At 46.7% G+C, this 71,705-nt stretch overlaps 1 protein-coding gene across 1 annotated transcript; it reads left to right on the forward strand.

Annotated features, from left to right (window-relative positions):
* Positions 1-4,280: 4,280 nt before the first annotated feature.
* APOB (apolipoprotein B) lies at positions 4,281-43,743 on the forward strand. Its single transcript, XM_028166784.2, has 29 exons — positions 4,281-4,484; positions 4,797-4,835; positions 5,857-5,972; positions 7,084-7,229; positions 9,282-9,435; positions 10,290-10,445; positions 10,894-11,018; positions 12,010-12,095; positions 13,583-13,802; positions 14,555-14,782; positions 15,004-15,121; positions 15,213-15,359; positions 16,061-16,272; positions 16,531-16,768; positions 17,335-17,511; positions 18,958-19,149; positions 20,686-20,853; positions 21,311-21,522; positions 24,065-24,247; positions 24,959-25,080; positions 27,993-28,203; positions 28,765-28,940; positions 29,063-29,250; positions 29,715-29,860; positions 31,639-32,012; positions 32,528-40,084; positions 40,465-40,579; positions 40,678-40,864; positions 41,802-43,743. Exons 1-29 carry the CDS (start codon positions 4,403-4,405, stop codon positions 43,440-43,442), a joined length of 13,716 nt encoding a protein of 4,571 aa, XP_028022585.2. The 5' UTR covers positions 4,281-4,402; the 3' UTR covers positions 43,443-43,743.
* The last annotated feature ends 27,962 nt before the right edge of the window (positions 43,744-71,705 follow it).

The following is a 71,705-nucleotide window of genomic DNA, read 5'->3' on the forward strand; positions in this document are numbered from 1 at the left end:
ATGAAGGCCCTTCAGGATCACTTGCCCTGTGAAGAAACTGACTGATAAGAGACCAGGGTCAGACGCCATGAGGTCTTACTGGACTGGAGCCAGAGAAAGGTTCCTCAAAGGAGGTGGGGCTGGAGCAGGCCCTGGCAGGGTGGAGGGATGGGACCTTCATGGTCAAGGAAGTGATAGCTGCACACACATAGAACCCGACTGCACGCTGAACGGTGCTGACTTCGGACTTTTCTCCCCAGTAAGAACCGCTGCTCAACATTCTGACCTTATCTCTTGGATAGCAGAATAACCAAGTAGGAAAGTTTCTTTTTGCTTCCTCACTGGAGGTTAATCATCCATCAGTAATGTCTTCATCTGGTTGACACTGGGCCCATCCCACCATCTTCCACTTGTACCACTCACCTCAATGCACTATTTTTTCCTTGACATTTATCATTTGTGTATGTGTTTGTATATATGTCTGTGTGCACTTGTTATTAGCATGCACAGACCACACTGGGCATGACTCCATCTACAATTCTTGAAGTTTACTTTCCAGCTTCTGGGCATCATTTGCAATTATAATGCTGTCATAGGCAGAAAAGAGATAGGCTGATTAGTCATTGTCAGTACTGGTCCTTATTTGCCAGATGAGTTATTTGAACAGTATAGCTGGGAATAATTTGCATCAGATTGTATCTCCTTGTTTTATGTCACTGTAAAGATTTATTTAGCATCATGGTCACTGTACATAAATATCCTGGAAGCAGTGGGGTATAACTGAATGGCGTAGATTCGTTTGTATTCAGCAAATATATATTGAACACCTATTTCAGTATATGAACTACACTGAACTCAGGATATTGGGCTGCTGAGGGGCTTTTAATAGTTTCCATAGGTCCCTGAACTTGACCAGGACCCTTCTGGTCACCTGCAAATAAACAGAATGCATAGTTTCACTTCTAGAGACTGTTAACTGAAATACTCGGCATTATCTAATTCCTTGAAATTCCATTAATCAGGTGACTTTCTAATGGGTATGCAGAGCTTAGTGATTACTCAGACTGATGGTTCACTTGATGGGACTTTGCATTCACAAACTGTTAAGTCATAGCCACTAGCTGAGATTAATCTTTGTGATAACAGAACGTGTCTCTGCTAGAGTTACTAGTCTGCTTGCTGTAGGAAGGCCTCCATTCACCTCCAGAAAGGACAGTGATTTCAAATCCCCAGAAAAGTTAGGAATCATCAGAGACAAAAGGATGTTCTATCTCCCCTATGCGCAGCCCTCAAGGATGCCCTATCTTGTTTCTGCTCTCTTTCCCTAATGCGATTTCCTGGTTTTGTTCTGTTAATCTCTGTCTCTATATCCATTGTGGTTAGCTAGCTCAATAGCTACCCTCCAAATATACTTCCACTCCAACGCACACACATAATAAATGATAATTTATCATTCACTGTCTTTTTTGCCAGGCATCATGCTATCAATGCAATTATTTACATCATTGTTTCACTTAATTCTCACAAAAATTCCTATGAGGAAGGTTGCTGTTTTTAATCCGGTTTTAGGGATGGCTAAACAGAAGCTTAGGAAAGTGAAGTCACCCAAGGTTTCAAGCCCCACAAGAAACCCAGCTAGGACACAATCCCAGGTCTTCTTGAGTCTAACACTCATACTGCTTTCCCTTACATCAGCTGACCTCGTTCGACCTGGGTTTTCTCTGTTCAATGAATACCTTATACTAGAAGATTTCCTGACTCCTGACACCATTTGATGTCTCTGTGAAGACAGGTCACTGTCCTTTGAAACTTTGAATGTGTTTAGGAGAGGGAACTGAGAAATGTTCTTCTTAAAGGCAAAGAGATGAAGGGTGATATCTGTGTTCACAAATAATGCTGTGTTTCAAAATAACTTTTGACAAAAGATCTAAGTGGATTTAGTAATGTAAGAAAAGTCTACGCACTAATCCTTAACAGTATTTCTGTAAGTGTACCCAAGTCAACTCCATGATCCAGCACTTCCTCTGTGGTGCTTCTGTACCTGACCTTGTCAGAGGATGAGTACTGCTGGCTGCTACCCAGCACTGGGGTGACTTTTCAGAGGAAATCAGGGGAAGAAAGAGAAACTGAGCCCGATGCTTCCAAGTCTCCGTTTAGAGATGGTGACAGTCAGCTCAGGGGCATCTAAGCAACCCACAAGTTTTCCCTGCATCCAAGTTAGCAGATTCATTTTTTGATTCCCAAATCATAAAAATGATGTTCTCTATTTTTTTACATCATAATAATTCAATATTTGTGTACATTGTGAAATGATCACAATACCAACATCTGACACTATACATCCCCCCGCACAATTTTTTCTTTTCTTGTGATAAAGACTTTTAAGATCTACTCTCTTAGCAACTTGCAAATACACAGAATAGTGCTATGAACTATGTTCATCATGATGTACATTACATCCCCAAGTCTTATTTAATGTTCTCTACTGACACTGACTATAGGACAGTGGCTTCATTTGTCATCCAACAGAGAAATCCTGGCCTTGTGCTTATAAATTGAAGTTAACCATCTCGTTTCAGTTTCTTTATACCTAAATATTTTTACCCACATGCATGGGAGCATGACCATTTCCTGATGTACTAGCAGCAGCTCCTCCCATGGAAAGACAGTCCACATAAAATAGTTCAAATAAAGTATTCAGAGAAATGGGGTTTGGGGGCAGTTACTTTTTCCAGACCTTTTTGAATTCAGTGGTGTAGGTATGAGCAGCCTTGGGTTGAAACCTCTGTAATATCCACTTTTAACAATATTTATATACCTTGGATGCAAAGCAGCTGATCACTGAAGGGAGTTTAGCTGCCCACAGGGAGTTCCTGGCTAAGGAAAATACATGAATTGAGAAGTGTGGTGACCCAGGTGCCAGGAACAAGGCGAACATCCTCCTGCAAGTCTCTGCTAAGGTAATGGGGGGTTCTTATACACTGTTACTGTCTCAGAACATGACCCTTCTGACCATCAGTCTCGGCACCAGAAGATTTAAATGACTTCACAAGTTTGTTACATCTGGATACATCTCATAAGTAACAAATGATAACAACAAATACTGACTTCTGCCTCCGGTGCTTCGTGTCCCCATCAGTCCATAGCCCCTCTTCATTGCTCCAGGGTCCCCCCTCCCACTCCTCCCTTTGCTCTCCTCCAGCAATTATACCCCACACAGTTTAGCATTGCTTTCAGCCTACCTTCATTGCTCACCAGCAGTTTCCTGTCTACACACTTTGTCTACCCAACCAGATTGGAGGTGCCTTGTGGACATGTCCAGTCCCAAACATTTGTCCATCCCATCACAGCACCATCCCATCATTCACCCTTTATAATCGCTTCTGGGTCAGTAAGTCAGTGTTGCCTTGGCAAAAGTTTCCTGTGGAAAATGGACAGTACCTAGAAAAGAAGGGAAGGATTCATGGAGACGTTTCTGGGATGTTTAGGAGGAACACTGTGCATCCCCCCACTACTCTACTTCTCCTCGCTGCCCTCCCCCATCCATGAGGAAACCCAGAAGCAGTTCACGTAGGGAAAAGCCTCCTCTCCTCAATTTCTGAAGAAGAAATTGGGCCGCTGGGGGCAAGACAGGGGAGGCTGGTCTTTTCCAAAGGCCCCACCTTACTGGGGTTTCTAGAAGATTTAGGCTCCTGGATTTCTGCTTTGACTGAGACGTGGTCCCTCAGGTCGAGTGGGGGTCAGTCCCTCACCAGACCTCCCTCCTTCCCCTTGCTGTCTGCTCCCTCCAGATGGGCTGAATCCAGGGCAGGTGACCCAGAGCCACAGGTGCTGATCCGGGCTACAGGCCCCCATGCAAACTCAGAGTCCACTAAACGCGGAAGGAAGAGGTGGGAAGATGTCTCCACCAAGACGCTGTGAAGGACTGGCTCCCCAGTGGTTACAAAGCGCAGGGAGCAGGGGCGAGTTTGGTTCCCGTGCTTGGTCATCTCCCGGAGGCACCCCTAGCGCAGGGCAGGCGCCTCGGGTGCTGAGCCCGCTGGCCCGGGGCCCTGAGACCCCGGGGAAAGGACAGGCGAGAGGCAAGGCCCCAGTGGCCCTGGCTGAGTCCAGGCTGAGCCCCCTCGCCGCCCCTCCTCGGTCCTCAGAGGCGGGCCTGGTGCGGAAAAGCAAACAGGCCCCGGACGCTGCCCTTTGGACCTTTTGCAATTCGCCCGGCGCTCTTTCAGCTGCAGCCCTGGGCGGGCGGCCTCGTATAAATCGGGCCCGGGCGCCGGCCCCGCATTCCTCCCGCGGGTGCGAGTGCGGAGCGGGTGCGGGTGCGGAGCTGCTGCCTGTGGGCGCCGGTCCCTAAGGAGCCAGCGAGCAGCGCGGAGGCCAGGCCCAGCCAGCGGGCGGGAGGGAGCCGCCGCTCAGGTCGGCCATGGGCCCCCCGAGGCCAGCGCTGCTGCCGCTGCTGCTGCCGCTGCTGCCGCTGCTGCTGCTTGCCGCCAGCGCCCGGGCCAGTGAGTGAGGCCCCCCGGCCGCTGGGGCGCCAGGCCGGGGCTGGGGGGCGGGAGCCAGGGCACGAGCGGGGGCTGGGGCAGCTTGGGCCTGGGTCAGAGGGAGGACGGCCACAGGGTCGGGGGACAGGGGCACAGGACCAGCCGGGTGGCTCCTCCAGACTCAGGTAACGGGAGGGGCTGGGGATTGGGTTCTTCAAAACCTGCTTCCCTCCAAGACGCTAAGAGTCCTCTGCACTTGTCGTCCCTGTCAGACGCTGGGACCCATCTGGAAGAACGGGAAAACCCACAGTTGTCGTTCTCCCTTTCTTACAGGAGACACCGTGCCGGAAAATGTCAGCCCGAGCTGTCCAAGTAAGGCATTTCCCGCTGGGGCAAGGAAGGGCACCCCCCACCCCTCCCCCTGCACTTCAGGCCACTTAAATGCTGTGATGCTGTGATTGGTGTACCCTGCTCTGGGCCCAAGAAGCCAGTTCCTTGAGCCTCTGACCCCCTCCAAGGGGTCTCAGCTCTCTTCTACCCACCCTTCCCATCTGTCCTAAAAGTTCAGCCTGGAAGTAGGGTGGGGAAGGGACCGTCAACTGTTGGTCCGTAGACACTTTAAAGAGACATCCGTCCTGTTTGTCAGGGGCTAATCATTAATTTGAAGGGCAGGAAGGTGAGGAAATGCTGACTTTAACCTTTGTGCAGAAATCCAGATGCCCACCCCTTTGTATTTACCTGACCCCTAGGGGTCAAAGGAGCTGGCCTTGCAGTGGTACCCTGTGTTCTCCCAAGAGCCGGAGGCTGCCCTCTGATGGAGCAGCACTGCCATCTCGTGGGCGTCTGGCATCACTGCATCTGGGCTCATGACCCAAATGTTCTTTTTCTCAAATTGTTCAGAAAATGCCTCTCACGCACTGTGGAAACCTCCGGAAATTCCTTCTTGGGGGTTTCTTAAATCAGCCGGATACCCTTAACGCTTAATGAATTTAGCCTCAGATGTTTGGTAGAATCAAAAAAGAGCCACAGAATTATGGTATTTTCAAGCTGAAAAGGCAATGAGAGATATTTGCTTTTATGCTATCAACTCTTAATTTTCCAGGGAGTCTTTCCTATAGACTTTCTGAGCCTCATTACTTGACACTCCCTGCCTTGTGCCTCAGATTATATATTCAAAGATTACCAGCTAATTTAAATATTAGCCTCAGCAAAATCATAATGCAGAAGCTAAATCTATAAAGGAAAATTAAGTATAAGGCAAAATCAATTAAAAATAATTTGAGTTTAATTACCATTTTTTATTATCTTTGCCACTATCCCTCTCTGCCCAGGATTGACTGTCCTCGGGCAAGTTATTTCTGCTATGTAGCTGACTTATTTCTCCTCATTGCAGAAGATGCAACGCGATTCAAGCACCTCAGGAAATATGTATACAACTATGAGGCTGAGAGTTCCAGTGGAGTCCCTGGGACTGCTGATTCAAGAAGCTCCACCAAGATCAACTGCAAGGTATGAGGGGAGATAGAGGGCCACTGGAGGACCCTGGAGCCCAGGGCTGAGCAAACCCGGCTTGTGCCAGGACTGTCGTAATCTCCAAGTGCTGGACTGGCCCTCAGTTTGAAAGTCAGCCACTTTGCTGAGAAGTTGTCTGCCACAGAAAACAAATTTTACCCACCAGGTTTATTTTCCCATTAGCTTCCAAGATGTAATTAGAATATGTGATCTAGAATATCAGGATTGCAGACCAGAAGATTTAATATGTTGAGAGATGTCCAGCGGGTGGGCCAAGGGAGGTGAGCATCCCAGGAAAGCATTCTGGAGTGCGGTTTTTATCATCTAAGTCAAATAGTATCTGCTACTAAAGACAAAACGGAAAAAAGAAAAATTTTTATGTGCAATTTGTTCTCAAATAAAACTTTACTTATTGTTGAGACTGACTGTACTCCTATCCATGTTCCTGTGGAACAGATCTAAGGGCCACTATTGGGGTTCGTGTGGGAAAGAGAAGTCAGGCTGGGCCACCCTCTTCTTTCTAGGGTCCCAGTGTCTGTGCTGTCAGATAAGGTAGCCATTAGCCACGTGTGGCTATTTAAATTGAATGAAAGTAAAAATTCAGATTCTTAGTCACACTAGCCACATTTCAAATGCCCAATAGGCACCCATACCTAGCGGCTCCCATATTGGATAGTGAGAATATAGAACATTTCCAGCACTGCAGAAAGTTCTTTAAGCAGTGCTGGATAACAACTAGGGATCTGTTTAAACTCCAGCTGCATGCAAAGCTCTGAATAGGCCCTGATAGGTACAATGGTCTTGAATTTTTGGTTTTTCTATTTACATTAAGGAAACATTTGCTGTTGAAAGCAGTGATAGCTCTCCTCCTGCCTCCTGGTTTTCTTCCAAACCCTCACTCCTAGGCTGCATTTCTTCTAGCCAGTTGTACGTCTTTAAAGGGAGTACATTTAGAACCAATAAGAAGATATCATTCTTTGCATGCATAGGGGAAAACTTCAGAAGCATGGTACCCTAGGATATGGAAAAGGCCGGAAAGCCCTGGGCTGAGGGGGGATCTTGTGTTCTTGATGGAGAGTCTTAATGTGCTGTTACCCTCTGTTGTCAGGTTGAGCTGGAGGTCCCCCAACTCTGCAACTTCATCCTGAAGACGAGCCACTGCACCCTGAAAGAGGTGTATGGCTTCAACCCTGAGGGCAAGGCCTTGCTGAAGAAGGCCAAGAACTCTGAGGAGTTTGCTGCCGCCATGTCCAAGTAAGACGTGGGCCTGTGCATTTAAATTTCTGAGCTCTGAGTGCCACTGCACGTGTTGTGCATGAGCGTGTGTGTGTGTCCACTGAGGCATGAATGTGTGTGTTTATGTTGGGCATGTATGTGAGTATAAGTATTGGTATTCTCTATTCACCATGGATCAGGGAATTGCTGAGTTTTCCCAACAATCAAAAAGAGGGAAGCAGTATTTACCCTCCCCTACTGAAGTTCCCCTAATTATCATTTAAATGTGGTCCTAAAAGATCTCATGCTTTAAAACTCCTTGAGACAGTAAAGCTGAGATGGTTTGTTTAAACAAGAGAATTCATGTTTAAAGAATGAAACAAGACTACGCCTTGTAGTCTTCAGACAGGGTCCCGGCAGGACTTGCTGTGGCCAAACATGGCAGTGCAGGGCCTGCTCAGCAGAGGACACCAGCTTCAAGGGGTCCAGGGAGAGCTGAGGCCTGAGCTGGTCTCCCTCCAGGGCTGGCCTTTTGCCAGTGTGCACTGACCAGGCCATTCCTGTCGTTTATGACTGGCATCACTTCTGACTGATCAGTGCTCACGTTGTACTGGTTGTTAGATTTTTTTGAACATTATCCCTGCCTCATCTCCAGATCACAGTCTGTAGTGTCCTGAGTGTGTGCAAATACGGACAGTCATGGATTTGTTGATTTGGTAACATCGGAAACATCCCCCGTGCCCTTCTTTCAGTTTGTTAAACATTAGACTCGGAAGCCAGAATAGGCGTTGATGCTTCTGTCTCTTACCAATACATCTTATTTTATCCAAGACTTAGATGCATCTGAGGGAGTGGGGTGCAGTGACAGAAGGGAGTCATAGTTCCTTTTTGGTTCTTACCCTCCTGCAAAAAAGGACTCCTGCTTTTGGCCACCTCAAGGCTTTCCTGTGAGCCTGCATCAGTGTCTGGAATTTTCTGAGAGGATGGACAGCTGTGGGAAACATGCCTGGTCTCCTTTTCTTTATTCTGACTTAACTAGAGCAGGTGCTGCCAGGCCGTGTGAAACCCCCTAAGGAAGTCCCCAAAGAAAGGTCCCTTAGATCCGAGTTGACCCAGGCTTTAGACATAGCCTGAGATCATATAAAAGAGTGAATGAATGTCCAACAAATGTATGGAAAGAAGCTCCAATTCGCCAGGGGTCAGGAAATGCAATTAATGTAACAACGAGATATTTACCACCTTATACTCATAAGACTACAGAAATTGAAAACAGCTATAGCACTTGTTGCTAACAAGCGTATGAGGAAAAGTGTACCCTTGTGCACTGCTGGTGAGAATGAGTGCCATTAGTCAATATCTACTATAATTAAAAATACTTGTAGCATTTGACACAGCAGTTTCAAATGCTGGGACTCTAGCCTATGAAAAGAAAAGTAGTAATGTGTGACAATAGATGCATAAAAATGTTTATTTCAGTGTTGTTCATGTGGCAAAAAAAAAACCCTAAAAAATCCAGGAAGAGAAAGTGAATGCCATCAAACAGGGGACTATGAATAAAGTATATATAACCATAGAATGGAATGTTATACAACTTTCTAAAAAGAATCTGTTAGAGCGCTACCAAATGACTCAGAAGGATTTTCATGGAGTATAAATTAAATGAGAAAAACAAGAGAAAGACAAGTATGCATAATACCATCCCATTTGGATAAAACAAGGAACAACAAACTCTTTCTATGCAGGTGTTTTCACTCCTACGCTTCTATACAGGATTGTCTGAGTGTGGAGATACAAATGGGATGCCCAGTAGGTTGTTCTGTGAGGGAGTGTGGCTGCAGAGACCCGATGTGGGTAGAAAAGAGAGAGAGGATGAGTGAGCCAAGCAAAAAAGGAAAAGAAATGAAAGAATACCAAAAGCATACACATATCTGTATGCTCTTGAAAAAATATATATAGATGTGTGTTGATATGTATGAAGAAAAAATGTAAAAGGAAAATAAGTAAAAAGGAGGCTACAAAGCCACCCAGCTTATGTCCATCAGGCTCATGGTGGAGAAAGGACACTCAGTGACCACACTCTCTCTGGGACAGGTACGATCTCAGGCTGGCTGTTCCTGAAGGGAAGCAAGTTTTACTTTACCCAGAGAAAGAAGAGCCTAAACACATCCTGAACATCAAGAGGGGCATCATTTCTGCCCTCCTGCTTCCCCTGGAGACAGAAGAGGCTAAACAAGTGTTATTTCTGGTGAGAATTTAGAAAGCTGATAACAGTGGCCCTTTGAACGCATCTTCACATATTGGAGCCGGGTCCCACTTATACATCAGGTGGATCGTTGACTCAGCTGCATGGCTAGTTACACGGGAGGCCCGATATTGGTGTGAAGCACAGTGCCCAGGGCTCGCCCCAGCCTCTGGGCTCATTGAGGGCTCAGCCCACGCAGCCTGAGCAGGTTGGGTCTAATTTTATAGCAGTTTCTGGGGAGTCCCAACCACCCTACTCCTTTGTTTGATTTTGTTCTGTTTCCACAAGGTATAGCCTCTGTGTTGTTTTAAACACAGAAAATAATTGAATCTACTTGCCAGCCTCTTTTAAGAATTTCAGGTTTTGATCGGAGAGAGAATTCAATTTACTTCAGTCCCACGAACACTTTTGAGCCCTTACTATGTTCTGAGTTCCATACTGCGCTACTCGCGGAGAACTCACTGCTGCATCCTGCAGAGGCCTCTCCTCAGGGAGTTCCCAGGACCTGGGGTGAGAACCAAGACACATAGAACACAAGGCAGATTGGAATACGAGCCATAAATGAACAGTTGAGAAAATGCTCTGCGAGCACAGAATATAAAACCAGCATTGGCTAGGTCCTAGGAGGGCCAGCAGGTATGCCTCAGAACCAGGATCACCCGTAAGTGGTTTTCTCACTCCAGCTCTGGCCGCCCTTGGAACCAGCAATGCCCACGCTCTGTCAAAGAGGATGAAGCTTTCTCCCAAAGCCACGTTGCATCCGCCTTTTCTCCCTGGCTCCTTTCCCAGCCCCACCCCAAGAACCTAAACATGTTTCCCCATGTTGAATACACCATTTGTATCTTTTGCTCCCATAGGACACCGTGTATGGAAACTGCTCCAGTGACGTTACCGTTAAAACAAGGAAGGGAAATGTGGCAACAGAAATATCCATCGAAAGAAACCTGGAGAGCTGTGATCGCTTCCAGCCCATTAGCACGGGAGTTAGCCCCCTGGCTTTGATCAAAGGCATGGTAAGTTTCACATCAGCATTGCTATTCACACGGCAGCAGCCTCTTTATTATTAAAATGATGGAATGTTAGAGCTATACGGGATCTCAGAGGAAAACTTGTAGGCAAAGAAAACATAAGAAGCAGTAGCAGCTGTGAAGTGTTTATGTTTGGTGGGACAGACAGGCGTATGTAGGGTACCAGGTTATATATACTTTGTGCAGGATCATAGGTCCACTGGGGTAGAATAAGAAGAGTCTATAGCTTGACTCAGCTTTGGGTCTGCCGAGTTGTTGCATCCCCTTGTCAAAATGTCAAGTACCAAGCTCTCTTCTCTAACTGAATGTATCTAGTGGTACAGAACCCCCATTCCCCCCACCTTCTTCCCTGAAGGTAAATACCTATGGCCGAAGACTCTGGTTCAAGCCCCAGGGACTGATGAAAATGCTTCTCCCCTGATCTCATTCACAGACCCGCCCCTTGTCAACGCTGATTGGCAGCAGCCAGTCCTGCCAGTACACCCTGGACCCTAAGAGGAAGCACGTGTCAGAAGCCATCTGCAAGGAGCAACACCTGTTCCTGCCTTTCTCCTATAAGTAGGTCACCCTCTGCAGCCTTGATTCATTATTTACGGGGCCAGTAGGAGCTGAATGCTTCTCAGGAGCCCTCTTGCAGGCTAGGCTGTGCCTGGGAGGGGGTTGTGAAGAGGTACAAAGCAGAGCCCATCCCTGTCCTCCTGTCTCAAGCTAACAGGCAATTTGGTAGGAAAGTCTTAGGCATGCAAAACAATTTGGAACCAACAAAAGACATCTGAGACCCAGACTTTAAGGGCTGTAGATCAGGAAAAACTGGGGATCATTACAGCCTGCCCTGGTTATAAAGGCTTTGCAGAAGATTTGGGAATTGGCATAGAGATTTGTGTATCCAAATCCATTCTGAAAACTGGTCAGTCAACTAATGTATATTGAGTAATTGCTATAGTCTTGGCACTGTGCTGTGGGAGGTGCAAAGGACTTCCAAAGCACAATGTTAGTCCATTCCCTCTGGGCCCTCCAGAATGGTGGAGGGTGTAAGGTACATATGTCCTTCTGGTGGAAGGACAGCCAACGTGACCAGAAGGAGGTGGTACTGTTCACCAGGGGGATCAAGGACAGTTCGCTTTTTCTTTTAAATTGGATTATAGTTGCTTTACAATGTTGCGTTAGTTTCTGCTGTACAGCAAAGTGAATCAGCTATGCATATACATATATCCCCTCTTTTTTGGATTTCCTTTCCATTTAGGTCACCACAGGGCACTGAGTAGAGTTCCCTGTGCTATACAGTAGGTTCTCATTAGTTATCTATTTTATACATAATAGTGTATATATGTCAATCCCAATGCCCCAGTTCATCCCACCCACCCCCTCCCCCCTTGGTATCTATCTGTTTGTTCTCTACACCCGTGAAGGACAGTTGGCTATAACTGTGGGTTGAAAGGTGAGCAGAATTTGGGTAGAAGCAGAGGTGGGGGAAACATTTAACATGAAAAGAACAGAATGGTCTGGGGAGCTGGCCATCGACGACATGACGTGCCTCCTTTGTTACCAGGAATAAGTATGGGATGATGGCACAGGTTACACAGACTTTGAAACTTGAAGACACACCTAAGATCAACAGCCGCTTCTTTGATGAAGGTAAGACTTTATGTGCACGTGGTTGCCAGGGCTGGGAAATCTGCCCACGATGTACCAACCATGGCTTAGCTCCTTGCTGGGCCCGATGAAATGTCTGCTGGTGATGAGGTCATGGGCTCTAGTGTTCTGGCTGTGGGCCATTCTACTGAGAAAGCACATTCACTTCAGAATGTCAGGTGGCAATGGGATAAAGGAAAGGGAAGAGTTCCCCAAAGCTACCTGGGTTTTTGTAAGTAGGAAACTGGTTTCCTAAGTCAACCTTTGGTAGATCTGACAGCCTCATACACCCCATGATAAGGCCTGGGGCCTGGACAAGGTGGGGCAAGTGAGAGAGACCCTCAGGGTCAGGGATCAGTCTTTAGAGCTGAAAGGAACTATAGAGACCTCTGGTCCAACCCCAGCCCTGCATGTGTCTTGTATGTGAAGCTGTCGTGTGCCTTACCTCGTTGTTCTCAGCAACCTGTGATGTCAGGTGGTAGCAACGTGTGCTTTTATACCCATCAGAGGTGAAAGGGACCCAGAGAGAGGCTTAGTGATGTGTTCACAGTCACAGACTATTAGAGGTGGTGAAAAATAGGCCTCCAGGTCTACTCTAAGTGGACTCCTTCCACTGCACCATATTTCCGTGCTGATTCACCTGCCTCCCTGGCACAGGTGAGAGCAGGGTGATAGAGGGGACACAAAATCGTCTTCCCCTCCCCCACAAACTGCCAGTAGATCCCGCTGGAAGAAAGGGTGGGTGAGCAGCAGTGAGTCAGCTTCAGCTGTTGCCACGTCAGCAGCAGTACCTCCTCACCAGGTCTTTTAGGCAGAAAGGTTATCCGATACCAGAGTCACAAAAGCCTGGATTCAGTTCCAGCTCTGCCTCTCACACCCAGAAAGGTCTTGGGCAAGGTGAGTGGCTTGCCTCTGGGTCTTAGTTCCCTTATCTTTATTTTTTTATTTTTTATAAGTTTATTAATTCTATTCATTTATTTTTGGGTCTTCGTTGCGGTGCGCGGGCTTCTCATTGAGGTGGCTTCTCTTGTTGTGGAGCACAGGCTCTAGGCGTGCGGGCTTCAGTAGTTGCAGCGTGTGGGCTCAGTAGTTGTGGCTCGCGGGCTCTAGAGCGCAGGCTCAGTAGTTGTGGCGCACGGGCTTAGTTGCTCCGCGGCATGTGGAATCTTCCCAGACCAGGGCTCAAACCCGTGTCCCCTGCATTGGCAGGCGGATTCTTAACCACTGCGCCACCAGGGAAGTCCCCCCTTATCTTTAAATTGAGGAATAATACTACCCTCAGGGAGAGTGTGATGAGTCAATGAAAACACTGAAGTCAGACCCCTAGCACAGAGCCAGATAGATACGTAATGGGCATCAAGTACAGTACCGGATAGTTTTCTTTTCTTTTCCCCTTTGCTGACCCCTCCTTGACCTCCAGTTTCCAGTAGAAAGATGAGGGTGAGAAGCAGAGGTAAGCCAGAATCCCTCTGACACATTCCTCCTTCCAGGTGCCGAGGCGGTGGGTCTTGCCTTTGAGAGCACCAAGTCCACGTCACCTCCAAAGCAGGCCGAGGCCATCGTGAAGACCCTCCAGGAGCTGCAGAAACTGCATGTCTCCGAGCAGAATGCCCAGAGAGCTAACCTCTTCCATAAACTGGTGACTGAGCTGCGAGCCCTCAGCAATGAGGCAGTCACATCCCTCTTGCCAAAGCTGATCGAGGTGTCCAGGTATTTCTTGAATAGTCGCAGCTCTATCTTTCATAGATTATACACCTGTGGTAGCTGGCTGAGACCTCGGCCAGAGAATCTCAGGGACCATTGAAATTTCAACCCAGTTAATCAATTAGTCAGTCAGTCAATGTTTACTGGATAGAGAAATATCAGCTAAGGTGTGTAGAGTTCCATGGGCAATACACACATACCCACATTGCATCCAAGGTAGATACATACTTGTGTATTAAGACAGGAGGGAAATATTTCCCACATTTTGATGTGTATCTTCTAATTCCTAGTTCTGTAATGGGTACCCTGGAGTGTTTGAGAGAAAAAGAAGTCTGTGCCTTCTGGAAGCCTATAGGCTAGAGGAGAGAGAACTCAGGCAAACAAAATAATACCGTGCCTTCTCTTTACTCCAATGCACTCACTGTTAGTGCTGTGAAGATCAGAGAAGGGACTGAGGACTGGACGAGTGTTTGCCTGGCATGTTCTGTGTTCTGACCAAAGGATGACAGACCTCTCTGGATGTTGAGTCCAGGGGGTCCTTCTTCAGACTTTGCTCCGTGGTGCTTCTCCGGTGGATAATGCTTATAGGGAAGGCTTTCTGGTTCTAGGGATCTGAGTGAGATTTTGGAAGATGGTTGGATTTGGATTGTGAATAAGGGGAATAAGGGCATTCCTGACAGAGGGAACACCATGAGCCAAGGATATTTTAGCTGCCTAGAAGGTGATGTTTATAACTTTCTCTGCCCTTTTCTTCTCAGCCCCATCACTTTACAAGCCTTGATTCAATGTGGACAGCCCCAGTGTTACACTCACATCCTCCAGTGGCTGAAAAGTGAGAAAGCCAACCCCCTTCTGATAGATGTTGTGACCTACCTGGTGGCCTTGATTCCAAAGCCCTCTGCCGAGAGGCTGCGGGCAGTCTTTAACATGGCAAAGGAGCAGCAGAGCCGGGCCACGTTTTATGCTCTGAGTCACGTGATCAACAAGTGAGTATTACACTGGTTCTCCTCGTAGGAGCTAAGGAAGACCCCGCTTCTCTGTATTAAGTTTGTACCCTCCCTCCACTTTCAAATTATGATGCTTACTCTTTTGTTTTTCTACTGCTCATTTTGAGAGTAATGATTTGAAAAAAGAAATCAGCAAATGTAAGTATATATTTTAAGATAAATCTGGCTATGCTCGCTGAATCCTACCTCTTATTCTGTAGCTATCATAAGACAAACCCTACGGGGACACAGGACCTGCTGGAAATTGCTGATTACCTGTCGGAACAGATTCGCAATGACTGCACTGGGAACGAAGATCACACCTACTTGATTCTGAGGGTATTTTCAGTTTTTTGTACGATGTGCAGTTTTCCTGTACACCCCTCACTTCTTCTGTGCCCTGATTCCCTCTTGTTTCTTTTCAATGCAGGTCATTGGAAATATTGGTAGAACCATGGAGCAACTAACCCCAAAGCTCCCATCTTCAGTCCTGAAATGCATCAAAAGTAGACAGCCATCACTGCTGATTCAGAAGGCTGCCATCCAGGCCCTGCGGAAAATGGAGCTTAGAGATGAGGTAAAGTCCACAGAAGAGGACTGAAAGTGAAAAGTTTATTCAGACTGACAAGGATTTGGAATGAGATTCTAAATCTCCTCATTCTAGTGACTTTATTCTACTGCTTTTTAATTGCAACTTTCAACACACCTGGTGACTGCCTAGCAGTAATGTGGACGTGAGAGAAATATTTGCGCTTGTTGCTACTCCAGCAGGCGGAGTGTGAGATGTTCACTATACGCTGTCCTCCCGCCAGACTGACCATCGCTCCCATCTTGGGAAAACATGTCTGATTTTTCCCCAGTTTCCCTAGACTAGGATAGTCAAACTGGCCCCAGAAAGTGGCAGTGACTCCAGAGCTTTGCAGACAACCTGACTTACTTATTAGCACCAAATTCTCACTGTCCCTTCCCACCTTTATTCTCATATTAAGATAATTTATGTTAAAACAACTTTATCTTCAGTTAGTGGCAGATCTCCGACAAGTTGTAACTTGTCCAAAACTTGTGTATTTTAATGCAGTTGAATTCAACACGCATTTGATAGGTGTCTTCTGAGAACCCTTCCTTGAGCTGGTTGCTCTGGGGGGAACACGGGCAAGAAGGTTCAGTACCAGCATTTGAAGGATTCTTAGAGAGAAATTCAGCTTGCGTGTAAGACGAGGCACGTTTGCCAGGCGTGTTCTGCGTTCTGACAGTGACAACAGTCTCTTTTGGCTACAGGTCCGGGAGGTCCTACTTCAGACTTTCCTCGATGACACCTCTCCAGGGGATAAGCGACTGGCTGCCTATCTCATGCTGATGGGCAGCCCTTCCCAGTCAGATATTAACAAAATCACCCAACTCCTCCCACGGGAACAGAATGAGCAAGTGAAGAACTTTGTGGCTTCCCACATCGCCAACATCTTAAACTCAGAAGAGCTGTATGTCCAGGAGTGAGTGAATTCGTCCCCATCTGCCACAGGGGGCTGAAATTCCAAACCTCAATTCTGATTTAGCCGCTGCCTGCCCTTCATACATTGTTCTCTCTTCCGGAACAAACATCTGGGTGAAAGGGTGGCAGATCTGAGCCAAGCTCTTGGGGCAGATGAAACCCAAATAGTTTGGTAGCGATTGGAAATCCATATTTACTTGGGGGTGGAAGAGTAACGTGATGTGTGTCGGCTCACAATATCCTCCTCCTCTTCATCTAGGTTGAAAAAGTTAGTGGAAGAAGCTCTGAAAAAATCTCAACTTCCAACTGTCATGGACTTCAAAAAGTTTTCCCGGAACTATCACCTTTCCAAATCTATTTCTCTTCCATCACTTGACCCAGTCTCGGGCAGAATCGAAGGGAATCTTATATTTGATCCAAGTAATTACCTTCCTAAAGAAAGCATGCTGAAAATGACCCTCTCAGTCTTCGGATTAGCTCCAGCTGACCTCTTTGAGGTATGTGTGAGATTGAAGCAGAGTCTTATGTTTTCTAGGCCATTCTGTTCTACATCATAAACATAAAGTCAAGTCAAGGGAGCCGTGAGCCAGCTACGGAGGAACAAGAATCATCAGGCAGTGGTACCATCACTTCTTTCCCTCCTCCCTCACCTTCCTGCCTCCCCACTAGGGGCCATCTGAAGCATGACTCCTTATATGAATGGAAATGCAGATGTCTCAGAGAAGCCCTTAGACCCCAAATCCAAGGAAGTGCATGGGTTGCGCAGTCAGACGGCTCTGGTTCAAACCCCAAGTCCACTCCCAACTCTGAATCTTTGGTTTAACTATTTATGCTCTCTGAACCTTAGCTGCCTCTTCCAGAACACAGGCATGTGATAAGTTCTGCCTGTCAAGATTCTGTTGAGATTTAAATAAGAAAACTCACGTGGAGTGCTAAGCTCAGCTCCTGCCCTGTAGTAGTCACCGAAGACTCATTTAATGAATTGGGCATAAAGAGGGGAATGGAAGGCTGACAGGCAACAGAGAAACATGATGGCATTTTCTTGCCTGATTTTCTTTCTCAGATTGGTTTGCAAGGAAAAGGCTTTGAGCCAACATTGGAAGCTCTTTTTGGGAAGCAAGGATTTTTCCCAGACAGTGTCAACAAGGCTTTGTATTGGGTTGACGGTCAAGTTCCTGATCGTGTCTCCAAGGTCTTGGTGGATCACTTTGGCTACAACAAAGATGATAAACGTGAGCAGGTATGTTTCTGTTAAGTATCCTCTCAAGGAAAGCTTTGGGTTTCAATGCGAAAACATTCTTAATCTAAGCCTGGAAGTCACCAAGGTACTATCTAACTGAAGTGACAACTATGGCAATTATTAACCAGTCCAGTGAGGATAAGAGCCAGTATCCTCTGTAGGTATGGGCCTCCTGGAGATTCAGTCTACCCACATCCAGACCCATTAGAGGCCTCTCTAACATAATTAGAGGCTCTCTAACATTAGAGGCTCTCTAACATAGAGTTCATAATAGTATGAACTCTGGGGCATGGGTTTGAAATCTAACCTCACTCTCTTCAAGCTCTGCATACCTGGGCAAGTTGCTTGATGTTATGTCTGTTTCCACATCCCCAGATTGCTAATAATAATCCATACCCTTCACGAGGATATTTAAAGACTAAATGAACTGAAGTATGTAAAAAGCGAAGCAAAGTACCTGACTCTTGTATTGATTATTCAAGAAGCAGATAGTATTATACTCTTTAATTTCATATTTTCATTATTAATAACTACTTTCTTTGGCTCTCACCCACACCAGTGCACTAGCTTATGGGAGCAAAATCCTCTTTGAAGCTAGCATAAGCCTCCACTTAAGGAGTAGAAAATAGATTGTATGATCTGGAGCTTCTTATGCTTTAGCTTTTTGCTACCCAAAGTGTGGTTGTCATTGGCATCACATCAGAGCTTGTTAGAAATGCAGGTTCTCAGGCCCTACTGGGCTCTGCTGAATAAGAACCTGCATTATAACGAGACTGCCAAGAAACTGGTGTGCACATTTCAGTTTGAGAAGCAGGGCCATAATTTACTCCTCCATGCTCGCAAATGGTCCCACCTCCGTCTTCTATTACTTACCTCCGCTTGAGGCTGAGGGTCTTTGATCTGTTTGGAGCCTTTCAATCAATCACTCTTTTCTTCCTCAATGCCTAAGCATCAGTCTATGGAATTCTTATCTCTAAGAACTTACCTAGATAAGAACTTACCTAGACCAGGTGTTTTTCAAGCTTTGGCCAATGTATATAGCAGCTATGCTTTCCCAAGAAACCCCTAGTGTTTTTGCCTTGTCAAAGGAGAGAGGGAGTAAGCAGGGGAGGGGTTGGCAGACAGAGGGTCTTCTAATCTTGGGGAGCTGTTGGGATCCTGGTGTCCTGGAGAGCAGAGGTGCCCCTTACTATGCCTACATCATTCAAGTTAAGAACAGAGTGGAAGCGCCGTTGTCCCTGAGTGTTCTTCGTCTCAGTCTGGAGGAGCTATCTACCTTTTGATAAAAGGTGGGAGCCTGATTTCAGTGTCTTCCCTGTGCCCCTGCCTTGAGCATTTGTGTTTAGGCCCACCACGGCTGCAGCAGGTAGGTCCCACATCTGAATCTACGGGTGTTTGTTTGACAACACTCACACCTCACTAGATATTTTGTTGTTAAAATCCCAGGACATGTTCAACGGAATTATGCTCAATGCTGAGAAGCTGATCAAAGATTTGAAATCCAAAGACTTCCCAGAAGCCAGAGCCTACCTCCACATCTTGGGAGAAGAGCTTGGCTTTGTCAAGCTCCAGGACCTCCAGCTCCTGGGGAGGCTGCTGCTGAACGGTGTCCGTACCCTGCAGGGGGTCCCTCAGATGGTAAGCGGGCCAGGCCCCGTCATAGGGTGACGAGATTAGCCTGGGCTCCTTTTAGATCTCTCAGGCTCCCTTAAGATCCCAGCCACACAAACCAGAGAAAGTGCTTGTACTTCCTTCAGAGAAGCAGGTTTGTCTTGAATTTCAGTGAAGAAGATTCTTGGATCCTAAGGAATTGATAACATTTAGAAATTAAGCTATTCATCATGTTAGATGTATCTTTTAACAGCGTTCATTTGTTCATCCGGAAAACAATGTTAAGTGTGTCTCCCTCTACCTATGCTACAGGTTCCTTTTAATATTGAAATGATGCAGTGATTATGAAACAACATATGTAGAAAACTGTAATCAAGTATCTAAATATGAACTATAGTTTTTTGTTTTTTTTTTTTGACTGCGTTGGGTCTTAGTTGCGGCATGCGGGCTCTTCGTTGTGGTGCGCGGGCTTCTCTCTTCGTTGTGGCACATGGGCTTCTCTCTAGTTGTGGCGTGCAGGCTCCAGAGCGCGTGGGCTCTGTAGTTGTGGCACGTGGGTCCCAGAGCGCATGGGCTCTGTAGTTTGCGGCACGCAGGCTCTCTAGTTGAGGTGCATGAGCTCAGTAGTTGCGGTGCGTGGGCTTAGTTGCCCCACAGCATATGGGATCTTAGTTCCCTAACCAGGGATTGAACCCACGTCCCCTGCATTGTAAGGCAGATTCTCTGCCACTGGACCACCAGGGAAGTCCCTATAGTTTTTTATAATTATTAATTTATTAAAAAGGGAGAAAATATCCAAGTATACTCCATAGGATATAATGAATAATAATGTGGCTTTAATAAAAGAGATCTCAAGTTATTTTACAGATGTGTTATAAAGAACAAAGAACAATGCATACTGATATGTACATCATCTGAATAGCTCATCAGTTTTGTTTTTTTTAATTATTTTTAAAAATATTTATTTATTTATTTATTTATCTGGCTGTGCTGGGTCTTAGTTGCGGCCTGCGGGATCTTCATTGCGGCGTGCAGGATCTTTTAGTTGCAGCATGCACACTCTTAGTTGCGGCATGTGGATCTAGTTCCCTGACCAGGGATCGAACCCAGGCCCCCTGCATTGGGAACACGGAGTCTTAGCCACTGGACCACCAGGGAAGTCCCAGCCCATCACTGTTTAAAAATTGGTTTTACCATAATATATCATGCTGCAAGTAAACCCTCATTTACATTTAGACTCCAAAAAATCAGAATTAAGCCATGCTATGCAGTGATACTTAAAGTTCATAAATCTCAGAGGCCCAGAAATATTCTGAAATGCCTTCTAAATCACCAGTTGAAAACAACATGATATTTACACAGGGCAATTTTTTGTATCCCAATTTGTTGAAATCAGTAATCATTCATCTTTACTTATTAAACTATTCAGCTAATTAAAATATGCTGGTCCCTTCCTTTCTGGATAAAGAAGAATAACCATTGTCTAATGGGGGGGGGGAGGTCGCATTTCACAAAGCCCACTTCGATGAAGCGTACTTTTCCTCTCCCCTGTCGGATCTACAGATTAAAGAGCTCGTAAGGAAAGGTTCAAAGGGTGACTTGTTTCTTCACTACATCTTCATGGACAATGCCTTTGAACTCCCCACCGGACTTGGATTACAACTGCAGGTGTCCTCCTCCGGAGTCATCACTCCTGGAATCAAGGCTGGAGTGAAACTGGAAGTAGCCAATGTAAGACCCCGTCCACTTTTTCCTTCCTTAGGTTGTTCTTTTCCTCCAGGGTGGGTGTCTTGTGCAATTTAAAAAAATGTGTTTCCAGTTCAAGACGAAGTGCATCACCATTGGAATCACCTCATTAACTTTTATGACAAACGTTAGGCTTCCACTAGGATGCACCACCTCGCTAGCTCTGCTCGGGCACAGCAGTAGCATGAGAACTCAGCTGTTTCTGTCGTCTTTGTATCTTGTTATGCTTCAAGTTAACTTGGGCACTTCCTAGTCCTGGGTATCGGTCTGGCCCTGGAGGACTGAGAACTTGGCTTTTCCTCCTACAAACGAATCTCAGTAATGTTTCCTCTGGTGTGAGCCATCCAGAGATATTTGCCCAGGGGTGGGAAGGGTGGTTGATCTGACTACAGGGGACTGAGGTTATTTAACAAAGCTGAATAGGTTGTTTTGTGACTTACAGATACAGGCAGAACTGGTGACAAAGCCGTCTGTGTCTGTGGAGTTTGTGACAAATATGGGCATCATCATTCCGGACTTTGCTAGGAGTGGGGTCCAGATGAACACCAACTTCTTCCATGAGACAGGCCTGGAGGCGAGAGTAGCCCTGAAAGCTGGGCAGCTGGAGTTCATCGTTCCTTCTCCTAAGAGGCCAGTCAGGCTGTTCAGTGGCAGGTAATTCTTTCAGTAAGATCTGATCAGCCAGTATGAAAGAAGGAATTATGACTGCAGGGTTTGGCCAGGCTAGACAGCTGATTGAGATAATTCAGGCCCCAGTGGATCTGGGGGGTGCTGGAGAGAGAGAAGGTACTGGATTACCTATTTTTAACCTGACTTAGACTCAGTATATAATTACAGTTTCCTTGACTTTTCACATTTTACTAAGATGAGACTTAAGACCTACTGATTAATGAGTTGCTGTTAGGTTGTGTTTTCTTGTTGTTTGTTTTGAGAATGAAGAAGCACTAGCTATAGAGAAATCATCTTTGGGAAATGGGTATTTTTCCCAGGAAAACCACCAAAGGACATACTGATTTGCAGTGGCTAGTTCAGTGCATAAAGCATGGAAGGCCTACTCTCCTGATTATGGGATGCAGCCTCCTATTGAGAGCTCCGTTTTCAATGAAATCTTCAAACGTTGATTTACCTTAGTTTCCATATTTTGGACACATTAATTTGTCAATTCAAATATAGTGAGGCAAGCAGTGAGTATCAAGTGAGGGCTCGGTTAGAGGAAGCAGGAGAGGACCATGAAATTACGTATCACGGAGCCTGTGGCAGTTAAGGAAAACCTTCTGAAGAGAGCCACACTTGAGCTGATCCCTGGAAGCTGTGTCGGAGTTATGCAGACAAAAGAGAAAGGAATGAGTGTTCCCAGGCAAAGAGAAAAGCACATGCAATGGCCTGAAGGAAAAACGATACGGTTTGGGAACTACAAGAAATTCCATGAGGTCAAGTACACGGGGAACACGGTGAGAGAGGAAGTGAGAGGCTGGCAAGGGTCAGCCTTGTGAGCCGTCTTAGGGAGATTGGGCTCTTCTGAAGGCAAAAGGGTTTAAAGTGGGAGCATAAGTAAAATAAGGTCAGTGCTTTAGAAAACTCTGACTCCAGAGCGGGAAATGGGTGAAAAGGGGGCATGACTGGCAACAGGGAGACCAGTCAGGAGCCTGTTACAATCACATACAGGAGGGGGATGACAGTGGCCACACCCGATAAGGGCCAGGTGGACAGACGAGTGAGCCAACCCCAGAAATCCTTAGGACGTAGAAACACAAGTACCTGGTTATTGACTGACTGAATATGGTGGGCGGGGTGGGGGCGGAGAAAGAGGCAAGAGGAGTCAGGGGTGCCCTTCATTGAAATAAGGACTAAAGAGGAAGAGCAGCTGGTGTGGGGGACAGTGACGAATTCTGTTTTCAACACGCTGCACTGGAAGTCCTGTGAGACAGCCGATGGGAACATCCAGCTGTCAACGGACCAGTGGGTCTGAGCTCAGTGAAGAGGTTTGAGCTATAAATACAGATCTGGGCATCACTGGCACATAGCGGTTGTTGAAGTCCAACAGTGATTAGTATAGAGTAAGGCATGAGGGACTAGGACGGATACAGGCAGAAGAGACACATGTGAAGGGGAGAGGAATAAGCAGCAACGAGTGAGAAGGGGTGACCAAAGCCGTAAAGGGGCACAGAAGCCCAGGCGTGGCCACGGGGTGGATCACCCCATAGACAGGCCAACGCTGGCACTTAGGGTTCCCGCCCACCAGCAAACGTTGGTCTTAGGGCACCCCCTAAGATGAGGAAACAATACTGAGAAAAGAACATGATATATCAAAGATCCTTTCATCCTTGGATGAAATCAGGACATTGTTGAACTTTCTGGCACTTACTAATTTTTTAAGTACATACTTGGGAGGAGGATACCATAATCTTTTCAGGGGTTTTGGACTCAAAAGTCTTAATCTGGCCATAAGTGAGCAACTCTACTGAATGCTTCCAAGAGATCAAGGAAGACGAAGCCTCCAAATGTCCTTTGGAGCTGATTGGAGCTGCTGATGAAAGCAGTTCCAGAAGCACCATGGGGGTGACAGTCAGATCCCTGTTCAGTGAGATGGGTGTTGAAAGAAAGTGGAGACTGCAAAGGCAGACAAATTTCTTGATTGTGAGGGAGACAAGAGGGGGCTAGAAGGGAAGGAAAGGTGTGTGTGTGTGTGTGTGTGTGTGTGTGTGTGTGTGTGTGTGTGTACACACACAGTGGGAGAAGAGACTTGAGCATGTTTAATACTGGTGGAAAGAAGCCAGTAGAGAGAGATTGCAGATGAAAGAGAAGCAGGACACCTCTTATCCACACTTTAGGAAGGAAGGGGCAGCCCTGAGGTCAGATCCCCGTGATCGTTACTGACCCCTCGGAGCCTCTTTCCTCTGTAAAAGGAGACTCTTAATGCCCACTGTTGTGGAAATTACAGAGAACAAATGTGATGAACTTAGTGCAATGTCTAAGTGCAGGTTGTTTCGGGAAACATAAGAGTCACCGTGATTGTTAGCCTTGTTGATGTTCTTCTTACTATTCTTTGTTTCTGAGTAAATCAAAGAATTTGAGGTGGGTGTGGACAGAGGGGAGACAGAGCGCAGGATAAGGGGGCATTTGCGCTGGGAGAATCAGTGATGTTCATTTCGGTCCATGACTTGAAGATAACTCAGGTTTTTTCTTCCTTCACCAGTAACACATTGCATCTGGTGTCTACCACCAAAACGGAAGTGATCCCACCTCTCGTTGAGAACAGGCAGTCCTGGTCAACTTGCAAGCCTTTCTTTATTGGCCTGAACTACTGCACCGCGGTCGCTTATTCCAACGCCAGCTCCACAGACTCTTCTTCCTACTACCCGCTGACTGGGGACACCAGGTCAGAGATGCTCAGTGTCCCCACCCAGCGTGTGCTTACCTCCTACCTTATGGCGACCGAGCAGGGCCAAGAAAAAATGCTGTGTGTTGTAGATGTCGCGTCACCAGCCTCAGAAATTTGCACTGTCCTTTGGTTATTTAGAACAGTGGTCCTTTGCCCAACACACCTGAAGGGTACCTACCTAACCTTTGAGTCTAGGGCTGGGCGTCTTCATAGGTGGGTAGGAGTGGGGCGGTGCTGGAAGGTGAGGCGTCATGACCCCTAAGGGAGGTCTTCGCTCAAAAAATAAACAACAAGGGACTTCCCTGGTGGTCCAGTGGTTAAGACACCACGCTTCCACTTCAGGGGGCACAGGTTCGATCCCTGGTCGGGGAACTAAGATCCCACATGCAGCACGGTGCAGCCAAAAAATAAAATAAAATAAATTAAAATAAGACTTATAGGACAAGTCTTATCCTTGTTCTCAGCTTTGCTGACACAACCAACCAACTCCTGCTTGTCCAAAAACCCCAGGCACCCTGGGATCTGCCCTTGCCTTGGGCTTTTGGAGGGACTGAAAGGGATCATAAAGATCATCATTAGTTAAGGACAAGAGACAATGTTGAATAAGGACCAGATTTTTGTTGCAATTGAGGCTGACTTGTTTTGGGGACGTTGTCATCATCATGAAAGCTCTAACGTTATGCATCACACGCATTGTAACATCTTTAGATTTGAACTGGAACTGAAGCCAACAGGAGAAGTAGAGCAGTATTCTGCCAGGGCATTCTACGAACTGCAGAGAGATGGTGAAGCTTTGGTGGACATGCTGAAGTTTGTAACTCAGGCAAAAGGCAAGTGCCCAGAAAAGGGTCCCTCCATCTCTGCCCTCGGTCTCAGGTCCAGGACTCACAAGCAGAATATATTTAATTTAATGTATTTAACAAATATTTACTGAGTGCCAGATAAGTGTCAGGCCTGTTCTGAGAGCTGAGGCTAGAATAGTAAACAATGGAGATAGATAAAGTCCCCATCCTTGTGGAGTTTATAGTAAACAACCAAACAAGTAAATATTCAGAAAGTCAGATTAGTGCTGGGGAGAAGAATAGAGCACAGAGGGGTCTAGGGAATGTCAGGAGTGACAGCAAGGAGGAAGGATGGGGGAAGCCAGTGCCATTTGGAATGATAAGGGAAACCCTCACTGGTAAAGGGAGCATAAAAAAGAGACCTGAAGGAGGGAAGGGAATAAGCCATGTGGAAAGAGCGTTACAGGCTGAGGGGCGAGCTGGTGCAGAGGCCCTGAGGCAGGCGCATGGCTACTGTGTTTGAGGAAAAGGAGGGAAGCCAGTATGGCTGAAGCAGGGAGATCAGGGAGGAAAATGGTAGATGAGGTCAGAGATGTAGGGGGTTGTGAGGGAAGGATGGTCTTCTAGGCTGTGTAAGGATGTTAGTTTTTACGATGAGTGAAGTAAGAAGCTACTATTTTTTTTAATTGAAGTATGCTTGATTTAAAATGTTGTGTTACTTTCAGGTGTACAGCAAAGTGATTCAGTTGTACATATATACATATTCTTTTTCAGATTCTTTTCCATTATAGATTATTACAAGATATTGACTATAGTTTCCTGTGCTATACAGTAGATCCTTGTTTATCTCTTTTATATATAGTACTGTGTATCTGTTCATCTCAAACTTCTAGTTTACCCATCCACCCCCTTTCCCCTTTAGTAACCATGTTTGTTTTCTATGTCTGTGAGTCTGTTTTGTAAATAAGTTCATTTGTATCATTTTTTTAAAGATTCCACATGTAAGTGATAGCATATGATATTTGTCTTTCTCTGTCTGACTTACTTCGCTTAGTACGATAATCTCTAGGTCCATCCATGTTGCTACAAATAGCAGTGTTTCATTCTTTTTTATGGCTGAGTAGTATTTTGTTGTATGTATATACCAGATCTTCTTTATCCATTCATCTGTTGATGGACACTTAACGTTACTTCCGTTTCTTCCATGTGTTGACTATTACAGATAGTTTTGCTGTGAACATTAGGGTTCATGTATCTTTTCAAATTAGAGTTTTTGTCTAATTTGGATATATGCCCAGGAGTGGGATTGCTACATCGTATGGTAAGTCTCTTTTTAGTTTTTTAGGAAACCTCCATACTGTTCTCCATAGTGGCTGCACCAATTTACATTCCCACCAACAGTGCAGGAGGGTTCCCTTTTCTCCACACCCTCTCCAGCATTTGTTACTTTTAGACTTTTTGATCACGGCCATTCTGACTGGTGTGAGGTGATACCTCATTGTAGTTTTGATTCGTGTTTCTCTAATAATTAGCGATGCTGAGCATCTTTTCACGTGCTTGTTTGCCGTGTGTATGTCTGTTTAGTTCTTCTGCCCGTTTTTTGATTGGGTTGGTTTTTTTTGATATTGAGCCGTATAAGCTGTTTGTATGTTTGGAAATTAAGCCATTGTTGGCTGCATTGTTTGCAAATATTTTCTCCCAGTCTGTAGGTTGTCTTTCTGTTTTGTTTATGGTTTCCTTTGCTGTGGTTATAAGTTTGATTATGTCCTATTTGTTTATTTTTGAAGAAGCTACTGTTTGATTTATGTTTATGTTGAAGAGAGACTTTAGGGAGACAAGAGCAGAGAAACTAGTATGTAGGCCATCACAGTAATCCAGGCCAGAGACGGTGGTGCTTTGGGTTGGAGTGGTGATGGCAAAGTTGGTTGGACTCGGCCATGTTTTGAAGACTGGGAAGACAAAATCCGCTGACACAGTAGATGTTCAGGGTAAGAGAAAAAAGGCAATCAGGATGACTCGAAGTTTTTGGCCTGAGCAGCTGGAGAACAGGGTTGCCACGTCCTGAGATGGAAGAGCAGGTTTTAGGGGATGGAGAAGCTTAAATGTTCGCTTTGGAAGATGTTTTATGTAGGAATAATATGTCGCAAAATTAAACTAGGAAAACAAAACCCACAGGAAAGGGGGGGCACGCAGGGGGCACGTACTGATAAAAAGTGTCAAGTAACGATTTTACAAGAGATATAAAATGGGTACACCTGTGAATTGAAGAAAACCTGGAAATCTTGTGACAAAGAAAGGAGGAGCTGGGGAGCGGGGAAGGCAGGGCAGGGTGGCAACGAACCAGGAAGGGTGTTGTAGGCCGACGATCATACAGAGATGTCATGTGTGCCTGACACAGAAGGACTCCGAGCCCTTACTGGTCCCTGAACACGCTGAGTTTTTCTCATATCCGGACATTTGCCTTTCCGATTCCCTCTGCCTGGAAGGCTCTCCCTGCAGGATGCAGCGTGGCTCAGCCTCTCTTCATTCAGGTCTCTGCCCACATATCCTCTTGTCAGAACTTCTCTGACCACCACACATGAAATAGCGCCTCTTCTATTCCTTTCTCTCCTTTATCATCTTACACGGTTTTACTTTTCTTCTTAACAAACATGTATTGCCACCTGACATAAATAATGTACTTGCTTATTGTCTGTACCCCTCCCATTAGAATGTCAGTTCCATGAGGGCAGGGGCTTCCAGTGCCAAGAGCAGTGCCTAGCACATAATAAGCAATCAATAAATACTTACAGATTGAACAAATGTGCAAGTACCACTGAGTTAAAAATTTAAGGTAAAATCCTGAACTGTGTCCTCATTTGAGCACATTAAGTAGTTGAGGTTTCTCTGCCTTTTTCTCTCTTTCCTTCCTAAACATATCTTCTGAATAGACATCTTGATTCTCTTGTACACTCTTCCAGGTGTGAAGCAGACCGAGGCGACTATGATGTTCACATATAACCGGCAGAGTAAGACTTTGTCCAGTGAAATCCAGATTCCAGATTTTGACGTTGACCTTGGGACAGTCCTCAGAGTTCATGATGAATCTGCTAAGGAAGAAAAGTCTTACAAGCTCACCCTGGACATTCAGAATAAGAAAATCACTGAGGTCACCCTCACCGGCCATGTGAGGTAAGGAAGGCTCAAGGGGGGGGGTCTGACCTGAGCTGTGGGCCTTTGTGGCTCTTTCCTTTCTTCCTTTTCAGCTTTAAAGCTGACCAAGGGGTCTGCACTTCAAGGGGTAGACAGAGCCCTCAACACTGTGACCCTCTGCACGTGTCCAGTTGGATCTGTCTACCGTTCATTGGGTACTTACTATTCATCAGGCACTATACTGGGTACTTTAAAGAAATTATCTCAGCCCTCATGAGAAACTGCAGATAGGTATGAGTTTCCCTGTTTTATAGATAAGGAAATGGTAGCTTGGAGGGGTTAAATAATTTGGCCAAGGCAGTAGAGCTAGTAAATGGTAGAGCAGGATTCAGTTTTCGAAAACCTCTCTCCCATACCTCCCTGGAGTGTCCTGAATTTGTAGTGAGTTAGCTTTAGAAGTTAAGGAGTTGCATCTCTGGTCATTTCTCTGAGCCATTCATTTATCTTGTTTTCATCGCCACAAATGGAACTTGCATTGAACCCTGCCTATCTCTTTGGAATGAATGGAGTCACTGACGTCAACTTTTTCTTTTTCAATAGTTATGACAGGAAGGAAGAAGGCAAAATCAGAGGTGTTATCTCCATACCCCGTTTGCAAGCAGAAGCCAGAAGTGAGATCCTCACCCAGTGGTCTCCCTCAAAACTGCTCCTGCAGATGGACTCATCTGCTACAGCTTATGGCTCAACAGTTTCCAAGAAGGTGGCGTGGCGTTATGGTAAGCACGTCCTCCCCACGTGAGCACTTCCAAGAGCACGGTGTACTCGATGGCAGTGTTGACAGCCACAGATAGGAGCTGACCTGGCACTATTGACAACTATGTCACGTGTGTGTTTTCAGATGAAGAGAAGATTGAATTTGAATGGAACACAGGCACCAACGTGGATACCAAAAAAGCAGCTTCCAGTTTCCCTGTGGATCTCTCTGATTATCCTAAAAGTTTGCATATGTATGCCAGTAGTCTCCTGGATCACAGAGTTCCTCAAACAGGCATGACTTTCCAGCACATGGGTTCCAAATTAGTAGTTGTAAGTACATATCAGCCAGTCAATAAATACACGGTTATAAGTGCTAATCACACAGTCAACTCTGAGTTAGGTGAAAGAGTATCCAAAGATGGATAAGGCATGCTTCCTACCCCCAGGGAATTCCTGGGGAGAAAAAGAAACACGTATGCATAGTTACCCAGTTATACAAGGCTATATATTTAAATACCAAATGAATACTACTAAGCAGAAGAGTTGCCTGTGCCTAAGATACCACAGGGAGCTTCAGGACACTGACTAGGGGTTTGACTATGCTACGTATTCCTTTCATAAAATACAGGAAGAGATTAATTACTGACAACCAAAATTCATAATTTTTATTTTTTAACTTTGAGTATACCGTCCTGCTTAATGATCAAGCTGTCAAATATGGATTATCACCTGATGTTAACTGTGTTTGATGCCCATCCATGCCCATTGCTTTGAAAGCTTCTATTATTTTGTAGGCAACACGCACATGGCTTCAGGAGGCATTGAGGAATCTTCCTTATGCCCAGAATTTACAAGATCATCTCAGTGGCCTACAAGAGTTGTACCTCCAGAAAATGCAATTGCCAGACTTCCACATCCCAGAAAACCTCTTCTTAAAAAGGTAAAAAGAGGAACCAGAAAAATTCCTTGAACCATGAAAGGTAAATGGAAGATTTTACTTAGCATGATTTAGACTTTTTTTTAATTTACATTTTTAAGGGAAACAAGGTAAGCATTTTAAGGAGATTAGTAACTCACATAAACATTGTGGCATTTTTGCATTATTAAATATGAGGTCAGAACGTGAATGCCAACCCAGTCAAAAAAAAAAAACCTAAGAAAGTAATTAGGAGATTCTGGTACTTTCACCCTAAGATGTTTTATTCACTTAGTTTTAAAACTGAATTTGAAAGCCATTCAGTTTTCCTCTACTATAAGTGAACTCCCCTTATGCTCAGAATCAGGATATACTCATAATCGTGAAGAATTCAAGAGTGGCTGGCAGACTTGTTGGCTACAGGCTTGCTGTTGAGCTCAGAGGGTCAGGACAGCCATTGGGCATGGAATGAAGGCACATTCTGAGAGCATATGTCACTTTAGCAAAATAGCATCATCCTTATGGGGAAGTCAGATTGTAAAATGCTTGGTCCCCTTCTGTACTTACAGAAATACATGTGATGCTTTGATGTCTGTCATGAAAATTTAAAAATCAGAGCATGAGCTGAAAAGACTACAGTCTGTTCTGGATTGACTGTTCTCTGTGTTATCTTCAGGGTTTAGAAAACAAGTGGCCTGTGTCACATGGGCCTTTCCATAGTCTGTGTCTGGGCAGCAAAGTTTAATAGACCAGATAAGGGTGTGAAAGGGTTAAAATTCACCAAAGCACTCATATGGACAAAATATGAAGATAAGAGAAAAAAAGTGGCAGCTTCAGAGGACCCAGGAACCTCTTCCTTCACTCTTAGTGTTTCCAACCATCAGTCTTGTCTGTGCTGTGCTGAAAAGGCAGGACCACAGGACCTTAGAAATGGATGGGACCTTATCAAGCATGGGATCTTATCATGAATGTCGGGATCTGGATAGGCAGCACCCAGTCCTTGATGGAGTAATGCAATGAATACTTGTTTGTTTACTACACTTACACTCTGCCATCCTACTTTCTTCTTGTGAGTTGTCAAAATAGTCCATTGTATGTGCATAGTACTGAAAAGATTGCAATGTGCTTTTAGGTATCTTTTCTCATTTCATATCCGAGACTGGCTCTGTGAGATCAGCAGAAACGGTACTATTATCCTCACTACGCAGATAACATCACTGAGACTCAGGCGAATTCACTAGCATAGCTCCCACTGACTGATGATACTAACATTATAACTCAAGATTACTGATGCCCATGCCTGTGCTCTTTCCACATGTCAAGATGCCTCAATTCAGTTGAGCAAATACGTATCAAGTATCCCCTGTGTGCAGTACTAGATTAGATTAGGTGCAGTGAGAAAATAAAAACTGGATAAGGTGTAATCCTTCCCCCCACAGGAAGACACTGTGTAGACACTGACAAATGAACAAATAAGTGCTAGTTATATAAGCAGATTATGAAAAGATCTTTGAGATAGGTGGAAGCAACTGTGTCACTATAAGAACAAGAGAAATTGACTGTGACTTAGATGGGATGGTAGAAATAAGGACACAGCTCTTGGGAGGGATTTGAACGGATGTGAGCGTTTGTAGGTAGAGGTTAAAGCCAAGGGACGCCAGGCCCAGGGAGCAGCATGAGAAGTAGTGCGGTCCAGGATTGGAAATGAGACACATGCACTATTGCTTAGAAGGTCAGGTGGCAGAGAACTTCGAGGGCTTGCTGTCTGACTGTAGGGACATTGTCTTTGCTCTTCATTTCAGTGACGGTCGGATCAAATACACCCTGAACAAGAACAGTGTGAACATTGAGATCCCTTTGCCTTTTGGTGGCAAATCCTCCAAAGATCTAAAGATGTTAGAGACTATTCGGACACCGGCCCTCAACTTACACCCTGTGGGATTCCACCTGCCATCTCAAGAGTTCCAAGTCCCCGCTTTTACAATCCCCAAGTTGTATCAACTGCGGGTGCCTCTCTTGGGTGTTCTAGACCTCTCCACAAATACCTACAGTAACTTGTACAACTGGTCCGCCTCCTATACTGGCGGCAACACCAGCACAGACCCCTTGAGCCTCCAGGCTCAGTGCCATGTGAAGGCAGACGCCGTGGTCGACCTGCTCTCCTACCACGTGCAAGGTGAGCCCTGCCCGAGGGGAGGTTCACAGAGCGAATTTGCTGCAGGTTCCAATGGGCTAGCCTCCTCTAGGAAGGGAAAAACTTGGGCTTTCTTGCAGACATTGTTCTTGCTACTTGGAACCCTATTCTTTTTCCTTCCTCCCTTCCTTCCTCCCTCCCTTTCTTCCTTTGGAAATATTTATTAAACACCTATGTATCAAGTATTCTACTAGGCCGTAACAGAGAAAACAGATAAACTGGCAATTAGAAGTCAGTGTGAGAGGTGCTGTGATAGGGTATAGTGTGTAAGGTACAGTGGAGGACAAGGGAACCCAGCAAGGTCTGTGGTGGTCACGGAAGGCTTCCAGGAGGAATGCCTTTTGCTATCAGATTTTGTGCTCATGTTATAAATGGAGGAGACTGTTGCGCAACTGACCCAGACCAATGGGACTTTCTTATTGAAAGACTTTCAGCATAGAAATTGTTGTGGAAGTGCATGACTTCATTTAACCAATGTGTTTTGATTTTTATGCTAGGATCTGCAAAAACAACGTATGACCACAGGAATACACTCACGTTTTCAGGTGATGGGTCTCTACACCACAAATTCCTGGATTCACATGTCAAATTCAGTCACATAGAGAAAATTGGAAACAATCCAGCCTCAAAAGGTTTTCTAACATTCGATGCATCGAGTGCCTGGGGACCACAGATATCTGCTTCAGTCCATTTGGACTCAAAAAAGAAACAGCATTTGTATGTCAGAGAAGTCACGATTGATGCGCAGTTCAGAGACTCTTCGTTCTATGCTAAAGGCACATATGACCTGTCTTATCAGAGGGATCCTGCCACTGGCCAGCTAAATGGGGAATCCAACCTGAGGTTTAACTCCTCCTATGTCCAGGGCACCAACCAGATAACAGGAAGATATGAAGATGGAACAGTCTCTATTACGTCCACCTTGGATCTGCAAGGTGGCCTCATGAAAAATACCGCTTCCCTGAAATATGAGAACTATGAGCTGACTCTGAAATCTGACACTAATGGGAAGTATGAGGACTTTGCTACTTCGAACAAGATGGATCTGACCTTCTCTAAGCAAAGTGCATTGCTACGTTCTGAGTATCAGGCTGATTACAAGTCACTGAAGTTCTTCACCCTGCTTTCTGGATCACTAAACTCCCATGGTCTTGAGTTAAATGCTGACATCTTGGGCACTGACAGAATTAATAGTGGTGCTCACAAGGCAACACTAAGGATTGCCCAAGATGGAATGTCTACCAGTGCAATGACCAACTTGAAGTATAGTCCCCTAATGCTGGAGAATGAACTCAATGCCGCGCTTGGCCTCTCTGGGGCATCCCTGAAATTAACAACAAATGGCCGCTTCCGGGAACACCATGCAAAATTCAGTCTAGATGGAAGAGCTACCCTCACAGAGGTGTCACTGGGAAGTGCTTATCAGGCCGTGATTCTGGGTGTTGACAGCAAAAACATTTTCAACTTCAGAATCAACCAGGAAGGACTCAAGCTTTCAAATGACATGATGGGCTCATACGCTGAAATGAAACTTGACTACACAAACAATCTGAACATTGCAGGGTTATCACTGGACTTCTCTTCCAAACTTGACAACATTTATAGCTCTGACAAGTTTTATAAGCAAAATTTTAATCTACAGTTACAGCCCTATTCCCTGGTAACTACTTTAAACAATGACTTGAAATTCAGTGCTCTGGATATGACCAACAATGGAAAATTACGGCTTGAACCTCTGAAGCTGAATGTGGGTGGGACCATAAAAGGAGCCTACCAAAATAATGAACTAAAACACATCTACACTCTTTCTTATGCTGACTTATCAGCAAGTTATAAAGCAGACACTGTAGCTAAGGTGCAGGGGACAGAGTTTAGCCATCGGCTCAACACTAACATCGCTGGGCTTGCTTCAACCGTTGACATCAGTACAAACTACAATTCGGACTCCCTGCATTTCAACAATGTTTTCCACTCTGCAATGGCCCCATTTACAATGACCGTCGACACGCATACAAATGGCAATGGGAAACTGGTTCTCTGGGGACAACACACTGGGCAGCTGTATAGCAAATTCCTGTTGAAAGCAGAACCTCTGGCCTTTACTTTCTCTCATGATTACAGAGGATCCACAAGTCACCATCTCGTGTCCAGGAGGAGCATCAGTACTGCTCTTGATCATAAAATCAGTGCCCTGCTCACTCTGGCCGAGCAGACAGGCACCTGGAAACTCAAGACCCAGTTGAACCAAAATGAATACAGCCAGGACTTCAGTGCTTACAACACTAAAGACAAAGTTGGTGTTGAGCTCAGTGGACGAGCCCTGGCTGACCTCACTGTGCTGGACTCCCCTATTACAGTGCCACTTTTACTCAGTGAGCCCGTCAGTGTAATTGACGCTTTAGAGCTGAGGGACGCTGTGGACCAGCCCCAAGAATTCACTCTTGTTGCTTCTGTAAAATATGATAAGAACCAAGATGTTCACACCATCAACCTCCCATTCTTTAAAATCCTGCCAGAATATTTTGAGAAGACTCGAGAGGTAGTTATAGGTGCACTGGAAGCTATACAGAAAGAATTGAAACACATCAATATTGACGAACGCATGAGGAAATACATAGCAGCCTTGGACAAACTCCCACAGCAAGTTAATGATTATCTGAATGCTTTCAACTGGGAGAAACAAGTTTTGAGTGCCAAGGAGAAACTAACTGCTTTTACAGAAAATTATAGAATTACAGAAAATGATCTGCAGATCGCATTAGACAATGCCAAAATCAACCTTAATGGAAAACTATCTCAGCTACAAACATATGTGATACAATTTGATCAGTATATTAAAGATAATTATGATTTACATGATTTTAAGGCAGCTATTGCTAAGATTATTGATCGAATCATTGAAAAATTGAAAACTCTTGATGAACATTATCATATCCGTGTAACTGTACAAAAAAAAATCCGTGATCTGTATTTTTTTATTGAAAATATTGATTTTAACAAAATTGGAAGTAGTACTGCATCTTGGATTCAAACTATGGATACTAAGTATCAAATCAGAATCCAGATACAAGAAAAATTGCAGCAGCTCAATGCACAGATTCAGAATGTAGACATCCAGCACCTTGCTGAAAAGCTCAAACAACAGGTTGAAGCTATTGATGTCAGGGTGCTTTTAGATCAGTTGAGAACTACAATCTCATTTCAAAGAATAAAGGAAATTATTGAGCATGTCAAATACTGTGTTACAAATCTTTTTGAAGATTTTGAAGTAATTGAGGAAATCAATGCTTTCAGAGTCATGGTCCATGAGTTCACTGAGATGTATAAAATAGACCACCACATCCAGGTTTTAATGGATAAATCAGTGCAGTTGGCCCACCAATATAAGCTGCAGGAGACTGTTCAGAAGCTAAGCAGTGTCCTACAACAAGTCAAGATGGCAGACCTTGTTGAGGAATTGATTGGGTTTACCGACCATGCTCTCAAGCAGCTTGAAGCATTGTCTTTTAAACAATTCATTGAAGAAATAAACAGATTCCTTGACATGCTGGTAAAGAAATTAAGGTCATTTGATTACCACCAGTTTGTAGATAAAACCAATAACAAAATTCGTGAGGTGACTCACAGAATCAATGGTGAAATTCAGGCTCTGGGACTTCCACAGAAAGCTAAAGCACTAAAACTGTTTACAGAGGACATCAAGGCCACAGTCTCAATCCATCTGGAAAACCTAAAGGCCACCAAAATAACTTTATTCTTTGATTGGTTACAGGAGGTTTCTGTAGTTCACATGAAAGCCAAATTCCAAGAGACCCTGGAAGATATACGAGACCGAGTGTATCAAATGGATATGCAGCAGGAAGTCCAGCGATACCTGTTCCTAGTTGGCCAGGTTTACAGCACACTTGTCACCTATATTTCTGATTGGTGGAATCTTGCTGCTAAGAACCTTACTGACTTTGCAGAACAGTATTCTATCCAAGACTGGGCCAAAAACCTGAAAACATTAGTAGAACAAGGGTTCACTGTTCCCAAAATCCAGACCACCTTCGGGACCATACCTGCCTTTGAAGTCAGTCTCCGTGCCCTTCAGGAGGCTACGTATCAGACTCCTGACTTCACTGTCCCCCTGACAGATCTGAAGATTCCATCCGTTCAGATCAACTTCAAAAAGTTGAAAGATATAAAAATCCCATCCAGGTTTTCCACGCCAGAATTTACTGTCCTCAATACCTTCCACATCCCTTCCTTTACAGTTGACTTGGTAGAAATAAAAACAAAGATCATCAGAACCATTGACCAAATGCTGAACAGTGAGCTGCAGTGGCCAGTCCCGGAAGTGTACCTGAGGGATCTGAGCGGGATGGACACCATTCTTGCCAGAATCACTCTGCCAGACTTCCATTTACCAGAAATCACAATTCCAGAACTTGTCATCCCACATCTCAATGTTACAGATTTTCAAGTTTCTGACCTTCACATACCAGAATTCCAACTTCCCCACATCTCACACACACCTGAAGTACCTACTTTTGGCAAGCTGTATGGCGTTTTGAAAATCCAATCTCCCCTTCTCATATTAGATGCAAATGCTGACATTCAGAATGTAACTGCTTCAGCGAACCAGGCAGAGATTGAGGCTTCCGTCACTGCCAAAGGAGAATCCAAATTAGAAGTTCTCAATTTTTATTTTCAAGCAAATGCACAACTTTCAGACCCTAAGATTAATCCACTTGTTCTGAAGGAATCTATGAGGTTCTCCAGCAAGTACCTGAAAACAGAGCATGAGAGTGAAGTGCTATTTGTTGGAAATACTATTGAGGGAAAATCAAACACAGTGGCAGGTTTACACACAGAAAAAAATACACTGGAGCTTAGTAATGGTGTGCTCGTCAAGGTAAATAATCAGCTTACCCTGGACAGCAACACAAAGTACTTCCACAAATTGAACATCCCCAAACTGGACTTCTCCAGCCAGGCTGACCTGCGCAGTGAAATCAAGACCCTGTTGGAAGCTGGACACCTAGCATGGACTTCTTCTGGAACAGGGTCCTGGAAATTGGCCTGCCACAAATTCTCAGATGAGGGAACACATGAATCCCAAAGTAACTTTACTATGGAAGGACCCATCACGTCCTTTGGATTGTCTAATAAGATCAATAGCAAACACCTAAGAGTAAACCAAAATATAGTTTATGAATCTCGCTTCCTCAACTTTTCTAAATTTGAAATCCAGTCACAAGCTGAATGCCAGTACTTGGGCCACAGTGTTCTAACTGCTAAAGGTATGGCACTGCTTAGAGAAGGGAAGGCAGAGATAACTGGCAACCATGATGCACATTTAAATGGAAAGGTTATTGGAACTTTGAAAAATTCTCTTTTCTTTTCAGCACAGCCACGTGCGCTTACCGCATCCACAAACAATGAAGGGAACTTGAGAGTTAGTTTTCCATTAAAATTGACAGGGAAGATAGACTTTCTGAATAATTATGCACTGTTTCTGAGTCCTAGTGCCCAGCAAGCAAGTTGGCAAGCAAGTGCCAGGTTCAATCATTATAAGTACAATCAAAATTTCTCTGCTGGAAACAATGAGAAAAGCATTGAGGCCCACATAGGAATAAATGGAGAAGCCAACCTGGATTTTTTAAACATTCCTTTAACAATCCCTGAAATGACTCTACCTTATACAAAGCTCACAACGCCCCAGGTGAAAGATATCTCCTTATGGGAAAAGACAGGCTTGAAGGAATTCTTGAAAACAACAAAGCAATCGTTCGATTTAAGTGTAAAGACTCAGTATAAGAAAAACAAAGACAAGCATTCCATCCCAGTTCCTCTGGATGTATTTTATGCATTTATCAATCGTAACATCAATTCCTTCAACAGGCGTTTCGAGACAGTCAGAAACAAGGCATTAGATTTTTTTATCAAATCCTACAATGAAGCAAAAATTACATTTGATAAGTACAAGGTTGAAAAATCCCTCAATCAGCAACCCAGGATCTATAAAATTCCTGGATACACTATTCCAGTTACCAACATTGAAGTGTCTCCATTCACAGTGAAGATGTTGACATTCGGGTATGTGATCCCCAAAGAGATCAGCACCCCCAGCATCACCATGCCGGGTTCTGGCGTCTACGTGCCCTCATACACATTAGTCCTGCCATTCCTAGAGCTGCCAACCCTTCATGTCCCTAGGAATCTTCTTGAGCTTTCTCTTCCAGAGTTCAAGGTACTGAGTACCACAAACAAAATTTTAATTCCAGCCATGGGCAATATTACCTATGATTTTTCCTTTAAATCAAGTGTCATCACACTGAATACCAATGTTGGTCTTTATAACCAATCAGATATTGTGGCTCATTTTCTTACTTCCTCTTCTTCTGTCATTGATGCACTGCAGTACAAATTAGAGGGCACCTCAAGTTTGACGAGGAAAAGAGGGTTGAAGTTAGCCACAGCTTTGTCTCTGAGTAACAAACTCGTGGAGGGCAATCATGACAATACTATTAGCTTCACCAAGAAAAACATGGATGCATCCATGACAACAACTGCAAGAGTCCAAATTCCACTTTTGAGAATGAATTTCAAGCAAGAACTTAATGGAAATACCAAGTCAAAACCTACTGTCTCTTCATCCATGGAATTAAAGTATGATTTCAGTTGGCCCCATGTGTACACTACTGCTACAGGGGCATTTGACCACAAGCTCAGCTTAGAATGTCTCACCTCTTACTTTTCCATTGAGTCATCTACCAAAGGAGGTGTCAAGGCTTTTATCCTTTCAAAGGAATATTCAGGAACTCTTGCCAGTGAGGCCAGCACTTACTTGAATTCCAAGGGTACTCGATCCTCTGTGAAGCTGCTAGGAGCTTCCAAAGTAGATGGTATCTGGAATCTTGAAGTAAAAGAAAAGTTTGCTGGAGAAACCACTCTCCAACGCATATATGCCATCTGGGAACAAAATACGAAAAACCATTTACGGCTAGGGGGCCTCTTTTTAACATCTGGAGAGCATACAAGCAAAGCCACCCTGGAACTTTCCCTATGGGAAGTATCAGCCCTTGTTCAGGTCCGTGCACGTCAGCCCAGTTCCCTTCTTAACATCAATTACCTTGGCCAGGAAGTGTCCCTGAATGCTAACACTGAGAACCAGAAAATCAGCTGGAAAAGTCAGGTCCAGGTTCATTCTGGGTCTCTCCAGAACAACATACAGCTTTCCAATGACCAAGAAGAGGCACGCCTTGACATGGCAGGCTCCTTAGAAGGGTACCTATGGTTCCTCAAAGATGTTGTCCTACCAGTTTATGACAAGAGCTTATGGGACCTCCTAAAGCTGGATGTAACCACCAACAACGATAGGAAACAGTATCTCCGTGCTTCAACTGCCCTTGTATATACCAAAAACCCCAATGGCTATCCTGTTTCTATCCCCGTGCGAGAATTGGCTGATAAATTCATTATTCCTGGACTGAAACTACATAACCTAAATTCCGTTAACACACCTACATTCCACGTACCCTTTACAGATCTTCAGGTCCCATCCTACATACTTGACTTCAGTGAAATAAAAATCTACAAGAAGCTAAGTACTTTGCCATTTGCCCTCAACATACCAACACTACCCAAAGTGAAATTCCCCAAAGTTGATGTGTTAGCGCAATATTCTAAACCAGAAGTCTCCTCAGTTCCCTTTTTTGAGATAACTGTGCCTGCATCTCAGTTAACTGTGTCCCACTTCACCCTTCCAAAAAGTATTTCAGTTGGCAGTGCCGTTTTGGATCTGAGTGTGGCCAGCAACACTGCAGACTTCGAGTTGTCAACCATCACCATGCCTGAGCAGACTATTGAGATTCCTTCCATGAAGTTCTCTGTACCTGCTGGAATTTTCATTCCTTCCTTTGGAACACTGACTGCACGTTTCGAGGTGGCCTCTCCCTTGTATAATGCCACTTGGAGTGCTGGTTTGAAAAACAAAGAAGATCACGTTGAAACCTTCCTGGATTCCACATGCAGCTCCACCATTCAGTTCCTGGAATATGACCTAAACGGTAAGGAAATTTCCTGCCTCCCCTACGTGCTTTATTTCTTCAGTGCGAGTTGTGAATAAATAATTCTGTATTTAGATATGACTCGAAGCAAAATTGCTCTCTATAGCAAAATTGAAAAGAGGCGGGAAGGAGACACATGTATACCCCACATATGAAAACCATCCTGTTGAAAACCTACTGAAATTGCAGAAGAATAGGGTCAGAGAAAATAGATTTTTCTGTAATCATTTTAGGACTAAAAAGGTCTCCTGTTTTTTTAAATGAGGACTGCATGTTTCAAACATATAAGACAGTTAAGATAGAATTCTCTGTTTTCACAATGAAAATGTTTATATCCTGCAGTTACTAATCTAATGAAATATAAAATCTTTCCCATACAGTTGTGGGAACACACAAAATTGAAGGTGGCATGTTAGTTTGTAAAACTAACGGATCATTTGCACACCGTGACTTCAGTGCAGAATATGAAGAAGATGGCAGATATCAAGGACTTGGGTACGGAGCTTCTATTTTCATCTCCTTTCCAGTCATTGTGATGTTTGCCATCTCCACATCCCTTTCGTGACAGGCCATCTGCTTTCTTTTGCTTTCAGGTACTGGAATGGAAAGGTCGACCTTAACATCACCAGCCCGACATTAACTGATGTCCGTCTGCGCTACCAAGAAAGCGAGAACCACCTCTCCTCCTCAGTAGCCTCCCCAGCCATAGGCACTGTGGTCATCGACGTGAAAAACATTAACGATGCCTTACTGAGATGGAACCTCTACTACCGCCCTCAGGTGAGTCCCATCTAGTGGGTTACACACCCCAAGAGCAAACAGAGAATATGGACAGGTAAACTGAAGTCCGTACAAAGTATTACCTAGGGGCTTTCCCAAACTAGGTGAAACACAGGCAATGAGCAGGTTGAACTTCTCTTCTGAGGAGCTCTTCTCCAGAAAGTATTAGGAGTCTTTTATTGATTGTATTAGATGCACACATGACCTCATATTACCACTATTATTTTATTACATTTGGGCAGTTCTAGAAAGATGAGAGTTTTGCCTCATCACCTAAATCATGGAAAAACTCTGCCATATGCTGAGTACATTTTTCAGACTGGGGCTTCTGGAGTATTTGAGGCTTCAAAATTCTTCCCCACAGTAGGATTGTTAGATATGCCAAGTTTCTCTCACGTACTTTACAAGCTCTGCCAGGGCCAAATCAAAGATACCATTAGCAGAGGAGAAGAAATAATCAGGTTCTATCACTAAAGTTTATCACAGGCTTAGAGGATGGATGGCTCCTGATAGTGGTCTTCTAGGTCTCTGCTCGATGGGCCCTGGACTTTTTTCTTCTTTGTTACTTCTCCTTTCTCTGAATTAGTCTTTCCCTGTTTTTTTTCTCCCCGGTCTCTTCCTCCTCTTCCTCCTCCTCCCCCTCCTCCTCCTCTTCTGATCTTCAGGCCTAGAAAGGCCTGAATGTTGAATGTTACTGTGTAAATGCCTTACATAATTTTGTCCTTTCTGGGGCATGTGTTAAAGAGGAATTAACAAGAGTGTATTTGTTTAACCGTAAGACAAACACATGAACTGACATATGAAAGATAAATCCCCATCAGAATATGAAAGATCCTCTGATCTTTACTTTTAACTGCTAATGAAGTTTTAGTGTAGTATATTATGTAATCAAGATAATTGAAAACATGTTCTTTTCATCCTTTTTTGCTGGTTTTAGTCCTCTCCAGATAAAACACTCAACATAGTCAAAATTGAGATGAGGGTCCCGGAATTGGATGATGAAATTCAGATTAAAGCTAACTGGGAAGAAGAAGCAGTGTCTGAATTGCTAAGCTCTCTCAAAGACAATATGCCCAAGGCCACGGGGGCCTCTTATGACTATGTCAACAAGTACCACCAGGAGTACACGGGACTCGATCTGAGAGACGCTTCTTTAAAACTGAGAAGAGGTTTGCAGAACAGCGCTGAGCAGGTGTATCAAGGGGCCGTGAGGCAGATTGATGAGGTGGACGTGGGGCTCCGAAAGATAGCCAGAGGCACCACTAGAACCTACCAGCAGTGGAAGGACAAGGCCAAGAGTCTGTACCAGGAACTATTGGCTCAGGAGGACCACAGTGGTTTCCAGAGACTCCAGAAGAAGGTGTTTGACAGCTTAATAGGAGTTACTCAGGAATACAGTGTGACAGTCAACCGTGTGATTGACTCGTTCATTGATTTCCTGAAGTCCACCAGATTCCAGCTCCCAGGAAGAGCCGGGAACTACACTGAAGACGAACTCTACACTATGGTCCTGAAGAAAGTAGGGGAGCTGCTGTCCCAGGTACATTCAAAGATCCATAGTGGGTTAGAAATACTGTTTTCCTATTTCCAAGACCTGATGGAGAAATCTGAATTAATCAAGGACCTAAAGAATAAATTTCCCTTTGATTCAGTGTACGATCAACTAATAGGTATAGGCTCAGAGTATGGAAAACTGTTGAAATCTTTATCACAAAAGGTCCAAAAGGCACTTAGTGACCTCCAGTCTGTCAAGACTACAGAGATGCTAAGTGATCTTAAGAAGTTTCTACATAGCATTTTCCAAGAGATAGAAGAAGACCTTAAACGTTTAAAGGAGAAGAAATTTACTGATCTCATTAATGATATCCAACATGACATCAGCACAACCTTCGACATATTCATTTCCTTTGTTTCTAGACTCCTGAAAGAAAACCTAGGTCGTAACTTTGGTGAGTTTAATGAACTTGTTCAAAACAAACTTCAGGAAGCTTCTCAAGAGCTACAGCAGCTCCATCAGTATGTGCAGGCTCTTCGCAAAGAATATTTTGATCCAAGTATGGTTGGCTGGACAGTGAAATATTATGAACTTGAAGAAAAGATCATCAACCTGATCAAGAACCTAGTAGATGCCCTTAAGGACTTCCATTCCAAATACACTGTCAGTGCTGCTGGCTTTGCTTCCCAACTCTCAAGTCAGGTTGAGCAACTGGTGCAGAAAGATTTCCAGGAATATCTGAGCATCCTTGCCGATGCAGATGGAAAAGGGAAAGAGAAGATTGCAGAGCTTTCTACCAGTGCTCAGGAAATAATTAAAAGCTGGGCTGTTACAGTGAAGGAAATCATTTCTGATTACCACCAGCAGTTCTCATATAAACTACAGGATTTTGCAGACCACCTCTCTGATTACTATGAAAAATTCATTGCTGAGTCCAAAAGATTGATTGACCTGTCCATTCAAAAATACCACATGTTTCTGAGATATATCATGGAGTTACTGAAAGAGCTACAATTGGCCACAGTCAATGGCATGAGCCCCTACATAAGGGTTGCTCCAGGAGAGTTTACTATCACCTTCTAATTTTTTATAGCAATTCTCATTTATTCTTCTGCTCCAATTAAATTTCCACATAGTAGGGAAAATATTCAAACTGTATGTATTAATATAATCATCCACCAAGCCAGCCCTGTAGCAGGTAGCTGACTACATGCAGAAACACATATGAACTGGACCTGCATCGAAGCTGGCATCAGATCTCTGAAGGTCTCTGAACTCTGGGAAATGACATTTTTTGCAAGTTAAAGAAAACCAGGATCTGAGTTATTTTGCTAAACTTTGGGAGAGCGAGAACAAATAAATAAATTCTTTATTGTGTATCATACCACTCAATGTGACTCATTCATATTGAAAGATAGAGAAATGAGGTTACTTATTCAAATGTCTGGCATTTCAAAACCTCTAGAACACACACTGTTTTGAGTGATAGGGGAAAAGGAGAACTTAGGGAGGGAAATACTTTGCCACCTTGAAGAAAGTAACTGATCTCAGAGACTGTATTTGCCAAGTGAGAATGAAAAACTATTTGCAAAGACTTTCACATAATTTGACCCACAGGAGCATCTCATTATGTGCCACACAATCTTCCTCACCAACCAGTCTGCTTTTGCCAGGCAAGGCTCTCTGCTAGGCTCTGAGATAAACCATCAGGCCCTTTATTTGACTCGCCTGCCAGCAGTAGAAAAGGAATGGCTAAGAAAGAAGTCCTAACCACAAGGGTTTCATGGCAGTAGGGATCCTAGAAGGCTCCCTGCAGCTCGGCCAGGGTCCATTCGTGGCAGAGGAAGTAAGGGTAGGAGAGGAGACTTGGGACATGGGTTCCTAACATTTCTGGGACCAAGCATACATTAATGCTCTTGAATTTCTTTATTTCTCCAAACTTAATATCCAGTCATCCTAAGTGTAATCAAAACCCAAGCGTTTCCCCTACTACATCCACTCACCTCAAACTCTGATTTTAAACACTGGCAACATCCAGTCAGAGCATCCAGGATGAGCTCTGGTGAGGGAAGGCTGCAGAGAAGCTGTGCAGCCCAGCTGTCACTAATGTCATTGGGAAGGTCAGCTATAACTTGCATTTCAGTGGCACTGGAGGACAAAGGAAGGGTGTGACCTTTGGGGAATAGGAAATTGGAGACCACCCCACCACCAAGTCCTACATGAGACCTGTTTGGAAAAGGCCCTTTTTATCCCCAGATACCTTCAAGCTGCAACATTCTTTCATAAAGCCTTCAAATTCCCTTGGTAAAGGCCACTCTTAAAATACACAAGCATTACCTGGAAAAGAAAACACATTAGCCTCTTGGTACCTTAGCAGGATTCTTCTATCTAGAACTGAGGAGCCAGAAAGAGTCATAGGGAGGTGGAATATGTATGGATCTGGTACTCAAGGAAAGTCTTTTGGCTAATGAATCAATAGATGGATGGATGAGTGGATGAGTGGATGAGTGGATGGGTAGATGGATGGACAGATAGTTGAGTGAATGAATGAGAGGGTAGATGAGGGGTCAGTTCCAAGCACGAGATAAGGGGAGAAATTAGGCCCAGGTCCCACAGCAGCACATAAGCGGTTCCAGGCATAACTCTATGAGACCTTCCCTGACGAGCTGTGAGCAGCAAGGATCTACTGAGTGTTCAAATTGAAAGGAGGCCTGGGATTATGGCTTAATTTGGAGGGAAAGGAGGAGTCCAAGCTTCCTGGTGCTCACATGGCCATATCTGTCTGGGGCATGAGAGGAGGAAAAAACAGACACAAATTCAAAATGATCATAGAATCACACAGTGCCACCTGTTCAGTTCCCTGACTGGTATCCCTTATACGAGGTGCCCCTGGCTGGCTTAGAATATCTTTATCATGCTCAGTAAAGTTGGAAGAAGGGATCTTTGGCAGGGCTTGGACTTTTCTTGTCCTCTACCTTGGTCTTCCACTACATATCAGGATACTTCTCTGGGTTCAGTTAATGGCTACATTCCTTACTTGTTTGGAGCTTTGGGCATCTTATTTCCCCTCTGTGAGCTTCAGTTTTCTTATCTACAAAATGAGGGTAATATCTATCCTACCTGCCTTGTAAGGCTGTCCCATGAAAATCAGTTGAAATAATAACGTGACAGAGTTTTGTAACCTTTAATGTTGTGTAGAAACGAAGTGCTATTATTATTAGATGATTATTTAAACAAGTTTATGGCAAGGAGAGAGAATGGAGACAAGGAGAACTGGCCAGTTTAGTGAACATTTATTAAATGCTTCTATGTGCTAAGCACAAAAGCTCTACAGAGGAGACAAAAATCAGTAAGACACAGTTCCTGGATGTCTGTCTGTCCATCTGTTTATCAAAGGTGGAATGTGTCGTCTCATGATGGGTATAAACAAAGTACTATGAAGGTTTTATAACAGGAAAGGATAAGAATCAAGAAGTTTTCATGGAGACCACTGAAATGGATCTTGAAGTTACATAGACTTTAATAAGAGATAAGGGAGAAATGCCATTCTAGAAGAAGAACATAGCAAATAAAGATAGATGGGTGTGTTTGAAGGTGGCCAAAGCACAGGAAAAGTCAAGGGGAGACAGGATTGGAAAGGCAGCAGAGGTCTTGAAAGCTGGAGTGAAAGGTGGTACTCTCTTGGCTGGAGAGGGCATCCAATGAAGGTATTTGAACAGGAGGGTGTTATGGGTTGTGATTTAAGAAAACTGATAGGGCAGCTTTTGCAGGACGAATTGTAATGAGATGAATCTGGGTATGAGGCTGTTCCAAGGTCCAAGTAAAAGATGCTGAGCATCTCAGCCGAGTTATAGATGCTGCGGTTGGTGAGGACCGGTTGGATACAAGAAGCATCATGAAGACATAAGACAGAGCCAGGGGGCTGATTGTTTAGGACAGAAGGGATGGGTACAAAAGCTATTAGAACTGAGCTGCCTTGGAAACTCACTGGAACCAAAAATTGGAGGGGTTGCTGGAGTGACCTGAAGAACAAGGAAGAATGACTAAAGCAGACTTCAGAGTTACGAAATTTTGAACCTGCATAACTTGAAGACCTATGGGGCATCACTAGAAATAGGAGAAACGTGTTGAGGGTAGACTATTAATGTAAGGCATGGACCCACAGATGATCAGTGACAGCTGGAAAGGGAGTGTGGGATCGCATGGTAAGTTTCAAGTTGCAGTGGTATGTCCAAGCAGAAATATCTCCAATATTAAATTGGAGATGTGGGCTAGAGAAACAACATCCAAAGGAATGGGGACTAAGGAGAATTTTAACCAATTGTATTGATTTTATGTCCTTATACGTACCTTTAGAAACATAACAAGAAAACAAAGTTTGTCCCCTTGTACAGTTACTTGGCCTATTGACCTGAGAGTGAGCCAACATGTACATGTCCTGAGAACATACTGTGAGATGACTCGGAAAGTACTACTATAAACACAGCTATTCCTCCCGTAAAACAAATATCCAAAGTTTAAAACCAAAGGAGAAATAAGATAATGGCGCCCAGCCCAGGTCCCTGGAACTCTGGAAGCATGATCAAGCTGCGTGCTTTGGTTCGACTCCCAGGTCCTGCCTCAGACGAGTGGTGCGGTCCCCAGAATAAACCTTGTAATCGTTGGGTCCATTGAGAGTGGCCACCACCAGGTGCATCTGGAGCCCCCTCAGTTCTCTTTGCTTTTCACCTGACGGCTGGTCAGTTGAGGAACCCAATTGCCCTTTATTGGTGAGATGAGCAAAACCCCCTCTGACTTCTTATTCTAGGTCCCTCTTCTGGCTCTAATTTATGACTTAGTCCCCATTCAGTCAGAGAAGGGGCCAAGCTGGCCCTCAAATGGGGCCTGTAACATGGGAGCCAGAGTGGACAAACAGATGTTCCCTCTAAAAGTGTCTAATAACCAGAGATAAATGTGCAGAAACAGACCCTACCTCTTAGCTCATCTCCTTGTCTTGCTGTTTCACATTAAGAGGTCAGCTGCACTCCCTTCAAGCACTCCATTTGTTGGTGGGATGGTTGGGTGGTCACTAACAAATAACATTCCAGGGCCTCGTAAAAGTTGGTGGAGTAGGTACACATGTTTCTAGGAGGAGAGGGCCCTGCCCTTCTCCTCCTGTACAAACTGGCTCACGCCTCCTCCGAGTCTGAGCAGTGCTCTGGGTCAGTGATACCCAGGCGCTAGGCGCTAAGCTCTGACCTTTGTGTCAACTTTACCCCTCCACTGGCACCACCGAGGCCCAGTTTTAAGTGAGAGAGACAACGCAGGGCTTGGAGGTAGCCTGGTCCGTGAGCTGTAGGTCTGTGTCCCCCCCCTTGTTTCTAAGCTGTGTCTGGGCCATAGCTGTGCAGCCTGAGTACCACACAGAGCAGAGGCATCCACAGTTCGGACTCTAAGCTAGAGAGTAGCCTGAGGAGAGGGCAGTTCAGTCAGCAGCCCAGCTCCCCAGTTCTCCCTGGCCCCTCGGGTGGACTCTCCACTCCTTCTCTTCCCTTCCATCAAGCAGGTCCCACTCAGGCCGGCACCTAGGCCCCTATGGCGCAGTGAGGCCCAGGACAGCTCCAGGAGCCTTGTACCTGGGCTGGGCTAGATGGATCGGAGCTGAGGTCATTAGAACACTCCTGGAATTACATGATGCCTTGGAAGTTCACGGAAAGAACAGTAGAAAGAGGGCAGAGTCCTGCCTGTAATTCTGCTGAGCTGGGGCAGCCACTACTTCCCTCTTCTCGAAAGAAGGCTCAGCTCTGGAGCCAAATTCAGGCTTCACCAGTCATGAGTTATATAACCTCGGGAAAGTTACTTGATTTTTCTAGTTTCATCTTTAAAATGGGAACAATGAAAGAATAGGCTGAAGCACTCTGAGCAGGCATAGAGGGTGGTTCCCTCTTACATTATAGGCTTGTAATGAAGGTGAAATGAAATACTGTATATGAAGTACCTGGCACACAGAAAGTGGATTAACTGAATGCATCATATTGACAGAAGTTAAAGCAAATGAAGTATAATTACAATTACACACAACCATGTAGAGGAATTTTACCAACATAAATGGAGTAAGAAGGTAAGTCCCAGAAGACTAAACACAGCATGATACCCTTTTAATAAAGTTAAAATCAACTAAAACCAAACAACTTATTTTCTGGAATTATAGTTTTTTTTTTTTTTTTTTTTTTTTTTTTATTATTTATTTATTTTTGGCTGTGCTGGGTCTTCGGTTCGTGCGAGGGCTTTCTCTAGTTGCGGCAAGTGGGGGCCACTCTTCATCGCGGTGCGGGGACCGCTCTTCATCGCGGTGCGCGGGCCTTTCACTATCGCGGCCCCTCCCGTTGCGGGGCACAGGCTCCAGACGCGCAGGCTCAGCAGCTGTGGCTCACGGGCCCAGCTGCTCCGTGGCATGTGGGATCTTCCCAGACCAGGGCTCGAACCCGTGTCCCCTGCATTAGCAGGCAGATTCTCAACCACTGCGCCACCAGGGAAGCCCTGGAATTATAGTTTTAAAGGAAAGGAATGGTAGACTCAAGATTCAAAATAGGTTACATATGGTGGAGAGAGGCAGTGGAAAGGGTGGGTGTATTAGTCAGACTTCTCCTGAGAAACAGAATCAATAGTGTGTGTGTGTATATATATCTATATATCTATATATATACACACATATATGTATATGTATGTATATATATGTGTGTGTGTATATATATATATATATACACACACACATATATACACATAGAAACAGATTTAACAGGAAATTTATTATAGGAATTGTCTAGAAAATGGAGGCCAAGAAGTCCCATGATCTACCATCTGCAACCCGGAGAACCGGGAAAGCCAGTGGTGTCTGGGTTTGAAGGCCTGAGAATCTGGGGGCCAATTGTGTAAGCCCTGGTCAGAGTCCAAAGGCCCAAGAACCAGGAGCACCAATGTCCAAGAGCAGGAGAAGATGGACGTCCCAGCTCAGGAAAGAGCAAATTCACCCTTCCTCTGCCTTTTGTTCTATCCAGGCCTCAACAGATTGGTTGGTGCCCACCAGTATTGTGACTGCTATCTGTTTTACTCAGTCTACCAATTCAAGTGCTAATCTCTTCTGCAAGCGACCTTACAGACACACCCAGAAATAATGTTTACCAGCTACTGGGTATCCCTTGGCTCAGTCAAGGTGACACATAAAATTAACTGTCACAATGGGTGAGGACACAAAGGTAGGTGTGAGTTATGTCATGCTTTCACTCTCATGCTGGATGATGAGTTTGGGGGCATTTATTATGTTATTAATTAATTTAAATATATTAATTATTTTTTTTTACTTTATTCAAAAATTTAAAGAGAGAAAAGAAAACCTGCAAGGACCTGACAAATATTAAGTACTTAATTTAATTTGTGGTTCCCTTTCTTTATGGCATCAATCTGGGATTTTTGGATGGACAAACTCCTTTTTCAAAAGAAAATTATTTCATATCTTCAGCAGCTATTCATTAAGCCCCTTCCCTAGGCCAGGCACTCTCCTAAGCATTCAGGACACAGAAATGAACAAGGCTCTGCAGTGGGAGGCTGGGGGAGGCCCAGATGGGAAGGACTCACAGGAACCCTAGGGTCCCAGGGGACAGTAGGGGCAGGGAGGGAGGGAGGGAAACTAGATGTGGGGTCCTGGGGGAGTCACTCTGCCTCTCAAACCTCAGTTTCTTCATCTGCAAAATGGGAACACAAAAGTCATGCACTCCAGATAAACTGAATTAGTCTTGGTCCTCTGCAGTATCTAAACTTTCTTATCTCCATGACTGATCCTTTTTAATTCTCTCTAGGAAAATCCTTCAAGCCTCAGCAAAAAATGGCTCTTACATACAGGTGGCCAGTAGGCACATGAAAAGATGCTCAACATCACTAATTATTAGAGAAAAGCAAAGCAAAACCACAACGAGCTACACCTCACACCGGTCAGAATGGCCATCTTTAAAAAGTCTACAAATAACAAATGCTGGAGAGGGTGTGGAGAAAAGGGAACCCTCCTACACTGTTGGTTTGCCATGTAAATTGGTGCAGCCACTATGGAGAACAGTATGGAGGTTTCTCAAAAAACTAAAAACAGAGTTGCCATATGATCCAGCAATTCCACTCCTGGGCATATATCCGGAATATAATTCAAAAAGATACATGCACTCCTGTGTTCACAGCAGCACTATATATATACAATAGCCAAGACATGGAAACAAAAGTCCATCGACAGATGACCAGGTAAAGAAAATGTGGTGTATATGTATATACATACACACACACACACTGGAATATTACTCAGCCATAAAAAGGAATGAAATAATGCCATTTGCAGAAACATGGATGGACCTAGAGATTATCACACTAAGCAAAGTAAGTCAGACAGAGAAAGAGAAATACCATATGATACCACCTTTATGTGGAGTCTAAAATATGATACAAATGAACTTGTCCATGAAACAGAAACAGACTCACAGATGGAAAGAACAGACCTGTGGCTGTCAAGGGGGAAGGGGGAAGGGGGAAGGATGGATTAGGAGGTTGGGATTAGCAGATGCAAACTGTTATATAGAGAATGGATAAACAACAAAGTCCTATTATATAGAACAGGGAACTATATTCCATATCCTGTAATAAACCATAATGGAAAAGAATATGAAAAAGGATATATATGTGTGTGTGTGTGTATATATATATATATCTGAATCACTTTGCTGTACACCAGAAACTAATACAACATTGTAAATCAACTATACTTCATTAAAATATATATATATATATATATATATATATATATATATATATATATATATATATATATATATATATATATATAAATAATGGCTCTTAGTCCTTGAAACCTTCTCTGGTCACCTATGATGCACAGCCAGGCCACATGCTTGCACTGACCCATGTTCTTTGCTGACCCATGTTGCTGCCCCAGACCAAATTCTGAAATCAACCAGGCCATTGCAATGGGCTTCCGCTAAGACTTTGTCAGTTTTCTTCTACGTTCCACCTTGTGGAACCTTCCCAGCCTCTTTTGAGGGTCCCCTGAGTTTGGTGAAACAATGATTCCCTTCTGTGAACTCCTCTGAGACAACCCACTCAGCCCTGCTGTGGGCTGTTTGTTGGCTGCCTGAGTGACCATTGCACTGAAGTGGTACTTGTAGACTTTTTCTCTCACGAAAGGGGTTGAATGGAAGAAGGAGGGGGCTGAAAACCCACAAGACTGATGCTGGCTCTTTGGGGAGAGACTATCCATGTCCTCCAAGGAGGCTGAGCTGCCAGGGGCTGCTCAGGGTGGTGGGAAGCGGAAGTGTCTCTTCTTTCCTCCACACCTGCTCCTAGCCCTGGAACTGCCCCTCCACACCCCCACATCCCCCCCCGTAAGAACTGGCCTCCTCCTCCTAACTCCAACCCCCTTCCAACCTACCTGCTGCCTTCCCAGCCTCCACCCAGCCACCACTACTTCCTCTGCTCCAAGATGACTGGGTGTGCATTTTAATTAATCAGGCCAGTTCCTTTGGTCCATTTTTAGTGGCACTTCCCATTGTACCTCCTTTCTCTGATGTCTTAGATCACTTTGTCTGCCTGCTTTATTACCTTGACCTCTGGTCAAGGCTCTTAACACCCCGGGTGATGGATAACAGAAGGCCACCTTCACTGACTGGAGCCTGATACTTTGGACTGCCTTCTTCCCTTCCCTCTGGGTGCTTGCTCCCATGCCAGATTCTGTGTTTTTACCTTTCAGCTTTATCCTCCCCAGCCCTGGCACCCCGCCTCCCCATTCACAGGTCTCCTAGGCCATGCAGGACTGACTCTTATTCTATAACAGGTACAGATGCAAACTCCCCTCAGATCTGTGTATGGGGCAAAGCCATGGGGCTAGGACAGAAGGCACATAAAGCCCCAACTCCCCAGTAACACCAGAGGCAGGGAATAGTCCAAACATGGGACACACCAATCCCAACTCCTCACTCCTTCTCTGACGGCTGCTCAGCTTCTCCATGCTCCCCACAGGGCCACCATGTCCTGGGAAACCCCAGTGGAAATCTGGCCTCCCGGGAGTCCTCCATCTGGCCAGTGGGGCAGTCTCCATCTGCAAGCGGGGCCTCTACTCGGAAGAGTCCCTCCACGGCAGTCAGGAGGCCTGGCCCCATCTCTGCTGCAGACCTGACTGGCTCTGTGAAGCTGCGCAGGTCACCCTGCCTCCTTATGGTCCTCCCAGGACTGACAGCCTGGGGGTCCAGTATGACCACGGCATGCCCCCCTTTGAGCAAATCCAACGTACACAGAACACAAACCTAAAACGCACTATGCAACCAAGTGTTGGCTGCCTGGGTGTGCCCACATTATGCAGCCTCCAAGGTCTCCCTCCTCTTTAATATCGGAATCAACCCATTGAGCTCCAGCCCACATACGCCCCCTCCCCGAGGTCCCCGAACACATGGCTGTCCTGTGAGCCAATGGCTCCCATCTCTCTCGGGCTCTCTCCTCCTCCCCCTTCAGCTCTCCCCAGGTCCCCAAATCCTGCCTGCCCACCCAACAGAGGAAGACTCCTGTCACTGTGGAGGGCAGGAGGATTTGACTCTTCCTGGGGAGGCAGTGGGGCCTCCCGTTTTCCAACAAAGGCCCATCGACCTATTTTCCTTTAACACAAAACAAGCAGTCTTCTTACCAGGAAACATTTTACCTTCCTTTTAGGCCAACAGGCCCCAACTGCAGCCGGCTTTAAAATAATTTTTTCCTACCTTTCACAAATAAAATGGGGCAGTGATTCATCCTACCATGTTTTTAAAAGAATCTGTTTATCGAAAATTCTTCACGCAGTTTTCCTGGGACAAGGTAGATAGGTAACGAGAGGCCCCCATGTGTTTCTGCCTTCTCCCAAGAGGGTGAGATGAGAACCTTGCACGCGGAAACTTAGTCAAGGCTTTGGTTTTGTTGTGAGAGGTGGGTCCTGTGGATGCAGGTTCCTGATAGAATATTCTCTGCGGGGGCTTCCCTGGTGGCGCAGTGGTTAAGAATCCGCCTGCCAATGCAGGGGACACGGGTTCGAGCCCTGGTACGGGAAGATCCCACATGCCGTGGAGCAACTAAGCCCGTGCGCCACAACTACTGAGCCTGCATGCTGCAACTACTGAAGCCCACGCGCCTGGAGCCCGTGCTCCGCAACAAGAGAGGTCACTGCAGTGAGAGGCCCACGCACCGCAATGGAGAGTAGCCCCCGCTCACCACAACTCAACCACAGCAATGAAGACCCAACGCAGCCAAAAATAAATAAATAAAAAATAAATAATTTTTAAAAAAATTCTAAAAAAAAAAAAGAATATTCTCTGCATTCCCTTTTGGTGTCTAAGGGAAGGAAACAGGTAGGAGAGAGTGGAGGATAGAATTTGCAGGCAATTTTTCTGCTGCAAAAAAGTCACTTACATTGGAAGGTGACTTCTAAGCCAATCACATCCCTGACTCACTTTACACATTTACTAGGTCCAAGAAAATGTGAGCGTTCACTTTGATAAATCAAAGAATATTCGAGGGACTTCCCTGGTGATCCAGTGGTTAAGACTCCGCATTTCTGCGGCAGGGGCACAGGTTCGATCCCACACGCTGCACGGTGCGGCCAAGTAAATAAATAAATAAAATAATGAAGGGAAAATAAAGGGAAAAAAGTAAAGTGTCTTTAAAATAACATTTCAGTAGCTGATGTTGCCAAAGAATACTTGAAATGTACAATATAAGAGAATCTGATGGGGAAGATTCTTGTAAAGCAGTTTACTCTTATCCTATGAAACGTTCTCCCTAAAATGAATGTTCTTCGCAGTTTTCAGAGTTTTATGGAGTTTTCTTCAATCAGGGTGGTACTCAGCCACGTCCTACTGAGGCCACTGGAAGGCACTGGAAGACAGTGTGCAGTAAATATACCAGGTTACATCAGGGAGGACTACAGAAATACTTCTAGGAAAAATCCAATCGAGAAATCAGGCTGGTCACTTGGTTTGTACATATGGCGCATTTTCCTCACAGAGGCCCCAGTCTGACACGGAGGCAGGAGATGTTTCCCGCCACGTCATCGTCACTGGCACATACATGAGGGCAAGGTTACCCTGGGGAGTCAGTCAGCGGATCCAGGCTCCTCTCTCACCTCCAACGCGGGCACCTCCTGCCCCCTTGGCTACACAGGGCGCTTAGCCACCCACCCCCAGGCTTTGCTCACTTCGTTCCCCGAGCCTGGAACACCCTCCCCTGACTCTCTAAGGAACTCTTCAGGGTCCTCTCAAGTGCCGTCTCCTCCAGGAAGCCTTCTAAGACCTGCCAGCCCTCTCCTGAGTTCCATAAGTCTTGACTATCTGTCTGCCCACAATGCAGCCCCACTGTCTCCATCGTATGATGCACCCTCTGGGCCTGACACAGGCTGGTCTCGCTGTGACACCTCAGCAGTACCGGCCCGGGGCCCTCTTCTCAGAGTGGGGACGAGGTTCCCCACTCCCCTCAGCTCACTGTGGGGACAGAGTTTAGTTGTACCCCCCCAAGGGAAGGAATGGCGGCACACCCCAGCCCTGGAAGTGGCCCTGCTTCCGGCCAGCCAGCAATTTCTTTGTGGTGGAAAGGGCAGGTCGGGTGGAGAGTAGACTGGACTTGGGGGTCAAGTGGTCTGGGTTCTGGTCCCAGCTCCTCCTCACTCGCACCTCTGACCGAAGTCTGGGAGGTCACGTAACCTCCCTGAGCCTCCATTTCTGCATCTTATAAAAATCCCTCTCACAGGAGCACGGAGACACCGGTGCCGGCTGAAGGCATGACACACTCAGCCTGCCCACTGCCTGGCACACAGGAGATGCTGAGTAACGTGTGTTGATGGGGTGAAGGATGGTCCAAGCTTTCCCGGAGGGCTGAGCCCTCCCCTGCCGGCTCTGACCCGGGAACTGGCCTGGCTCACTGGCCCGCCCTGCAAGGCTGCCTCTCTGCACCACCTTGATTCCCGCAGAAACTTTCTCTTGTCGGACAGAACACTCGCTTCCCGTCAGCTTTTATTTCTGTGAGGGCTTGCTTACGAGCAGCGCATTCTGTTCTTGGAATTTCTTGTTAAAATATTTCATTTAATTAAGTTTTTACAACCAGCTCTGCTTTGTGTCTGTCAGAAGGTAGGGGCCACGGCCGCCCTCTCCTCAGCTCCCTGGGAGGCCAGGTCACAGAGCCTCTGGGGAGAGACAAGCCCAGGCCTAGGGGCTGTGTCCTAGGTCTCCACGCATGCAGCCACCAAAGCTGAAATTGTCAACAGGTGGACGCCCACGACAGGCCCCACTGGAGAACTCAGTGCCACCAGAAAGGTGGCCAAGGATTCCACATGGATATTTCTCTCTGCCCAGGAACTGCCCTGTCTCTCAGCTGGAAACACAGTCCAGGGCAAGCACACTGTAGATGATCATAGCCACCTCTTAGCACCCCAAAAACTCCAACCAAGACCAACACCTTGCGGTCTTCCTTCCCAGGCCCCTGCCCTGCCCCACTCCTCTGCCTGTTGAAGCCTTGCTCAATTCCTTCTCCCCAGGGCCCACCCTGGCCCACTCCTCTGCCTGTTCAAGCCTTGCTCAATTCCTCCTCCCCACGGCCCACCCTCGCCCACTCCTCTGCCTGTTCAAGCCTTGCTCAATTCCTTCTCCCCAGGGCCCGGCCTCACCCACTCCTCTGCCTGTTCAAGCCTTGCTCAATTCCTTCTCCCCAGGGCCCACCCTCGCCCACTCCTCTGCCTGTTCAAGCCTTGCTCAATTCCTTCTCCCCAGGGCCCACCCTCGCCCACTCCTCTGCCTGTTCAAGCCTTGCTCAATTCCATCTCCCCACGGCCCACCGTCGCCCACTCCTCTGCCTGTTCAAGTCTCGCTCAATTACTTCTCCCCAGGCCCCACCCTCGCCCACTCCTCTGCCTGTTCAAGCCTTGCTCAATTCCTTCTCCCCAGGGCCCGCCCTCGCCCACTCTGCGTGTTCAAGCCTTGCTCAATTCCTCCTCCCCACGGCCCACTGTCGCCCACTCCTCTGCCTGTTCAAGCCTTGCTCAATTCCTTCTCCCCAGGGCCCACCCTCACCCACTCCTCTGCCTGTTCAAGCCTTGCTCAATTCCTTCTCCCCAGGGCCGGCCCTCGCCCACTCCTCTGCCTGTTCAAGCCTTGCTCAATTCCTTCTCCCCAGGGCCCACCCTCGCCCACTCCTCTGCCTGTTCAAGCCTTGCTCAATTCCTTCTCTGCAGGCCCTGTGGTCAGATCTGCCTCCCCCCTCCAGCCACATCATGTAATGGAGACCGTACCCCCTGCCCGACTGGGTGTTCATCCATCCTCTCCTCCGGACCGACAGACCGTTGCCTACACCACACCAGGCCACAGCGGGGTCACCCCGTCCACGTGGGCCTCAGCTCATGGCCTTGCTAGGGAACCTCAGGAGATGGTGAACTCACCATGCCCTTTCTCCCCCAGGGCCCGGCTGCCACTGGGCAGGAATCTGTGGGCAGAGAGGAGGCAGGAGGTGCTGTGCCCCCCACACTCTGGTTTCAGAAGGGTACAGAACATGGACACCTAACAGGTAGAACATGAGGTCACTTAGATGGCGGCAGGGGACCCAGGTGAGCAGATGGGTTTGTGCAGGGACGTGGCTGCACCCAACACCCAGCACGGAGCCTTAGAAAACTCTCTTACACAGCAAACCAAGGGGCGCTCCCCTGCTAGTCTCCCGTGCTCCCTGGCTGAGCTCCCCCAGTGCTTCTGGAAAGCAGGACCCAGGCTGAGGGAGCTTAGGAGGGGTCCGTCCTGTGCCCCAGGCTAAGGCTGCACCCTGGTCTGTCTCAGGAGCACTGGAGACCAAGGTTCCCCCTTCCTTTCTCCAGACCCGGCCTGTACCTGCCCTAAGGGAAGCACCGTGGCCCCTGGATAATTCCAGGCTCCTGGTGGCGTTGCTAAGAGCCCGGCTGCCACCTGTCAGGAATTTGCAGTCAGGGATGTGGCAAAATGCGCTGTTTTCCCACACTCATATTTTAAAAGGTTACAGACCATGTGTGCGTAACAGGCAGAACATTAGGTCACTTGTCTCACTTAGAACAATAATCCGTTTTGCTAGGGGTCAGGTTGACACAAAGAATCTGTCCAGACCAGGTCTCTGGATGGGACTTAGCCCTCCCCTCAAACTAATGAAATTTTCAACTCGTGGGTACTTGAGTTAATAAAGTGTGCCACACATCTGCTCGGGCCGCTGGCAGAAGAAAGCCCTGGGGTTCAGTTTTGAGATCACTGACATAATGTTTGAGTGGCCTCCCGCTGGTGCCCGGCGGGACACCAAATTAAGGAAAGCCGCACAATGAATGTGTGAGAAAAAACATTAGTGTCTAAACACAGAGGCCAAGGCTCCCCGAGGAGAGGGTGAGCGAGGGGAGGCCACGGAATTACAGAGAGAGGGTCAGTGGGTGCTACCGCTGGGATTGCACACCAGCGGCCTACAGGTAATGAATTATTTTAAAGGAAATTGGCACCAACATGATCTTAGGTCAAAAAGATGAAAAAAGTAAAAAGAGCATATTTTCCATGGCTGTTGAATTAAGTGCTAAAGTATAATGGGAACAGTTCTGAGCAAAACATAAAGCTGGAGGTGAGAATATAAAACGGCTCCGGGAGAGGTTACGTTTCAAGGCCCGCTGACCCCTGAGAATCAAGCCACCGCTCCCCATGTCACCAGCCTGGCAGGGGCGGGGTCACTGGGCTTGACTGAGACCTACTCAGGGCGGGGAGGAAGGAGCCTATCGCCCGTGGGCACACTCTCCACAGGCTTTCCCAGCTGCCCACAGATAGAAAATCAAACTTAAAGGTCTTCAGGGTATGTAAATCCTGATGAGCTCCCTACTAGAGATGCATAGACTCCAGAGAGGCCGGGGAGAGGGTGGCCCTGAATTTTCTGTGGTGTTCCCTTGGCGATGAGGGAGAAGCCTTCTTACTTCCATGGCCTGGCTCCCAGGAAACGCCACTGTGTTTGCTTTGAGGTCAGTTTAAACCAAGGTAGGGCCAAGCGTGTTCCCCGCCCCCCGAAACCAATGAGTAAGGGGCACTGATCAGGGCTGAGGCCCCCTGCTGACACTGCCCGGCATCTCCCCCAGTCCTGCCTGGTGACAGGGTGTAAGGGGGAAGGGTGCTGAGGGCTCCCCAGGGCCCCCGACCAGGTGCCTGGGCTGAGGGTGGGACCCTGGATGAGAACGCAGCACCCTCAGGGTCAGCTGCCCCACACACGAGTCCAGGGCTCAGGCGGGCCGGAGAGGCACACAGCTAAGGTGAAGGAAGACCACACTTACGTCCTCCAGGCTTGGCCTGGGCTTCTGCTGCAGGCGGGCTCTGCTGGGGCGGCAAGGTCTGGTGGGGAATCACCCGGTTACTTGCCCTTAGTTCCTTTGTTCCTCTAAGTGCTGACCATGTGCTCTGGGCCCTGCCCCGGGGTGCGCACAGAGGGGTGAGGCCAGTACACAGGGGTGAATACCGGAGCCTGCACGATGGGGCCCTGCGGCCCAGTGCCAAGAGGGATCTCAGCCCTCCTGACCCGGGAGGAAAAGGGCTCAACAAACGTGGCCCCAAGGGCTTTGCCAGCAGCCCCTGTCACTCCCACCCTTTTCCCAGTAGCACGCCACACCTGTCTGCTCACGCCTTTGCCACAAAGCTCCCAGATTCCCCCTCCTCTGGTCAGCCTTCTCTGACCCAGGGCCCCCGATGCTCCTGTGAGCCCTCTGCCCTCTCGGCTCCTGGCCGTGTGGCCTGGGCGTGCCCTGGGCCAGGCCTGGGTTTCATACATCTCATCCCATCCGTAGCCCACGACTGGGCCTCGTGGACCCAAGCCCCTGGCAGGGACACAGAAAAACCTTTAAGATCAACTTTAGGGCAGAGTTGGTTCCAACTACACGCCTTCGGGAGGCCGGGAGCCCACCCTTCAAGGGAAGGCCACTCTCCCTTTCTCAGTGAGAATTCGGCAAGTGAGAGAGGAGGGGCAGGGCGGGTGGGGCCGGTCCCCACGAGGGGCCACGCCGTGATTAACGATGCTCCCCAGAGGCTCTCCAGGCAACCGCGCGTGGCCGCCGTGGAATGCAGAGTAAGCCGCTTCCCAAGCCGCCCAGCCCCGCGCGGAGCTCCAGGGCTTCCTGTGCAGAAGAAATGCCCATGCTTTCAGTTTCCCAGCATTCGGCCCAGATCTCACTCTGGGGAAGGAAGGGGCCTTGTCCTTCGATCCGATCCTCCAACAGAGGACGCAGAGCAGACTCCAGGGCCTGGCCACCTGGATCTAATTCCAGTTCTGTCGTGTGCCCGGGCTGTGGGCTTCTGAGATCCCTGGGCTATTCTGTATCTGCATTTCCTCAGATGTAAAATGGGGATCATAATAGTACCTACCTCAGAGGGTTCTTGTGAAAATTATAGGCGTTAATACGTGTCAGTTGCTTAGAGCGGTGACTGACACAATGTGAAGGCTATAGAAGTACTTGCTGTCTTTAGTATCTGATGATCCGACTTCTGAACCCCACTTTTCCCTGAGACCCAACTGAACACCTTGTGGGCCCTCAGCCTCCACCTCCTTCACCAGCCCCAAGAGGAGCAATAAGTTCCTTGTAACCTCGGTACCTGGAGAACTAGGAGGCTTTGTCTTGACTGAGTTTCTGCCTCTAACTTAAAGGCAGCATCTACACAGACCTCACAACACGGAGAGGATGTTTCTCAGGTGATGGGGCCAGGGCAGCCCTGACCTGGGTAAGCCAGCCAGGCTACTGCTGTGTCCAGCAGAGAAGAGGCTCCACGATGCCCTCCCCGCTGCTCCCCTTGCTCCAAAGTTACTAGAACCCCAGGTTCCAGGGAGGCTGCTGACACAACACACATACGAAGAATGGGACCGAGTTATCAGCGATGAGCAACAACTGACAAGCTGATCAAAAGTGATGAAAGACGTGCGTGGCACCAATGTCTCGCAAAGTCCCAAGGTCAGCTGTGGTCACACGGGTCACAAGGTCACTAAGTCCCAGGACTCAGCAAAGTGAAGAAAGCCATCCCAGCTGAAGGCCCATTGGCCTTCTCATGCCTCAGTGGGCCCCTCAGGAGGTCAGTCCCATGTCACATTTCTCCAGACCACAGCAGAACCAGGTAATTTCTAAAGGCCTTCAGGTTCTGATAGACTGTGTCTCTTCTTTTACCACCATCATCATCAGAAATAATATTAATGGACTCATCTACAGATTACTTCCTATGTGTGAGACAGTGTTCACAGTATTGCAGCAAACCCACTGCAGCACACTGTGGTCTTTATTTTACAGACAGGGAAACCGAGGCTCACAGAGGTTGAGTAGCTTCAACTTTACAACTTATACACAGAAAACTGGGCGTAAAATTCAGATCTGTGTGATCTCCAAAACCATACCTGGAAGCATATACTGTGCCATTTGTATAATACAAATGATAACACCAATAATTTGAACAGCTTTCCCGCCCATGCACACTGTATGGGTTTATCTCGTTTCATCTTTACCTCATCCTTACATAAAGGTGGGTATGGTCATCCCAGTGTTACAGGAGGATTAACAGAGTACCCTTTCTAACATGTAAATCCGATCCTATGGCTCCCTTCGTTGAAAACCTAACACAGCTGAAATATATTTTCCTAATTACTCACCCAAGTTTATTTTTGGTGACAGCAGAACTGATGCACTAGGAAGGCCATACCAGCTATTAAAATACTGAAATATATCTGAAGCAGTCAGTACCTCTGCACATGCCTGCCTCCTGCCCTGCCCCCGTCACCCTAGCCCCTCCTACGGGACCCGCTGGGCCACCCTACCCCCACTCCAGCCGCCGCCCTGTTACCGACAGTGTCATTCTGATTGGTCAGTGCCTGTGCTAGTCTGAGTGTGGGCCCTTGGAGACAGTAACCTAAGCACATACACAGGCATGTAAGCACACATGTTAACATCGACCAGGGCCGTATGCATTTGTGCACGTGGGACACAGGAACGCAGAAATACCTGTTAAAAGTTAAACATACTGAGGTGGTTCTAATGCCTTAGTAGCCTATGTAAGCAAACCAAAATTGAAACCTAAGAACCACCAGTCACAAGCAGCCAACTAGGCTCTCCAAATAAGGCAACCCCTTCAGCTGTAGCCAATCAAATAATGTCCTCGCTTTGCTTCTGCCCCTTCTCCACAAAAGTCTTGCCCCTAGCTCCTCTTGCACTGCCCAGTTCAAATCGATTTTGCTCCCATAAACTCTTAAAATGTTTAGTATGCCTCAATTTATCTTTTAACACCTGTATATAGACAGCAGGCACACACACACGTGGCTACACACATCTGCATGAACGTACACACGTACCCGTACACACGTACCCATACACACACAAATGAACAGATGCACCCTGCACTTACATACCCCCCGGTGCATCCTTCCTCTTGGTGCCTCCCTGTAGCTGCTAGAGACGCACCATCCCAGGTCCGCTGCCCACCTCTGCTTCTGAAATTCTCCCTTTCCTGTTCCACGGTACATTCAGCTGCTCCCTTGAAAGCCAGGGCTATGCCATCTGGTACCTGGAAGCAGAGAGGGGCTCCACAGCCATGGTCAGATGGCTGGTCCTTGAGAAAGGGGGCTGAGAGCAAGGTCTCTGTCAACCCAGCCTGGCGTCCCGGGCACCCACCAGTGTTCTGCTTGTTAGACATCAGCTCAACTAGGAGAGAAATAGCCCAATTACAGGCAGGCAGGTTTGATTGCCTGATTGCCCACAGCCGCCGAGCTCCCGGTAAGTCCACACGTTCAGCCTCTTATCGCAAAGTAGGTGAAGAGGCGTTGGTTCAGCCAGCTCTGGGTGAGCCCCAGCTGGACACTGGCCGCGGGGCAGGGTCAGGGGAGTTCCTCGCTTGGCCTGTTACTCCCCATGGGGTACAGTTCCTGGAGCAGTTGTAGAAATCCCCAGAGTACGTCACAGCACTTTTCTCTCAAATGAGCTCCTGGGCAGGTCAGCCCACACCCTCTGCCTGAGCACAAGTCCAGGACCCCTCACCTCCCTGCCTCCTACTGCAGCCAGTATCACAGGGTGGGGAGACAGGCCCAGAAGTGGAAATGGGCTGTGCTCTTTCATTCATCAGTTACTAAGCACCTGCTGTGTGCCTGCTGCTTTTCTAGGAGACAGCAAACAAACGCAAATCTCTCCATTCTGCCTGAGTAGCTCTGCCTGCAAAGCTGTCCCCTATCCTGCAGTAACATGTCATTTGTTGGCCTCTGACTCTACTGGGGCTACAAACTCCCTTTCTGTTCTATGAGGTGTTTGGGTCTCAGAACCTCCCATCTCGGGCTTTTATCAGGGTAACTCCCAGAGACGTCTAATGTCTCACGGCCAGGAGTGCAGCTGAGCCTCCAAGGAAAGGCCTGGAGTGTCTGAGCAGGCAGCCATCTCTGCTGGAGAAAGCGCTCCCTCCCAGCACCGGCCCCAGGCTGGCGTTTCTCCAGGGAGTATCTCTCATTTGAGTAAGATGTCCCAGAAATAAACCCCCTCCTGCCTCAAGAACTCCATCCAAGGGCTGCCTGGGGCCCTGACTGCTGCGGAAATGCACTTCCAGCTGCACACGTGCTGTCTCTGTTTCACTCCACGTAGAGGGGCCCCTGGGAATTTCAGAGGTGACACTGATGAATAGAACGCACACAGCCTGACTGCCAAGACCAACAGGACTGTTTGGAGGGACTTTCAGCCAAATTTCTGTGCTTGAGGAGTCGCTCACCAGAGCTGCTGCCACTGGACCAAGCCACTCTCCATTGGGACCACCCCCCAACCTATAGCCTGGAAGAGCCCTGCACCCCTCCCTGCATGCAAGGAGCACACCCATAGCATCTTTACCACCAGCACAAGACCAGACACAGAGTAATGACCCCCTAAACACACTGCTTGTGTTTGCCTCCGCAGAATCAGCTCAACGAAGGCAAGGTCTCTGTTTCAAACCCTTTCCTGGATGCCTGTGTGTCCTCCCCCACCACCATCACCTCTTGTGCCATCTTGCTCCAGGTCAACATCAGCTGAAGGGGTCAGGGCAGGGAGCCAGTTTTCTGCACAGCTCCTGCCTCCAAGGAGTTGGCGTGACTCATCCCCACTGCTCGCCTCCATCCTCCCCGTGTACCTGTGCCCCTCCGGACAGAGGAGGTCACATCAGCACACCGGCTGTCCCTCACCCAAGGAGGCTGATATTTTATACACAGCCTCGAGGTTCAGGGTAAGTCCCACTGTTGGCTCCAAACCAACTTTCAAAATTAACTTAAACCTCAAAATGTGCCAAAAATGCTCAGCCCAGGGTCAGGATTTACAGAGAGTTGCCCAGGCCATGGGTGTTAAGCTGACTGTGCATATTCCTCACTGGATGCAGGACGAGAGTGGACCAGACCTGGAACTACTCTCAGACCCCCCAAGTCCTCCCCAGAGTGGGGGTCTTCTACCCTGGCCTTGCCACCCAACTTTGCACGAGAGCGCCTCAGGCACGACCAGCAGGAGGAAGCCTCACTGCAAGCTTCCCGAGCAGAACAAGGATAGAAAAGACAAGAACAAAATGTTGCTTTGACTCACCTTGGTAATAATATTTCCCATTCCCTAGACGGCCTTCCAACCCCAGAAAACCCATATAAAAAACTTCAGCCCACTCAGTAACATCAAGAGTTTGCAAAACGTGTGTGCCCATTGAAATGACAGCTAGATCGAGGCCTGAACTTTGTACTGTGATCTCAATGCCCAGAACAAGGAGGTCATTGGCTCCTGTTCTCTAATGAGTGACAAGAGCCACGTTGTTACGGTTTGGCTTGGTTTGGGTTTTGTCTGTTTGTCTCTTAAGCCTCTCACCATGTTATGTTCGTGCCACACAAAGAAAGCCTTAGCCATGAAGACAGGCATCATGGGGCCAGTAAGAACGTGGACCCATAGGAAATCTGCAGGACGAAAGGCAAACCTGGGCTGAGGGCCCCGGGCTCCACAATCTCCTAAGAGCCGTGAGCATTGCTTCCTTTCTCTTCTGAGGCTGTAGGCTCTGGCTGTTTCTGTGGCCTTGGCTCTCTATATATCAGGTTCTGCCAGCTTCTAGCTTTTTATTCAATTATGCCTTTCAGTGTCTGGGCAATAACTTTCGGGAGGATGAAAAAGTCACAGCACCACCAAATTTATCAGATGTCTGGGGAGCTTAAGAAAAATGCCTGTCTGGCAAATAGAAGGGTGTCAGAAAATAATGGAACTGGGAAGTGGGCAGGAGTTCTATTTCCAGTCCTAGTTCTGCCCCCAGCTGCCCATGAAATCTTGGGAAACTCCTTCTAGTCTTCAGTTTCCTTAGTTTCTTCAGAGGGAGGCCAAAAGGCAGAAAATGTCAGAGGGGCCTGGAGAACCGCCTCCCTGGAAGAAGATGCTGAGGCAGCTGGAGCCCAATTAGGGGCTAATTGCTGAGGCTACTGTGCTGGCTGACAGGTGAGGCCAGAACCCTTCTCCTCGGCCCTGGGAACCAAGCAAGCAGTCGGGATCTCAGACTCACACAGAAGATGCAGGGAGATGTGAGGTTGCAGGGTCCACTCAGGGCCCTCTCTCCCAACTCCGGGGCGCACGGCAGGCTTCCTGAGTCACTGCGTGCAGCAGAGTCCCCAGGGCAGCCACCCAAGCTGCACGCGGGCGTTGTGCTGCTTAGGAAGGGGCACTGGTGGACGTGGTCCAGCTCACTCAGTGCAGGCTTCTACCAGGCAGAGGGCCGGCCAGCCAGCCCTGAGGCAGCTCATTCTAATGCTTGAGAGAGTCATATGGGATTTTAGGCTCAAAAAGACTTTTGATCACCACTGCCTCTTTGAGAGTGAAAATGGATGGTAATCCCCTTGTCCCAGAATTCTCATGGTCTGTCTGTGAGATGCCAGCACTGTGACAACCCCACACTCTTCCTGGCCTTCCCTCCGCCCCGGGATACAAGGCTGGCAATGTGTTTGAGAATCCAGCAATGGGAACTTGGGCTCCAGAAGGGTGAAGGGTGAGCAGGGCAGCAGAGGAGCGCTCACCCACCCTAGACGGGCAAACAAACTAAAGCAGCACCTCCCTAACCCTCCCTTTGGTCCCTTTGCCTTGAGTGAAATCCAGGCCATGAGGATTCAAGAATGTGCCTCACAGTGATCCCAGACCCCAGCTCCTTATTAAACATTTCCATACTCATTTGAGCACAATCAGGATTTTTTAATCATCTTCCTGAACATCAATTTATGGGGATAGATCATTTCCAGATGTGATTCAACATACAAAAAAAAAAAAAAAAAAAGCGCACTCATTGATTAACAAATGATTTCTAGATGGAGAATACATGCGATTAGCAATCCCCAGCTGAAACTTGCACCAAATTCTGTTTGAGTGATACAGAAGCCAGGTATCCCCTGGTCCGGTCTATCTCTTTTCAGCTGAGGTCTCTTCCCTAGGCTGACTCAAGATGTATCCGTTTCTGACCAGAACAAACAGGAGCTGGAGAGAGTGCTTTGGCCTTTACCAGATTCTCTCTCCCACTTTTGCTGGTGATTTCTCACAGCCCCCAAGCTCTGAGCCACAGGCAAGAGCAAATGATCCACAGAAGAAGAATTCAGAGCTGCCAATCAAAAGACAGCTTTCTAGTCCACACTCAACAACAAATTGCCTACGAGCTTTAGGAAGACACTTGCCCTGTCCGTTCTATTCATTCCTCATTTGGCTACTCACTGTACAAACATTTCTAAATCACGTACTGTGCACTAGTCTCTGATTAGCCTATGCTGTGTGTGCCCTTGTCCACAGCAGACATTGCTAATCGATGACTGTACACTTTCCCAAGATCCTTCCCTTGGTGCACTAGGCACCCACTAAAAACCTACTCCTGCTGCAGAGATTCAAATCTGGGCATGACTTGGTGTCCTCAGCCTGAGCTGGCAAGTCAGCAGAAGAGGCAGATCCAGACACACTTGCCACAGAAAGCAGCAGGAAAGCAAAGCCACAAGTGAGGGGAAACTCGAGATTCCAGAAAGGGCAGAACCGGGGCTTGATGTTTGGGCTCTGATGTAGGAACTTACCAGTTCAAAGAGGGATGTGCCCATCCTAGAAAGAAAATAAGGATCCTGAGAATTTGGGAGATTGCCTCAGTGCCAGTCAAAACCACTAGACTGGCTTTAGTTCTGCCCAGACTTAGCACCAGCAGCTGAGTCCAGTCCACCTGGAGCCTGCTTTGCTGCTTTTCTTTTTTGGCCTTTCAGAGCCCCTGCGGTTCCCCTAGATGCCCCACATTCCATCAGTTAATTGGTTTGTTCCTTCTATTCTGTGCATAGCAGATATCACGTGACATTTGCATTATTCCCAGCCCTCTTTCAAAGGATATCAATTCCTCCAATGACCATAAGTGATTCTCAGTTCCTGAATGTTTCGCGGGGCCTCTGGAAGGGCAGATGCACCTATCAAAAAGGAAAATGTCTGCATCTTGGGCTGCAACCAAGCCACAACTTAATTTCCTCTTCTGGCTGTACTTCTTGAGAAGTAAATATGAAAAATGGGGCTGGGGTGACTTTGTCTCAGATAAACATGCGACACCCTGTAGCTGGACAAACAAGGTGCTTGGCTGGAAATAAGATGTTCTTTGGCTGGCATCTCCAAAACGTGACAGATTCTTCTCAGATGCTATTTAAAGGATGCAGTGAGCTTTTCCTGCCTTGATACGCTGCCTACACCAGACTTTAAAAATCAGGCAGAGCGCAAACATAGCACCAATAAAACTGACGTTTTTCAAATAAATACTAGGTAGTAGTCACTAATAGAAGCATTTTGCCTGTGTTTTCTCCTTTAATTCTCACTGCAACCCTCTGAAGTTGTTTTTTTAATCATTATTATTACTATTAATATTAATATCTTCCCATTTCACCAATGAGGGAACTGAGGCTTGGTGGGGTTAAACCAATTGCCCGAAGACACACAGCTAGTAAGTGATGCAGCAGGGATTTGAACCAAAACCTAACTCCAAAAACCATGACCTTAATTGCTACCGTGTGCTAGCTTAATTGCTTTAAGTGTCAGCTTAAAGGCTAGAGGCCACACCTATGGACTCTGTCTACCTCATGCCCAGAGGGTCCCAGCTGAAGCTTGTCACCATGACAACAAGCATTTATTTGGGCCACAGAGGTTCTAAGATCCTCAACAAATCAGAACTCCCTTTTGTTCTCCTTCCAGGAAGTTTGAGGGCCTCATTCTGCCGGTGGGGCCTCTGGCTGGCCCAGAAAGCAGAGGGGCTTGAGTGCCAGGGCTCACCCTCAACAGAATGGTCACAGCTCTGGTAGAGGGACAGGAGCGTTTCTGAGGAGCCTGGAGCGGGCGGAGAGGAGGTATGTGCCGGGTTACTGCCTCACAGCAGGGAAGGAAATGCAGTGTGAAGGCCAAAGTACAGGCAATTGACAATGTGCCGCTTTCACAGCCAAAAGCTAGTTTTCCAGGCAAAGCAGAAATTCTATATTGAACATACCCCTGTGTCACAGCCCAGGATGATGACTTTTAAATACAAATATAAAATAATAACATGCAGAAATTTGTCATGGGTCTCGGTTAATGACTCCCTTTCACCCTCCAGGTATATCCATGACCACCAGCAGGAACTACCAGCCGCGGTTTCTTTACGGCTTCCTCTGCATCGGCAGGGCCCCGGTGAGTGGCCGGGGCCAGGGAGGGGCTGGGCCCGGGGCTCGTGCAGGCGCTCTGAGCAGGCTGCCCAAGAACTTCCAGATTAGGGGAGCGGCCGCCCCCTGTCCTGCCCTCCGCATTACTGTCACCTGAATCAGGTGACAAAAAGGTGGGTCAGGCCGCTTCCTGATGTGCTACTGTGGAGGTCTCTGAGGGAGAAGGATGGTCTTTTCTCTGTCAGGATATCAATTCAGCCCTGAACATGTTTTCTGAGTTAAACTGGACCCTTTTTAAAAAAAAATTTTTTTTTAAAAATGTTTAGCATATTTTTTTTTTTAATAATATTTATTTATTTATTTATTTATTTATTTCTGGCTGTGTTGGGTCTTCGTTTCTGTGCGAGGGCCTTCTCCAGTTGCGGCGAGCGGGGGACACTCTTCATCGCGGTGCGCGGGTCTCTCACTATCGCGGCCTCTCTTGTTGCAGAGCACAGGCTCCAGACACGCAGGCTCAGTAATTGTGGCTCACGGGCCTAGTTGCTCCGCGGCATGTGGGATCTTCCCAGACCAGGGCTCGAACCCGTGTCCCCTGCATTGGCAGGCAGATTCTCAACCACTGCGCCACCAGGGAAGCCCCTGGACCCTTTTAGTACAGGACAAAGCTCCTCCTGGACCGTCCCTGCAAGGGTATAGGTTTGCTTTTCCCTCTGAGTTACCTTGCCCTTGGGGACTACCCAGGCCTTCCAGCACACTCCTGGTGACCTTTGACCCTGTCTTTCCATCCTGGAAAGTCACTGGGGTTGAAGCCCTAAGACTCTCTCCCTCCTCTCCTGGGGCCCAGGGGCTCACACACTCTCCTTTATGGTTCTAGAACTCGTCTCGCTCTTTCCTCCAATATGCTCCTTGGACTTCGTCCTTGTGGTCATCCTCTCACCTCCAAATTGGCCTTGAAACCACGGCTTTCCCAACTATTAGCTCAGCTTCCAGCCGAAGTACAGATGACTTCAATGAGTGGAGCTCTTGTGGGGGCCCCGAAGCAAACCAACTCTGCTCAAAAGTCTCTCCTCTGAAGGAGCTTGGGACAAGTTGCCTGGGGCAGGATTGGAGAAAACCGTGGGACCCGATTCTCTCCCTCCGCACAGTGAGTGACCACCGTCTCTGAAGGGTCTTCATCTCTGCAGCCCAGGAGACTGTCCCAGATGTGGGTCCTAGAGAACCCGCCTTTGTCTGTCAGCTCCCCCAGAGGGGAGCGTTGTGTGCGTCTTCTGCGCCTCCAGAAGCTCGACTGACCTGCCTACGACAAGAGTGTCAAGCTCAGGGGATCTGAACTCAACTTTCCCATCACCCCCCACCACTCAGCACCAAACCTACTTAACGCCCCACTCTCTTCTCTCTCTCTCTTTTTTTTTTTTTTGGCCACACTGCACAGCCTGTGCGCTTTTCGTTTCCCGACCAGGGATTGAACCCAGGCCCTCGGCAGTGAGAGCACGGAGTCTTAAGCGCTGGATGCGTTTGTCACCTTGGAGTCCTTCCCACATGTCATCAGTCAGCCACAACTCGAGAGACTCCCTCTCATTCGTTCAGCGTACATTTGTGGCATGTCTTGCATCTGTCTCTGCTGAAATGTCCCCACTGCACATGCCCCTTTCCTCTGAGTTTTGTTACAGCCATACTCTGAGCCCCGTGACTGGGGTGTGGGAGAGAGAAGCATCCAGCCTGAACCTTTCCCTCTCTCCTTTTTCCTTCTCTCCGGAATTTGATCTAAGAGAGACAGAAACTGCAGTAAAAACGTTTGAGGCTCTCAAGGTCATGCATAGTTTGGACCAGAGTATGTGTCAGGGCAACCCAAAGCCGTGGGCAAGCTGAGATTCTGGAGGAACAGAAATGAAGGGCCTTGTAGAGGAAGCTCCAGAGAAGGAGCCTGGAGCCAAAAGAAGCAGAGAGACAACGTCGTCTCAGAGAGCAAGACACAGATAGTCTGACAAGCACCACCTGGAAACTCTCCAGACTCCGTGAAGCCTGGCAGTACTTTCAGCCCCTCTCTCTGCTTACTGTTTATCCTCCCGTTTTGCTTAAGTTCATTTGAGTAGTTTTTGTTTCTTATGATCAAATAACCCTCAACTGAGCCAAAAGCTTAGAATGAATCTTTACCTTTCACATGTTCATGATCAGACTCGTCAGCCAAAATGGGCAACCCCTGAAGGCAGGTCCCATACCCTGCTCATCCGAGGCTCTCTGGACAAGGGGCAGACCTGGGCATCCGTGGAGGCACCTGTCAGCAGCATCATAATTCTCCAAGAAGACTTTCATTTCTTCAAATCTATTCACTGCCCAATCAGTCATGGAATATTGACCATGGCCCAGCATGGCCCTATGGCCCCCCTCCCAGATTCTCCTTTTGTTCTCTTTTCAACCTTTCCTGTCCCCAGAGACATCCCTCAGGTGGCAGATATCAGAGAGAGGGGCCAAACATCATTCACCTTGCAGGCGGCCAACAAATGCCCTGAAAAATTGCTAATTGTTCATCTCTCATTACATATCCACCCATCCATCCACGTCCTCACCCATCCATCCATCCATCCATCCGTCCATGCAGTCTATACAGAGCACCACTCCTGGACTCACTGGGATTGGGGATACAGAGATAAATAGCATCACGTCTCTGCCCTGTACGCAAGGAGCTCATACTCTGAGTCCACATAACATCAGGAGCCAGTGTGCTCAATCTCACTCCAAAAGCATAGCCAGAAATAGGTGGGGGAGAAGTTACTGGAATCTTGCCCAGAAATCTTCCCGCTAACATTTACTCTCCCTAGAATAGGAGAGGAGTTGTCAGGCAGCAGAGAGGAGGGCAGGACCCTCTGTACCCGCTGACATCACGTGAGAGGTTGACTGTCATTCTTGCCCAGGTATGAGGCCAGCCTAGGAATAATCACTTGCCCTTTGAATGGCAGAGGAAGAGATTATGTTAATGCTTCAGTGAGCAGATGTAACCATCATCACCATCCCTGTCATCATCACTGCCACCATCGCCATCATCACTACAACCTCCATCACCACCACCAGCATCATCATAACCATGATCATCATCACCATCATCACCCCCACAAAACTTACACAGCGATCACTACATGCCAGGCAGAGTTAAATACATATTATCTCATTTAAGCTTGTGGGAACTCTACAGGACAGACATTATCAGTATCCCCATTTCACAGATAAGGATGTTGAGACACGAAAAGATTAACTAGCTCAGGGTCACCAGTTTGTAAGTTGTGAAGCTGGAATTCTACTCTAAGCACCTGGCATTTGTGTCTGTACTCTTCACCCCTCTGTGAAACTGCTTCTGATGAAAAGAGATGGACCTCCTGCCCTGGTGATGAATGGACAGTTGAGACCAGCACATAAGGAACAAGGTGAGAACAAGGCAGCAGGCACCTGAAGGGGGGCTTTAAATGAAAGGGGGGTTGCAGAGAGTGAGGACTGCAGTGGGGAGAAAGGTAGCCAACGGCTGGAGAAAGCCTCTCCACCTTCCGGTCACAACATGGTAAAGCATGCTTCCACTGGGTCAGACACTGTGTAGGTCCTGGGGACATCATGATTTCTCTTTAAAAGTTGGCCACAACTGGCTTATGCCTTGTTGATCCTGAGCTT

The sequence above is a fragment of the Balaenoptera acutorostrata genome, chromosome 12, assembly GCF_949987535.1.
Source record: "Balaenoptera acutorostrata chromosome 12, mBalAcu1.1, whole genome shotgun sequence".
Classification (NCBI taxonomy): Eukaryota; Metazoa; Chordata; class Mammalia; order Artiodactyla; family Balaenopteridae; genus Balaenoptera; species Balaenoptera acutorostrata.

What these genes read in the sequence shown, in the direction of transcription:
- APOB (XM_028166784.2), top strand. Translation starts at nt 4,403, where the DNA reads ATGGGCCCCCCGAGGCCAGCGCTGCTGCCGCTGCTGCTGCCGCTGCTG. An exon ending in CAGCCGCTTCTTTGATGAAG is followed by an intron (nt 12,096 to 13,582) that starts GTAAGACTTTAT and finishes TCCTCCTTCCAG; the next exon opens with GTGCCGAGGCGGTGGGTCTT. An exon ending in AAATGGAGCTTAGAGATGAG is followed by an intron (nt 15,360 to 16,060) that starts GTAAAGTCCACA and finishes TTTTGGCTACAG; the next exon opens with GTCCGGGAGGTCCTACTTCA.